Source organism: Rutidosis leptorrhynchoides, chromosome 8 (assembly GCF_046630445.1).
Source record: "Rutidosis leptorrhynchoides isolate AG116_Rl617_1_P2 chromosome 8, CSIRO_AGI_Rlap_v1, whole genome shotgun sequence".
NCBI lineage: Eukaryota > Viridiplantae > Streptophyta > Magnoliopsida > Asterales > Asteraceae > Rutidosis > Rutidosis leptorrhynchoides.
The window spans coordinates 165,048,772-165,120,860 of NC_092340.1; the positions used below are offsets into that span (position 1 = coordinate 165,048,772).

At 35.3% G+C, this 72,089-nt stretch overlaps 1 protein-coding gene across 1 annotated transcript; it reads left to right on the forward strand.

Annotated features, from left to right (window-relative positions):
- Positions 1–38,265: 38,265 nt before the first annotated feature.
- LOC139864947 (uncharacterized) lies at positions 38,266–41,300 on the forward strand. Its single transcript, XM_071853506.1, has 4 exons — positions 38,266–38,428; positions 40,079–40,156; positions 40,251–40,359; positions 40,605–41,300. Exons 1-4 carry the CDS (start codon positions 38,420–38,422, stop codon positions 41,147–41,149), a joined length of 741 nt encoding a protein of 246 aa, XP_071709607.1. The 5' UTR covers positions 38,266–38,419; the 3' UTR covers positions 41,150–41,300.
- The last annotated feature ends 30,789 nt before the right edge of the window (positions 41,301–72,089 follow it).

Genomic DNA, 72,089 nt, shown 5'->3' on the forward strand with positions numbered 1-72,089 from the left:
GATTTGGTTCCATTTGGTTATTTTTATGATTTTTATGTTTTTATCTTTTTACTTATTCATGTTTAAACTTATGTTATTGGATATATTTATGTAATTTTTATCTTTTTTATTATTATTGTGTACTAATATTTCACATTTAGGATTTGAAAGTGGGATATTAAGTCCCATTTCAAATTGCCATGCATGTTTATATTTGTATGTATGTATTTTGTCCATTGTACAAAACAGGGTAAAACAGCGCATTTTCAAAGACTGGCATTAAGTTCAGCAAAAGCTAGTAATTTTGACGACAAGATGAAAAATAAATGTGATGTAACAACAAGATGGAATGAACAAATGATATGCATCATTTATCATTCAGCAAACAAACGCCAATATGTTTGAAAACTTTGGTAAAATTTAATCATTTTTACGCTAATCACCCTCAATAATTTAAATTGTTGCTGATTTCTTGCAAATGAGGGCATTGCAAGATTTTAAGTGTGGGAAGGGGTTAAATTCTTTCGGATTTTTAAAATTTTTGATTTATACACTTGGTTACCATTAGAAATACTAGTAAAGCAGTAGTTGTATTAGAATCTAGTGCTCTCTGATAATAAAGAACAGCCCTAGTCTTATATACTGACTACCCAATTCTAGTAAAAGTTTTCAAAATTTTCAATTTAATGAATTCAAAATCATGTTTATACATATTTATGAACGATAAAACTAGGTATTAACACCGAAATTATTGTTACCTCGGAAAGGACATAAATTGAGAAACAAACCAAAATATTAAAATTCATTTAAAATGGAATAGAGGACAATAAAAAGGAAAATAAAAGCCAAGTGTGGGAAAATTTACCAAGTTATCTTAAACATATGTCACATATTTCTGTAACAAATAATTGAAGATACTTTTGCTTTGGACTAAACTAAATAGTTTTACCCGATTTACTGTAAGAAAGATGGATCTACACGATGAATCAATTCCATCATTAAAAGGAAGTAAAGTCTTCCGAAAAAGAAACGTGCTTCTTGATTTAGGTCATGAAGTTGTTGTCCAGACCAGCTGTAGGTTGGCGAAAAATCTAGAAAAGTCATCTCTAAAATCAGCAGGAAATCCACGGATCTCAACATCAAACAGGGTCACCAAGTGGTCAGACTTATCCTAACCATGAGAGGATCTGTCTCGTAAAATAGGGAGGGCACCGTGCAAATTAGCTTGATAAGACTAATGAATCAGACCCCCAGAAAGGATAATCTCTTTAAAGATTAAAAATCAGCTTTTAAGCCTGATATTACTCAATCCTTGAGATTAACCTTAAAGATTGAGAATTACAAACTCATGGAATTCGATGATATCTAAACTCGAGCTTGAACGAGAAAATATTTTGATACAAAAATTAAAACCGATTTGTTTTCTGAAAACCCATTTTCAATGCGTTCATTACCTTTGAACGTAAAATCCTAGGAATTCACCTGGAATTCATTAGGTCACCTGAACCAAATCGGGTGTCAACCGTAAGAACGGTGGTTGCATAGCATGGTCGAAGACAGGACCTTGTGCCAGATCGAAAAACTATAGGGTGATCTTTACTATTACTCCTACAAAGGATAGTAATTGCATCCGACACGTTTTAGACCATAATCAAAAGCATGTCACGGGACATTGCCTTAACATTGCTTGTTCAACGCTTTCCTTTACAACCGGATGGTAGTTTACCGAAAGGTAATATACGGAGCAAGTATACTGGACGTGTTGCTTTTCCAATACAAGGTTAGCAAATGGGTGACACAAAACCACAAGTTTTGAGCTAAAGTTTTCAAATCTGAAACCCACCAAACCCACAAAAAGAATTTGCAAACACCGGTGAAGGGTTATTCCGAAAAACTTATCTAGGGTAAAAGCTAGATTTAATTTTCAAAAAATCAAATGTTTTCATAAAGATCCAATTTCCTTAAAGGATCTAAATTTTATAGTCATGTGGGACTGTAAACCACATCGTTACTACCATTGTTTATACCGTCGTAAAGAAATCACTGATGTACAAAGTGTGAAGAATAAAGAAGTGATTCTAGTATTTCAAGACTTTATTGCTTGAGGACAAGCAACGCACAAGTGTGGGAATATTTGATAATGCTAAAAACGAACATATATTTCATAGCATTATCCCTCAAGAAAGACAAGCTTTTAGTTGCAATTGTTCTATTTACAAGTGATATTCATTTAAATAATAAAAGATGAAGATAAAAGACAGATTCGACGAATTGAAGATGCAAACGACCAAAAAGCTCAAAAGTACAAAGTACAATCAAAGAGGTTCCAATTATTGATAAGAAACATCTCAAAATTACAAGAGTACAAGATTCAAAACGCAAAATACAAGATATTAAATTGTACGCAAGGACGTTCGAAAATCCGGAACCGGGACCAGAGTCAACTCTCAACGCTCGACGCAACGGACTAAAAATTACAAGTCAACTATGCACATAAATATAATATAATATTTAAATAATTCTTATAATTATTTATATATTATATATTATATTATTAAAAACCGTCGGCAGAAAAAACAAAGGCATGTGAGCCTCTCCAGCTCGCCATGCGATCGCATGGCCTTGAAGGGCAAAGTCCATGCGATTGCATGAGGCTCTTTTCCAGTTCACATGCCTATAAAAATCGAGCTTTGGTGCACCATATATCATATATCAATCTCTCTATCATAAACGTATATATATATATATATATATATATATATATATATATATATATATATATATATATATATATATATATATATATATATTTATATTTATATTTTAATTTTAATTTTAATTTTAATTTTAATTTCTAATAATAAGGGTATGTTAGCGCATGTTGTAAGGGTGTAAGTCGAAATTCTGTCCGTGTAACGCTACGATATTTTTAATCATTGTAAGTGATGTTCAACCTTTTTAATTTAATGTCTCGTAGCTAAGTTATTATTATGCTTATTTAAATCGAAGTAATCATGATGTTGGGCTAAGTACTAAAATTAGGTAATTGGGCTTTGTACCATAATTGGGGTTTGGACAAAAGAACGACACTTGTGGAAATTAGACTATGGGCTATTAATGGGCTTTATATTTGTTTAACTAAATGATAGTTTGTTAATTTTAATATAAAGATTTACAATTAGACGTCCCTATAAATAACCATATACACTTGATCGGAAACAATGGGCGGGGTATTTATATGTACAAATAATCGTTCATTTAACCGGATGCGGAAATGGATTAATAGTCTATGGAATTATTAAAACAGGGGTAAAATTATGTACAAGGACACTTGGCATAATTGATAACAAAGTATTAAAACCTTGGGTTACACGCAGTCGATAACCTGGTGTAATTATTAAACAAAGTATTAAAACCTTGTTACAGTTTAAGTCCCTAATTAGTTGGAATATTTAACTTCGGGTATAAGAATAATTTGACGAGGACACTCGCACTTTATATTTATGACTGATGGACTGTTATGGACAAAAACCAGACGGACATATTAAATAATCCAGGACAAAGGACAATTAACCCATGGGCATAAAACTAAAATCAACACGTCAAACATCATGATTACGGAAGTTTAAATAAGCATAATTCTTTTATTTCATATTTAATTTCCTTTATTTTACATTTAATTGCACTTCTAATTATCGCACTTTTATTTATTGTCATTGTATTTAATTGCACTTTTAATTATCGTACTTTTTAATTATCGCAATTTTATTTTATCGCACTTTTATTTATCGCAATTTCCTTATCGTTATTTACTTTACGCTTTAAATTAAGTTATATTTATTTTTATTATTTTACATTCGGTTTTAACTGCGACTAAAGTTTTTTTAAAATCGACAAACCGGTCATTAAACGGTAAAAAACCCCCTTTTTATAATAATAATATTACTTATATATATTTGTATTTTTATAAATTAAAACTAATATAGCGTTAAGCTTTGGTTAAAGATTTTTCCCTGTGGAACGAACCGGACTTACTAAAAACTACACTACTGTACGATTAGGTACACTGCCTATAAGTGTTGTAGCAAGGTTTAAGTATATCCATTCTTTAAATAAAATAAATATCTTGTGTAAAATTGTATCGTATTTAATAGTATTTCCTAGTAAAATATACACTATTTCATATACGCCTCGCATAACATCAACATACCTTTTTATATATGTGCGATGACATTATCCTCACTGCATCATCCACTTTATTGCTACACACCATTATTGGTCAACTTAATAAAGAGTTTTCCATGACTGATTTGGGGACCCTTAACTATTTTTTTAGCATTTCCACTACTCGGAGCTCTACAAGCATGTTTCTATCTCAACGAAACTTTGTTATAGACATGTTACATCGTGCAGACATGACGCAGGGCAAACCTTGTTGCACGCCTGCTGACACACAGTCCAAACTGAAAGACACGGGTTAACCTATAGCTGATCCCACCATATAAAGGACTCTTGAAGGCGCTCTTCAGTATCTCATGTTCATTCGCTCTGACATTTTCTACGTGGTTCAGCAGATATGTCTGTTCATGCATGATCCACGCGAGCCACATTTTCTTGCTCTTAAGCGGATTTTGTGGTACCTTCGTGGCATACTTGATTATGAGTTACAGATGGTCTTCTTGCGTATTCTGACGTTGATTGAGTTGGATTCCCAACTACACGTCATTCACATCTAACTATTGTATTTTCCTGGTGATAATATTTTATCATGGTAATAGCTTATATCTAGATCTAGTGTCGAGGCCGAATATCGTGGCGTTGCCAATGCTGATGTTGAGAGATGCTTGCTACGTAATCTTCTCATAAAGCTTCACAATTCTCTGCCAAAGGCCACCATTGTTTATTGTGACAACATTAGCTCTATATACATGGCATCTAATCATGTACAACATCAGCGAACGAAGTACATTAAATTGACATTCATTTTGTTCGTGACCACATTGCTTTAGGGAACATTCGTGTTCTACATGTCCCCTCTCACTCTCAATATGATGATATCTTCACCAAGGGACTTTTGACATCGTTATTCATATATTTTAGATACAGTTTGAACGTTTGGGTTTTTCCTGCCGATAAAATTTTGGGGGGATGTTAGTGTACAGATTGTATAATATTATTAGCCTATTATATATTGTATAGCCCATTGTACATAAGCCCATGAAGGCCCTTAATGTATCTATATATTTGTATATTGTAAATGAGAAGACACACTTAATTCATTAACACAAAAGCCGCAAAAACCTCGTCTGTCATTTTTTCCTTCATCAAAAAGGGGTGAACCTAACATGTGACATGTGGGGTCCCGTGACACCATGAGTTGCGAATTTGTTTTAGAAATGATAATTCAAAATTATACAGGACACCACTAAATATAGTTGTAGGACCCCATAATTTTTTAAATTTATAATTCTATAGTACGAGCCACTAAAATAGTACCTTCTTTTATAGTATGAGCCATTATCATATACGGAAGCAGATAAATAAATAAATAAATAAATAAATGTAATAGACTGAAACCCAGGCTAGTTATAAGTTACCTATTTTGCCCTTAGGGTTTGTGCTTAGTCTTAAGTGCTTTAATTTTAATTATTTTATTAGTGTTTTATTATAATTGTGTTGTGACCAGTTTATGACAAGGGTCCCAGAACATGTTGGTTTATTTAATTTGGACTCCGTTAGGGTTGCCAAATTAAGTACGAAAGAAATTAGATAACTGGTAAATAACCGTGTGATATGGGGTATGGGTTTATAACCCAATATTAAGTGTATGTCCTGGATTCTTCTACCATTTTCTCAAAATAAACACACACACACACAAACGCATACCAAACGCACCCATGATCATAAACCCTAACTTGATTTGTGAGCTTTTAGATTAATTGAAGTTAGCAATCGATTCCTTGTGTTCTTGTGATCATCTTAAGGTAAGTATTACAAAGATTTATGTATTAATCTTGTTGAAAATTGGGTTTTAGTGTTCTTATGAGTTTTTGAAGAAATTAGCTCAAATCTTGTTGTTTGATGTTTAAAAACATCAATTGATGTTAGAAATAGGTTGTATATATGTTTAGTAGCTTCCATGTGCTTAAAATTTGATCAAAATCGCTCAAAAATCGAGTTTTTGGGGAAAAAATTACGAAATCAGCGAATGTGTTCGAACCAGTTGCTACTGTATTTTGCTACAGTACCTGAGTTGTTACAGTGCCCGAGTTGCTACAGTGCCTGAGTTGCTACAGTGTCACTGTTTGCTACAGTACCGAGTTGCTACAGTGTCACTATTTGCTACAGTGTTCGGTATTTGCTACAGTGTCACTATTTGCTGGTAATTGGTGAGTGGGTCTATCTCCGGATAGAGTTTAAGTAGCATATCATGCTACTGTGGTTGACTCTTTTACCATGCATAGTGTAGAAATTGCTATGATAGAATAATATCGTTTGCCTGATGTTGTATGTGAATTATGTGTACACTGTGTGAATGTCACCAGTCGGGCCTAGGGAGACTGGGGACTCGAAACCGTGCCTAGGAGAGGTTAGAGTCCGTATGAGGTCAACCGTGCCTAGGGGAGGTTGGGTCCATAGGCTACTGATTGTGGAGTATAGTGTGAATGATGCATCCCCTGCATCTGGATAACTATACTGTGAATTGAGCAGCAGGGACTATCGGTAGACTCAGGCCCAATCAGCTGAGAGTCGTGTGCTCGTACAAGCCGCCGATCCTCGTATTGTCTTATTATATGCTAGTTGGTAGTTAGCATGTGTTGTTGTTAGTATATAGCTTGTGTGTGACTTAAGCTATATCTGTTAGATAGATTCCATTCACTTAGCGGTGCGCTAATCCCCCACATATTCTCCCCTTGCAGGTTTAGGTACTGCTAGTCGGGATGGGTGCTGTTGCAGAAGACATGTTTGACAACCCAACTCAGATGTGGACTTTTGTATAAATAATGTTTTGTGATAACGTAACACCGTGGTGTAAACTTAAACTTAATTACTCAGATTAATGTAATGACACGACTAATAGTGTGTTTGTTAATAAAGTCTTCCGTTGTGTTTTAAAAAAAAAAAAAATGCCGGTGTTCTAAGTTGGTATCAGAGCATGGTTTGGCAGCAGATACGTGCGCGTATTTTGTTCCCAAACCCAGAGGCAAGTCAAACATGTCTGTGGGAGTGGGGGCTAAGTGAAAATAGGATATACGTGTGTTAGTTGTGATTGAACTAACTGTTATCCACTAAGCTTTTGTGTGAGCTGTTTTGTAGCACAAGTATGGCTGATAGAAACGCAACTGGCCCATCCAACCCCGGAACATTCAGAGCACCAGAAGAGGGTATTGAGTCTGATGATGATCAGAATAGTTACATTCTTCAGTTAGAGAGCAAACTAAAGGAGGCTGAAGACAAAATTAATGAGCTTAAATTGGCGAGGCATTCTGGAAATGATGATACACCACCTGGATTCCCAACCGCGCAATCCCAAACGATACCTAATGTGCCCCAGAACCAGCTTCAGAATCAAATACCTATCCAATATTATATGCCACCACAAAACACCTTTACTTACCAAAATCCCATGATGATGAATCCATAGCAAATGCAAATGTTCCATCAATCTTACTTGCAACCACCCAAAAGATGTACTTATAAAAATTTTCGTGATTGTATACCCTCCGAGTTCTCTGGAAGTACTGATCCAACTGTAACTCTCAATTGGTTGCGAGAAGTTGAAAGGGTATTTGAAGCGTGTCAGTGTGAACCCGGGCTGAAGGTAACATATGCTAGTAGACTGTTGAAAGGTAGGGCTATGATTTGGTGGGATTCTTTGATTTCTAGTATACCGAAAGAGCAAGTGAGTATGATCACATGGGGGCAGTTTTATGGAAAGGTGTGTGAACAGTATTATAATCCGTTTGATATGAACCGAATTAAGACTGAGTTTCTTGAAATGAAGATGACACCTCAAATGACAATCGATGAGGTAGTAGAGAAGTTTATGGATAAACTGAGGTTTGTACAACAATGGGTGCCAGACGAAGCATCTCGTATCCAGCATTTTGTTAATATCATTCTGCCTGAGTACAGAACTTTTGTTAGAACAGCTACATCATTGTCTCAAGCTGTTGTGATGGCTAAGATGGTAGAAAGTGATGTTCAGGCCGCCAGAAACAGAATGTTTGGTAATGTGCTACAACAAGGTGGGCAAGTATCTGGTCAATCAGGATCTAAATCCAAGAAGTCTAGTGGGTTTAAATCGAAGGGTAAAAGTGGTCAGAGTAGTACTGGATCTGGATCAGGTAAAGGGAATTGGTGTCACACGTGTCAATCTTCTCACAATGGTCAGTGTTCTGAGGCTACAAGAAGATGCTTAAAGTGTGGTGTTGTTGGGCATGAGTCTTCAGCATGCCCGTATCTGAATAGTGTGTGTTGGAGTTGTCATAAACCAGGGCATCGTGCAATTAGTTGTCCGTCAAAGAGTGGTAGTTCCGGGGCAGGGTCAGGAGCGCGTTCAGCATCAGAGGGTAGGGTCAACTGCCTCGAGTGGGCAGAAGAGGAAGAACCCTTCAATAGCAGAGGCTAGAGCTTTTCAGATGTCGGTTGAAAATGCTGTGGCAACCGACGAAGTGATCACCGGTATGTTTCTAATCAACTCAATACCTGCTCGCGTATTGTTTGATTGTGGTGCCAATAGGTGTTTTATGTCCCTAGATTTCTATGCTAAGTTGAATTTACCAGCTACTGTGTTACCCAAGCCGGTTAGTGTAGAAGTAGCCGATGGTAAGACTACACCCGTCACAACCTATGTGACTGGGGTTTGTATAGAGATCGAAGGGAAGCCTTTCCCGGTGACTTGTTTAGTGTTACCTATTTCTAGCTTTGATGTAGTACTAGGAATGGATTGGCTGAGCTCGCTTTGGGCTAATATTAAGTGTGATAGAAAAATGATTACCTTTCGTCCGACCGATGGAACCCGTGTTGTGGCCCGAGGGGAGCGTAGCGGGTATAATTTTCCGTTGATAACCATGATGAAAGCGAAAAATTCGATGGCAAAGGGTTGTGAATCATTTCTTGCATATGTGATTGATGCGAAGAAAGAAAAGAAAACAGTGGCCGATATTCTGATAGTATCAGACTTTCCCGAAGTGTTCCCAGATGAGTTACCAGGTCTGTCGCCGGTAAGGGAAGTCGAATATAAGATTGAGTTGGTTCCTGGAACAACTCCAGTTGCAAAAGCTCCATACCGATTAGCGCCATCTGAAATCCGTGAAATGATGTCACAGATTCAAGAGTTATTAGACCGCGGGTTTATTCGACCGAGTTCTTAACCGTGGGGTGCTCCGGTATTGTTTGTTAAAAAGAAAGATGGGTCAATGCGTATGTGTATTGATTATCGTGAATTGAACAAAAGAACAGTGAAGAATAAGTATCCGTTACCTCGAATAGACGATTTGTTCGATCAGTTACAGGGTGCTTCATTCTTTTCTAAGATAGACTTAAGATCCGGATATCATCAGGTTCATGTTGCTAAATCAGATTTACCAAAAATAGCGTTCAGAACAAGGTATGGTCATTATGAATTTCTTGTCATGCCGTTTGGGTTGACGAATGCGCCAGCAATCTTCATGGATCTAATGAATAGAGTGTGTCGTCCGTTTTTAGATAAGTTTGTGATTGTGTTTATAGACGATATACTAGTGTATTCATAGACCGAAATTGAAAATGCTGAACATCTGAGACAGGTTTTGAACATGTTGAAACGTGAACAACTATTTGCAAAATTTTCAAAGTGTGAATTTTGGTTACGTGAAGTGCAGTTTTTGGGTCATGTGATTTGTGCCGAGGGTATAAAAGTTGATCCGACAAAGATAGAAGCGGTAATGAATTGGAATTCTCCGAAGACTCCGACTGAGATTAAGAGTTTTCTGGGATTAGCCAGTTATTATCGCAGATTTATCAAGGATTTCTCGAAAATAGCGGGTCCGTTGACTAAGTTGACTCGTAAAGATGTAGTCTTTCGATGGACTGATGAACAGGAAAAGGCTTTTCAGATTTTGAAACAGCTACTGTGACAGGTACCGGTATTGGCTTTACCAGAAGGTTCAGACGACTTCATGGTATACTGTGATGCGTCATTTGCTGGGTTGGGTTGTGTATTAATGCAAAGAGATAAAGTAATCGCTTACGCCTCGCGACAGTTGAAAGTTCATGAGAAGAATTATCCAGTGCATGATCTTGAAATGGATGTAGTAGTGTTTGCTTTGAAACTGTGGAGACACTATTTGTATGGAACCCATTGTGTTATATGTACAGATCACAAGAGTTTGCAGTATATCTTCTCACAGAAAGAATTGAATATGCGTCAAAGACGATGGCAAGAGTTGATCAAAGATTACGATTGTGAAATTAAATACCATCCGGGTAAGGTAAATGTGGTTACAGATGCACTAAGTCGTAAAAAGTCAAGTGAAAATGTGAAATTTCTTCGTTTGAATATAACTTCAGATTTGATTAACAGCTTAAAAACCATTCAGGCTTGTGCTTTAGAGGACGGACATATTAAATCTGAACAAATGACCAAACGAAAAATGGACTTAATTGATGACTCACGTGGACTAAAGACCTTAAACAATCGTGTTTGGCTGCCTAAGCTTGGAGATTTGAGGGATTTAATCATGACGGAAGCTCACAAATCCAGATTGATAGTACATCCGGGTAGTAATAAGATGTATCATGATTTGAAAACAGTGTATTGGTGGCCAACAATGAAATCAGATATCGCCCGTTATGTCGAAAAGTGTCATATATGTGCTCAAGAGAAGGCAGAACATCAGAAACCTTATGGTTCGTTACGTCAGTTACAGATTCCAGAGTGGAAATGGGAACATATAACGATGGATTTTGTGACCAAATTACCTCGAACTCAGAAAAGACATGATATGATTTGGGTAATAGTGGATCGTCTAACTAAAAGTGCTCATTTTCTTGCTACTCGTGAAACAGCTTCGTTAAGTGAGTTAGCCGAATTGTATGTGAAAGAAATAGTTAGTCGTCATGGTGTGCCGTTATCGATCGTTTCAGACAGAGATTCCAGATTTGTGTCAAATTTTTGGAATAGTCTTCAACAGAATTTGGGTACACGTGTGAATTTAAGTACAGCTTATCATCCTCAGACAGACGGTCAGAGTGAAAGAACGATACAGACTTTGGAGGATATGTTAAGGGCTTGTGTGTTAGAATACGGTGGTTCGTGGGATACACATTTGCCGTTGGTCGAATTTGCGTATAATAATTCATATCATTCGAGTATAGGGATGCCGCCCTATGAAATGTTATACGGTCGTCGTTGCAGAACTCCGACTTGTTGGTTAGAAGCTGGGGAGAAACAGTTTGCAGGTCCCGAAATTGTTCAAATGACAGCCGAAAAAGTTGCAATTGCGAGACAAAAGTTAAAAGCCGCTGGAGATAGGCAGAAAATGTATGCTGATCCGCGTAGACATCCGGTAACCTTTAATGTGGGTGAACGAGTGTATCTAAAAGTTTCACCGTGGAAAGGGGTTATCAGATTCGGTAAACGTGGTAAGTTAACACCGAGATTTATTGGTCCGTTTCCGATCACTGAAGTGTTGAATGATCTGACTGTGGTGTTAGATCTTCCGTTAGAGTTAGCCGGTATTCATAATACATTCAACGTGTTTTATCTTCGTAATTGTAAAGTCGACGATGAAACACAACTTCTTCCTTTAGAAGATTTAAGGGTCGATTTGAATAAGAAATTGGTGGAAGATTCGATCCGTGTGGTTGACCAAAAGGTGACTAAGCTGAGAAAGAAAGAGATTCCGATGGTGTTGATTGAGTGGAAACACGGTTTGGGTTCTAATCTTACGTGGGAAACGGAAGAGTTGATGAGAAAACGTTACCCTCGTTTGTTTGACCAAGACCAGATTCCGAGGACGGAATCTTCTTAAAGGGGGTGGATTTGTAACAGACTGAAACCCAGGCTAGTTGTAAGTTGCCTATTTTGCCCTTAGGGTTTGTGCTTAGTCTTAAGTGCTTTTATTTTAATTATTTTATTAGTGTTTTATTATAATTGTGTTGTGACCAGTTTGTGACAAGGGTCCCAGAACATGTTGGTTTATTTAATTTGGACTCCGTTAGGGTTGCCAAATTAAGTACGAAAGAAATTAGATAACTGGTAAATAACCGTGTGATATGGGGTATGGGTTTATAACCCAATATTAAGTGTATGTCCTGGATTCTTCTACCATTTTCTCAAAATAAACACACACACACAAACGCATACCAAACGCACCCATGATCATAAACCCTAACTTGATTTGTGAGCTTTTGGATTAATTGAAGTTAGCAATCGATTCCTTGTGTTCTTGTGATCATCTTAAGGTAAGTATTACAAAGATTTATGTATTAATCTTGTTGAAAATTGAGTTTTAGTGTTCTTATGAGTTTTTGAAAAAATTAGCTCAAATCTTGTTGTTTGATGTTTAAAAACATCAATTGATGTTAGAAATAGGTTGTATATATGTTTAGTAGCTTCCATGTGCTTAAAATTTGATCAAAATCGCTCAAAAATCGAGTTTTTGGGGGAAAAATTACGAAATTAGCGAATGTGTTCGAACCAGTTGCTACAGTATTTTGCTACAGTACCCGAGTTGTTACAGTGCCCGAGTTGCTACAGTGCCTGAGTTGCTACAGTGTCACTGTTTGCTACAGTACCGAGTTGCTACAGTGTCACTATTTGCTACAGTGTTCGGTATTTGCTACAGTGTCGCTATTTGCTACATTACCGAGTTGCTACAGTTCCCGAGTTGCTAGAGTGTCACTATTGCTACAGTAACGAGTTGCTACAGTGTCACTATTTGCTACAGTTCCGAGTTGCTACAGTGCCACTATTTGCTACAGTACCTTTTATGAAATTGAAAAGGGCGTAACTTTCAAAACGTAACTCCGTTTTTGATGAATAAACTATCGTTAGAATCATAATAAAGAGTACTTTTTAATGGTGAACTTTTAAGAAACTAAATCAAACTGTTTTTGGGTCGGAAAAGGAGTTTTAGTGTGTATGTCGTGTTTTGCACGCACCTGTATGCCGTTATTGAGTGGAGTCATGATGTAGACTCATAAAATTATGAATATATGGTGTTATGACCTAGTTAATTGTATGAAATGATTATATTATTTATTGAATATGTATATTAACTTTGTTTGTGTTGTTCTCAGGTTATAAGGACAAGGAGGAAGCTCAGAAATAATAACTGAGCAGTTGCTGGTAATTGGTGAGTGGGTCTATCTCCGGATAGAGTTTAAGTAGCATATCATGCTACTGTGGTTGACTCTTTTACCATGCATAGTGTAGAAATTGCTATGATAGAATAATATCGTTTGCCTGATGTTGTATGTGAATTATGTGTACACTGTGTGAATGACACCAGTCGGGCCTAGGGAGACTGGGGACTCGAAACCGTGCCTAGGAGAGGTTAGAGTCCGTATGAGGTCAACCGTGCCTAGGGGAGGTTGGGTCCATAGGCTACTGATTGTGGAGTATAGTGTGAATGATGCATCCCCTGCATCTGGATAACTATACTGTGAATTGAGCAGCAGGGACTATCGGTAGACTCAGGCCCGATCAGCTGAGAGTCGTGTGCTCGTACAAGCCGCCGATCCTCGTATTGTCTTATTATATGCTAGTTGGTAGTTAGCATGTGTTGTTGTTAGTATATAGCTTGTGTGTGACTTAAGCTATATCTGTTAGATAGATTCCATTCACTTAGCGGTGCGCTAATCCCCCACATATTCTCCCCTTGCAGGTTTAGGTACTGCTAGTCGGGATGGGTGCTGTTGCAGAAGACATGTTTGACAACCCAACTCTGATGTGGACTTTTGTATAAATAATGTTTTGTGATAACGTAACACTGTGGTGTAAACTTAAACTTAATTACTCAGATTAATGTAATGACACGACTAATAGTGTGTTTGTTAATAAAGTCTTCCGCTGTGTTTTAAAAAAAAAAAAAATTTGCCGGTGTTACAATAAATACACCTACTCTCTTTTTGTTTGTACAGACTTTAGATCCATCACACCACACAGACGTGCACTTCTTATTTTATTTCATTTCTTATTTTATTCCACACACATTATCCAACAACAATAAGAAGCACTTTTAGTTCAACATTTAAGGCAATTTTGCTGCTTACTCTTGGATTTTCTTTAACAACATTTTCTTCTTCAACAAAACTGAAAGTTCCAATTCTAACGATCGTTATTTATAATGTATACTCTAATTTTAAAACTCTCATTCTCAAGAATAACTTATTGTTTTAGAATATTTAGATAGTAATTTAGTTAGGGTTTACAGTATCCTAAAGTCCTAATATGATTTTGGATTAAGATTAAGAATTGTGGTCTTGTAGATGATAAATATATGGTAGGTGTAACAATATCATCTTATCAATATCTTAACTATGTATGTTTGTAGTAATTTTACATATTTTATGGTAAATGAAATTTGATAAACATAGTCTTAAGTAATAACATATCAAATTGACAAATTTTACTTATTTAAGCATAACTAAGAATATAAATATAGAATAATACTTAGATATTTTAAAATTTTGGTTAGCATATATTATATGTGACATACTGACATTGACATCAGCTTAACATGAGCTTGAAAATCATAGAGGACAACTTAAGAAATTACATTGCTGATGTACGCGGTGATGAAAGGTTTAGTCATCGGAAAGGAATTGGATACCTTGCAAAGATAATGGTTGAAACAAACAAAAGTATAATATATTCGAAGGTATATCTTTTGTTGAAACTTGCGTTAATTTTGCTCGTTGCAACATCTACGGTGGACCGAAGAGTGATTTATGAAACAAAATGGGAGATCAATTTATGAATGATTGTCTAATTACATATATTGAGAAATATGTGTTAGATGGTATTAGTAATGATGCAGTTATGGATTAATTTTATCGTATGAAACCGCGTAGACAAAAGTAAAAAGTTGCATGTGGTACTTTGTAGATTGACGGGGTTGATATTTTTGTAAAAATGATATCAGTATTATACTTTTGTTTGATGGTGTTCGTAATGACTTGACCCGACATCTTCAAACTTTCGTTTAACTAAGTTATCGAATATATTTTTTTGAGACCTTATTGGCTTATGATCCTAGATTCGCCACTGTCACCAAACCTGAAGAACCGCCTTTACTCGACTCCATAAAACAACCATTCTAGTCAACCTTTCCACCCATAAACAAGTTTTGAATGACTTCTCTATAGTCCACGTCTTCTGATCAATGAGCTTATAAGAACCCGAAGTAGAAGCGACATTACTCCTCGACCGGAAGTTCACGTCTCTAAATTGATCTCTAGGAATATTTCTTTTCAAAACGTACCACGATTTGCAAAAACTTTCGCACGAAGGTTCATCGCAATAATTCCACCCACAACTATTTTTTAGGCGAAAATATTAATATGCATATAAATAATTGTAACGACCCGACAAAATCGTCATTGATGGCGCCGTTAACTTAGGTCCCGTTACGTGGTCATAGTCCCTAAATGAGACGCGTTTGACCAAAATTATGTCGCATTCATTTGAAGCGTACAAGACTTGCAAAGTTTAGTTTACAAAACGGATCGACAACAAGTTTAAGTTTACAAAAGTATAAAGTATAAATGAAATAACTTGCGACATAATTAGTTTAAAATCACGGTTGCTATAAATAGCGTAAGTATGTATGCTTGAATCCAAAGGTGCTATCACTAGCGTATGCATGTATGCTTGATCCCAAGCAAGTAATCAAAGTATGCAGAAGCATGTATCAAGTAGCCAAGTATGAACCTGAGAAACATAGAAACTGTCAACGAAAAACGTTGGTGAAATCATAGGTGTATTTGTAAAGTATGTCTTTGAACCACAAGATTTAGTATAAACCGATTATCAAGCGTATATATCTCAAAAGATGTGTTTGTATTACGAGCATCCAATTATCAAAGCTTAACTGAATCTTACCTCTGCATATAGTGTTAGAACCTACACTATTCCGATAATATTATATTTCATCCAGTAACGGTAGCGAACCGTCCGAATGAGGGTTCGTTAAACCCGTATGGCCACACAACATAAGTTCACGCTTACACCCTACAAGTGTAACTGATGATAATTGGACTTGAGGATTTTTGTTCTAACTCGTACGTATCTTTGCTTTCATATTTGTGTTCAAAGTATAAGAGTATAAACCGTTTAAAATGTATACAAAGTATATGTTTCTCAGCCCACGATTTAAAAGTATAAATGTTATTGAAAAGGTGGAACTATGATCTCACCTCGAGTGCACGAGTATAAAGGTACTTCACAAAGTAAACGTGTACATGAAAGTTGTTTAGCCTTGACCTAAACAAGTAAGTTGTATCAATTAACCAGTTACGACACAAGGTCGGGCAAAATGTGTTCAATTAGTCCTATGGCTCATTATGACTCGAATAGTATAGCATGTGAATCACGTTGTCAAGTTTCATGCAAGAATCAAGTATAAAGGTACGTTAGAACGATTGCATAAGTGTTTGGTTAAGTTTGACTAAAAGTCAAACTTGGTCAAAGTCAAAGTCAACGAAAAAGTCAACACGTTCGGGTCGGGTCCTGAACTATTTTCCTAAGCTTAGAAATCATATATGAGCATGTTGGCTAAGTTTCATGTCAATCGGGGATGCGTAGCATAGCTAGAATTAAACGAAAACGGACATTTTTAGGCAGTCTGCCTCAGATGCGCCGCATCCAAGGCAGATGCGCCGCATCTGTGTCTGGTTCAGCAATTCTGGGGCGGTTTAACACTTAGACGAATCCAACTTCAAACAACCATAACTTATGAACCGTAAACATTCAAAACACGTATCTTATATCGTTGGAAAGGTATTTTGACAAGGAATACAACTAAATACTTTTCATCAATCAAGTTCATCATTTACAAAAACAAAAACCTCATCGAATGATTGTTAAATGTTCAAAATCAAAGTTTCAAGTTCATAAAATGCATTTCTTGACTCGGGAATCCAATCCACACATATGATATTCCGTTTCGAAGGTAATTAAACATACAATACTATTAAACACTTACTAACAAAATTTCATAGTGTTCAACGCATCAAAAGTTCATTTCAAAGTTCATCAAACCCTAATCAAAATCATGAATTCAATCATTTTGTAAATGAAGCTTTTCTAAATCAACCTACACATCAAAATGAAGCTAATGATGCTAGTAACACATTTAATACATGAACTTTAACATTAAAACAACATTTAATCATCTAAAATTCAAGATTAAGCACACCCATTTCAAGTTCATACTAGTTTATGCAAAACAAAATGATCGAGCAAATAATTCATATATTCATGCTAGACACGAGCCATAGACACTAACTAACACCATTTCAAGTCAAAAACACGAATTAGAGAAATATAGTGTTTTAGAAATGTTACCCAAACGAGATGAAATTGGTACCAAAATGTAGAGGATGATGAGAGGATCAAGAATATGTAGTCGGATTTGTTGTGAGCTTCCTAGATCGAATTTAGATGACGAATGAATGATTTGGGTGTTTGATAGTAAAAGTTGAAGTATCAAAAATGGTGGGAGGTGGATGAATGAAATGAATGGTGGTGGTGGGTTACTAGTTAACCAAATTTGCCCAAGTGGTAAGATTAGTCCCTCAAGTTTAGAAGTGGGTGCGTGAATTAACTGAACGAATATTTTAAAAACGCAAATTAACGAGAGATGTTATAATCGAATAACGGAAATATTAAGAACGTTAGTTAACGAAAGATACGAATTTAGATAACGAAAGATATTATCTAAAAAAAAGACGGTGTTAAAAATAAATTTAACGGAAAAACGCGGGATGTTACATTACCTACACCTTAAAAGAAATTTCGTCCCGAAATTTAGTTGGAAATAGTAGTCGTTGTTTCTCCCTCGAGATCTTGCGTTGTCAATTTTACGGATAAGTGAAGGTACTTCCTTGGGTATTTCAACAAACTTCGAAAATCGGGGTTTTACTTTGTTTCAAAATTTGGTTTCACGATTCATAGTTTCAACCGGTCCTCCTAGGAAGTGAAGTTTATCATCGATAGTAAGTTCATCAAAGAGGATAACAAGTTCTTGTTTCGCAAGACACGTCTTTAAGTTTGATACACAGAATGTAGGGTGAACGGAATTTGTTTGAATTGGGAATTCGAAACGGTAAGTAACGGGTCCAATACGCCCCCAAGATTTCAAAAGGATTAATGTACCGCGGATTTAGCTTCCTACATTTCCCGAAACGGATTACACCTCCTCAAGGTGCGACTTTTAACGTTACGCGGTTTCCCACTTGGAATTCGAGAGGTTTACGTCTAACATTTGCATGGCTCTTTTGGCGACTACGGATCGTCTTGGGCCTCTCTTGGATTTGAACGATCTTAACGGTTATTTCATGAATGAGTTCGATTTCGGTGGTTTGATTGTTACCTACGTCGTCCCAACAAATTGTAGAACGATAATTGCAGTCATATAAAGTTTCGAAAAGGTGCGGCGTTAATACACGAAAGAAAATTTTGTAGTAAGAGAATTTGACTAAAGGCAAATACTTTTCCTCAAGTAAATTTGAAGTCGATAACACGAACTCATATTATGGTTTCCAAGGTTTGAATCGTATGTTTGTTTGGTCCTTCGGGATGTGGTTGATGTGTTGTACTCATGCTTAAACGTGGTCCTGAGGCTTTTTGTAAGGCACTCCGAAATTTAGAAGTGAAACGAGTATCTCGATCCGAAATGAGGTACATTTCTTTAAGATATATTTGAACAAGTTTGTTAGGAGTTGAAAACGTTTGTTGGAACAAGTTTCTTATCAATTTTTGAAAACGTTCGTTAGGACTATTCACCCTCGTGGTGAATACTAGTATAACGTGAAGAGTCTCTCTCTCCATTGAGAATTTAGAATAAAGATTTCCTTAAATGAAAGTATGAGTGTGATGCGAGAGAAGTTTCCACCTAGATGTGAGCATAACCAGCATATCGTAGTTCGTCGATAAAACTGCGCGAAGACGAGATAGTATACACATGTAACATACGTTTGAAGTTGCAAGGATTTGTCATTCATTCGGAAGTATAAATATGGTTCGACAATAATCGAAGGTGTGTCCTTGGTATGGTTGTTATCAACATTCTCGGAGTTTTCGGATACCCAACAAGAAAAATGAAGTCATGTACATGGCACATGGTGGTGATTAGGTTGATCGAGTCCAATCACCATCACGTGTCACTAGAACTTTGGTATGACTTACCGTAATATAACCACGTTGATCAAATGTCGTTATATTACGCTAACTCATACCTCCATTCCCACATCACTCCATAGATTCAAGTTCGTGTAATCGTGAAGATTTAAAATGAACAAAGTGTAACGACGTCTCTAACGTGACTCGTATTGAATCGAAAGAATTAGTGCAACTCTAAAGAAGCGTTCCCCGAGGGAAGTGTATAAATGATTGTTCACGTTAATGCGGTTCAAGTCAAACAATAATGTATTCTGGTACGAGAAGTGTAACGAATCATGATAACGAATAGTACCTGAAGGGTCCCGTTCATATTGATTATAAACGTCATGTACTTATTGGTATCATTGCGAGGTATTGACCTCTATATGTGAAATTTTTCAAAATCTGCATACGTTTTTATGATACAAACCATAACCTTTATTATAACCAAAGGCTTAAACTACATAATAATGATTATCGTTTAGCGATAATCTTAGTCTTACAAACTTTACATTTGATAATAACAATATGATTTCCAACATATTTCACATTACAAATATTTCGGTATGCAGTTTTATTTTTGACACAAATATGCATACTCCAAATCCTGCTTAAATTCGGCATAATGTAGCGGAAGCTTTTAATTATCATCTGAGAATAAACATGCTTAAATCGTCAACATAAAGTTGGTGAGATATAGGTTTAATGCTAGAAGCGTTATAAATATAGACCACAAGATTTAAGTGGTTGAGCACTTGATAACCATACTTAACATTTAATCAACGTCGCATATTCCCTTTATTATGAAATCTCACTACACCGTACCAAGTGTAGTCACCGAAACGAAGTACTGTGCAACCGTTGAATACTGGTCGTCCAGTCCGGTTGGGGTTGTCAGGCCCGATAGATCTATCAACAGGATTCGCGTTTACAATACCGCATGTAAATAGTAGTTACCAAGTTACAGGGAAGTATGCCAGTGGTAAAACTCAACGTAGAATATATATTTTTAATCACTTGTGTCCATAATGTAAATCATAAAATGCATGTATTCTCATCCCGAAATATTTAGAGTTTAAAAGTGGGACTATATACTCACTTTTGCCTTGAAGATATTTAACACGACTTGGTCTCCGATAGATATCACGAACCTAACCATATATAATATATCAACATATTTTCTTTTCAAATAATCGTTACATGTATACTTATAATACTTTCAATATCTAATAGTCCGTAGTTAGCAGTCCGATGTTAGTAGTCCACAATTAGTTGTTCAATAAGATAAATAAAGACCCCATCGTATTCGTATTGATCGGAATTAATCTCGACCCATGGTACCGTGTTGTCAAATGACGTGTTGCGTACATAAAGTACCGTGTTGTCAAATGACGTGTTGCGTACAATCATAAGGTCTTATAATTAATCTTCTCGTATTGTTTACGAGTGGTCCTGAAATATGTAAAATCAAATCATGAGTAAATATATATAAAATATCATGTTAATTAGCCAAGATATGATTAGTTTGGTTTTAGTCAAATTATTTTCGTAGTTAACTAGCTTCGGATACCCGATTTTGTTTTAGTCGTAGTTTCTTCAATACAACTCCGTTTTTGTTGGTTCAACTTGCCACTTCCTTGGATTGAGCCATTAATTATGAATATGAACTGTAAATACCTTTGTTTGCATTCGAAATTACAGGTTATAGGTCAAACTTTGGTGAATCTTATGAAAGTGATCATTTCCGTCGTAAAAACAACATTTAGATGATCATTTTTAAAAAAATACTTACACTTTGAGTTACACCATGAGATTTTTATATATTAACATATTCATAAGAAATATCATTTTTCCAGAATATAAACTTCCAATTCAAAGTTTAAGATGGTTTTTAATTATCCAACCCAAAACAGCCCCCGGTTGCACTCCAATGATGTAGATTCAGTTTTAAGGTGTTCTTTATAAAATCAAGGTTTATCTTGTTAAGTTAGCATATCATTATGATATATTATAGGTCTTGAAGTATTTTAAAAGTCAAGTTAGAAGGATCTATTTAGTTTGTGAACAAGTTTGAAATCATTCAAACTATGTTCTTGTTGTTATGATTTGTATATTCTTAATAAGATAGTTATAATTGAACAAGATGATGAACAAAGGTTATACCTCAAGTATGATGAAGAAAGTTACTGAATAAACAATATATGAACTTGTTCTTGATGACTTGGAAGATTAAGAAGTGAAATCATGAAAGAAACAAAGGTTGTAAGTAAGTTTATATCTTGATTTAAGATAATTAACTTACATGAATTGAATCAAAGTTTAAACATAGTTTTACCTTGATTATGAAGTTAGAAACTTATGAAGACCTTGAAGAACACTTGAAGGTTGAATATGAGAGAGTTTATAAGATCATTTATCTTAAAATAAAGTTGATATGGAAGTATATGTATGTATATGTAAACGTGTATATGTATGTATATATATAGATTTTAAGTTTTGATTTTTAGCTCATAAGTCTTCCTACTTGATCCCACATGTTGTTGACTAACCAAGGCTGCTAAGAGCAGATAATTGAGGTCTAATAATTGGTATTTATCAATAGTAAATACATCTAGAAGCTGCGTATAATACGGGTACATATACCCTAGGTATACATGTAGAAATCTTGAGGAAACGGAACGAGAATTCAAATATAACTATCTTTTGTGAATATACTTATATTGTTTTATGTATTTAAGCCCTTTAAAAGTGATTAAATACGTATTTATATGATACTTGTATAAACATTATAGATTATAGGTATATATGTCAAAGAACGTTACGTATAGTTACCGTTTTGAAAACTTAAGTTAGTAGTCTCAAAGTATACTTATAACTCATTGTTATTAGTACACAATGATATGTTAAACCATCCTTAGATCATGTTAAATATGTATAAATACGTATATGTACACAATCGTATAATTATCGTATGTTATATAGTTCGTGATATCATCGGTCAAATTGGACGGTCAAACGTTGTGTAAAACTCTTTTTAAAAATACAAGACTCAACAATTTAGATTACTTATCATGTTGGTATTGTTTAACTTATGTAATATTAATCTCATATGTATAAAACGATCGGAAAAATCCGGGTCGTTACAGTACCTACCCGTTAAATAAATTTCGTCCCGAAATTTTGAAGTTGTACCTATTTTGCGTTCTCGGGAAACAAATGTGGGTACTTTTGTTTCATCTGATCCTCTCATTCCCAAGTAAACTCGGGACCCCTTCGAGCATTCCAATGAACCTTAACGATTGGTATGTTGCTCTGCTTGAGCTGTTTAACTTCACGGTCCATGATTTCGACTGATTCTTCTATGAATTGTAGTTTCTCGTTGACTTGGATTTCTTCAATAGGAATGGTGAGGTTTTCCTTTGCAAGACACTTCTTAAGGTTTGAAACGTGAAACGTATTATGTACTCCAGCGAGTTGTTGTGGTAACTCAAGTCGATAAGCTATCGGTCCAATGCGTTCGATGATCTTGAACGGGCCTACATACCTTGGGTTTAGTTTACCCCTTTTTCCGAAACGTATTACACCTTTCCAAGGTGACACCTTTAGCATAACCATGTCACCGATCTGAAACTCTAATGGTTTCCTTCGAACATCGGCGTAGCTCTTTTGGCGACTACGGGATGTTTTCAATCTCTCCTTGATTTGTACTATCTTCTCAGTAGTTTCGTGTATGATCTCGGGACCAGTTAATCATCGATCTCCTAGTTCATTCCAACAGATAGGGGATCTACACTTCCTTCCATACAGTGCTTTAAATGGTGCAGCTTTAATGCTCGCATGATAACTATTATTATACGAGAATTCTGTTAATAGTAGATATTTATCCCATCCGTTTCCAAAATCGATCACACATGCCCTGAGAATGTCTTCAAGAGTCTGAATTATTCTTCCACTCTGCCCGTCAGTTTGCGAATGATATGCGGTGTTCATATCCGAACGAGTTCCCAGGGCCTCCTGTAGTGATTGCCAGAACTTTGATGTAAATCTACTATCACGATCGGATATAATGGAAATAGGTATTCCATGTCTTGAAACAATTTCCTTTATGTATAATCGTAATAGTTTCTCCATTCTGTCCATTTCTTTTATAGGCAAGAAATGTGCAGATTTGGTGAGACGATCAACTATTACCCAAATGGTGTCATAACCCCATGCAGTCTTGGGTAACTTTGTGATAAAATCCATGGTAATACCGTCTCACTTCCATTCTGGGATTTCTGGTTGTTGAAGTAACCCTGACAGCTTCTGGTGTTCTGCTTTGACTTTGGAACAAGTTAAACATTCCCCGACATATGTTGCAACGTCTGTCTTTAAATAAGGCCACCAATAATGCATCTTAAGATCTTGATACATCTTTCCAACTCCAGGATGTATCGAGTATCTTGTTTTATGTGCCTCGTTCAATATCAACTTCCTTAATCCACCCAACTTTGGTACCCAAATACGTTTTGCAAAATATCGAATTCCGTCTTCCCGTATAACGAGTTGCTTCTCATACTTCTTCATTATTTCATTTCCTATGTTTTCCATAGTAAGAGCTTCTCGTTGAGCCTCTTTGATTTGTGAGTTGAGATTCATGCGAATTTTTATGTTCATCGCTCGTACTCGAATTGGCTCTCGTTCCTTTCTGCTTAGAGCGTCGGCCACCACATTCGCTTTCCCGGGATGATAGCAAATTTCACAATCATAGTCGTTTATCAGGTCGACCCACCTATGTTGCCTCATGTTCAGCTGTTTCTGATCGAAAATATGTTGAAGGCTTTTATGATCAGTACACATAGTGTATTTAACCCCATATAAGTAGTGTCTCCATATCTTCAATGCAAACACGACTGCTCCCAGTTCTAGATCATGCGTCATATAATTTCGCTCATGAATCTTCAATTGTCGGGATGCGTATGCAATAACTTTCTTTCGTTGCATAAGGACGCAACCAAAACCTTGTCGCGAAGCGTCACAATATATCTCAAAATCATCATTCCCTTCAGGTAACGATAAAATAGGCGCTGTAGTCAACTTCTTTTTCAGTAATTGAAATGCACTCTCCTGCTCAGAGGTCCATTCATACTTCTTCCCTTTTTGCGTTAACGCTGTCAATGGCTTAGCTATTCGGGAAAAATCTTGAATAAACCTTCTATAATAACCGGCTAAACCCAAAAATTGGTGTATCTGCATTGGTGTCTTAGGAGTCTCCCATTTTTCAATGGCCTCAATTTTAGCTGGATCAACCTGAATTCCTTTGCTACTAACAACGTGGCCAAGAAATTGCACTTCTTTCAACCAAAATGCACACTTAGAAAATCTGGCATATAACTGTTCTTTTCTTAAGAATTCTAATACCAACCTTAAATGCTGCTCACGCTCTTGCTCATTTTTGGAATAGATAAGAATATCGTCAATGAAAACGATAACAAACTTATCTAGATACGTACTACAAACTTGATTCATGAGGTCCATAAATACAGCTGGCGCATTCGTCAATCCAAACGGCATGACCAAAAATTCATAATGATCGTAGCGTGTCCGGAAAGCAGTTTTCGGAATATCTTCTTCTTTAACGCGTAGTTGATGATAGCCCGATCTTAGGTCGATTTTCGAATAAACACATGATCCTTGCAGTTGATCAAATAAGTCATCAATTCTCGGTAGTGGATACCGATTCTTGATAGTTAACTTATTTAATTCACGGTAATCTATACACATTCGGAAGGATCCATCTTTCTTCTTGACAAATAAAATTGGAGCTCCCCACGGTGAAGTGCTCGGTCAAATGAAACCACGGTCCAGTAATTCTTGTAACTGGCTTTGTAACTCTTTCATCTTAGATGGTGCAAGTCTGTATGGAGCACGAGCCACTGGTGCAGCTCCTGGTACTAGATCTATGTGAAATTCTACAGATCTAAATGGAGGTAATCCCGGCAACTCTTCCGGAAAGACTTCAGAAAAATCTTTTGCTACAGGCACGTCGTTGATGCTCTTCTCTTTTTACTTCGTTTCGACTTTATTAACATGTGCTAAGATAGCATAGCACCCTTTCTTCAAGCACTTTTGGGCTTTCAAACAGCTAATGAGTTTTAGATTTGAGTTACTCTTCTCTCCATAAATTATTACTGGCGTTTTATCCTTACGAGGAATGCGAATTGCCTTCTTGGCACACACAACTTCAGCTCCTATTTTGGACATCCAGTCCATGCCGACTATTACATCAAAACTTCCTAATTCTAAGGGTATCAAATCAATTTTAAACGTTTCTCCGGCTAAATTTATTTTACAATCACGGTAAATTTTATCGGCTTTAATTAGTTTACCATTAGCTAACTCAATCATGTACTTAGCATCTAGAGGTAATGATGAACAATTCAATTTAGCGTAAAAGTCTCTACACAGATAACTTCTATCAACACCAGTATCAAATATAATAGATGCTGATAAATTATTAATGGTAAACGTACCCGTAACAAGCTCTGGGTCTTCACACGCCTCTCTAGCATTAATAATAAATGCTCTTCCACGTGCAGATCCATTATTCTTCTCTGGATTCGGGCACTGGCTCTTATAATGACCCTATTTCCCACACCCATAACAAGTAACAGTGGCCAAGGCAGTTCTACTTGCATTGGTGGCAGGAGTCTTGGTGCCATTTGTATTTGTAACGGGAACCCTACAATCTTCAGTAAGATGACCCCTTCAATTACAATTGTTGCACACCACATTACAATAACCAGAGTGATGTTTGTGGCATCTGTTACATAAAGGATTTCGTCCCTTGTAACCTGAGTTTGAACCACTACCCGTATCTTGCGTGGTTTCTTGTTTCTTGTTGGATTGTTGATGATTACCTTCCCACTTTCTTTTGTTTTCCGATGTCTTGACATCGGTGTTCTTATCCAAAATAATCTGGTCCATCAACTCGTTTGCCATGGTGATGGCTTCATGAATAGTCTTGGGTTTCGATGCTGTAACATTTGCCTTGACATTTTTAGGCAAACCATCTTTGTACAGTTCTATCTTCCGTTTTTCGGTTGGTACCAATTCGGGACATAGCAAAGCTAATTCCATGAATCGCTGATTGAAGTTGGTGAGTTCAGTACCAACAACTTTCAGGCTTCGTAATTCAGCTTCCAACTTCCTAACCTCATTCCTTGGAAAATACTCGTTGATTAGAATTGTTTTGAATTCTTCCCATGGAGTATCATAAGCTACATCTCCTCCTACGACCTTCACATAGTTTTTCCACCACGTGAGTGCACTATCTTGTAAGGTGCACGATGCATACTTGGTCATGTCCTTCTTAATACAACCACTGATTTTAAACACAGACTCAATCTTTTCGATCCACCGGGTTAAATCGACCGGTCCTTCTGTTCCACTGAATGATAAGGGCTTGAAACCTTGAAAAGGTTTGTAGGTGCATCCCACACGAGGATTTGGGTTAACTGCAGCACCTCTTGCAGCCTCGACCTATAACATTCTGTCGTTCACTCGCTGATTGATGATTTACTCAATTTCTTGTTCTGTCATTCGGTTCAATCGCGCCATATTCTTCAATAAGAATGAAAAAAATAATTATTCACATGGAATATTATAGATGTAGAGTGTATTTACAGTAAATCGTAGCTTATTAATAATATGAACCAGTTATTATTATAAAAGCCTTTTCTTCTTATTAGCATTTTATAATTATATCTAGGGTAGTACCTACCCGTTAAAGTTCATACTTAATAGCTTAGTACGGAAATCAATTACTACCACCCAAATAATACTCAATCATAGAAAATTATTGCATTTCACACTTCACTATTTTACATATGCTTATCTTACATCAAACATCAAGCAAACCACACTAGTAATATTATACAAAACGTTATATGATCCCATGGTTTAAAACAACAGCGCATCATTTAGCCTATATCCCAAAACGTTTGTGTTCATGGAATCGCTTAACGCTAATCCTAGCTGTCTCCCTACGTTTTGGCTGAGGGGCCGAAGAACTGGATGCCGGGATAGAACTAATAGGAATAGCGGGAATAGGGGTGGAAGTATCTGGTGGAGTTGGTGCCACAACATCCTCACTAAACTCGGAATTTGGATTTTCCAATTCAGTAGCCTTTCGTTTCTTTCCTCGTTCGAACTTGTCTTTCATAATTTCCTGTATTTCTTCCTCCTCAGGATCACTTTCCGGTTCCTCTTCAATTGATTCATCCGGAAATTGTGAGTCTTCCCCAAAGGTGTCGTTTTCATCATCGGATAGGTTAATGACTGGAACACTATCTGAGGATTCTGGTTCGGAGTCGCTGAATGTGATAACAAATTCTAAGCCAGTCATCTATCACACAACAACTAGCACGTTAGTACCACATAATATTTACATATTAATTTTTAACCAACAAGGATAAGCAGTAGTTTTTGAAATCAAACACGGTCAAAGTCCAGACTCACTAATGCATCCTAACAAACTCGATAGGACACACTAATGCAAATTTTCTGGTTCTCTAAGACCAACGCTCTGATACCACCTGAAGCGTCTCGTTCATATTGATTATAAACGTCACGTACTTATTGGTGTCATTGCGAGGTATTGACCTCTATATGTGACATTTTTCAAAATCTGCATATGTTTTTATGATACAAACCAGAACCTTTATTATAACCAAATGCTTAAACTACATAATAATGAGTATCATTTAGCGATAATCTTAGTCTTACAAACTTTACATTTAATAATAACAATACGATTTCCAACATATTTCACATTACAAATCTTTCGGTATGCAGTTTTATTTTTGACACAAATATGCATACTCCAAATCCTGCTTAAATTCGGCATAATGCAGCGGAAGCTTTTAATTATCACCTGAGAATAAACATGCTTAAATCGTCAACATAAAGTTGGTGAGATATAGGTTTAATGCTAGCAGCGTTATAAATATAGACCACAAGATTTAATATACATAAACGTTTTAATAAAAATATTCTAAGTGGTTGAGCACTTGATAACCATACTTAACATTTAATCAACGTCGCATATTCCCTTTATTATGAAATCTCACTACACCGTACCAAGTGTAGTCACCGAAACGAAGTACTGTGCAACCGTTGAATACTGGTCGTCCAGTCCGGTTGGGGTTGTCAGGCCCGATAGATCTATCAACAGGATTCGCGTTTACAATACCGCATGTATATAGTAGTTACCAAGTGACAGGGAAGTATGCCAGTGGTAAAACTCAACGTAGAATATATATTTTTAATCACTTGTGTCCATAATGTAAATCATAAAATGCATGTATTCTCATCCCGAAATATTTAGAGTTTAAAAGTGGGACTATATACTCACTTTTGCCTTGAAGATATTTAACATGACTTGGTCTCCGATAGATATCACGAACCTAACCATATATAATATATCAACATATTTTCTTTTCAAATAATCGTTACATGTATACTTATAATACTTTCAATATCTAATAGTCCGTAGTTAGCAGTCCGATGTTAGTAGTCCACAGTTAGTTATTCAATAAGATAAATAAAGACCCCATCATATTCGTATTGATCGGAATTAATCTCGACCCATGATACCGTGTTGTTAAATGACGTGTTGCGTACATAAAGTACCGTGTTGTCAAATGACGTGTTGCGTACAATCATGAGGTCTTATAATTAATCTTCTCGTATTGTTTACGGGTGGTCCTGAATTATGTAAAATCAAATCATGAGTAAATATATATAAAATATCATGTTAATTAGCCAAGATATGATTAGTTTGGTATTAGTCAAATTATTTTCGTAGCTAAACTAGCTTCGGATACCCGATTTTGTTTTAGTCGTAGTTTCTTCAATACAACTCCGTTTTTGTTGGTTCAACTTGCCACTTCCTTGGATCGAGCCATTATTTATGAATATGAATTGTAAATACCTTGGTTTGCATTCGAAATCACAGGTTATAGTTCAAACTTTGGTGAATCTTATGAAAGTGATCATTTCTGTCGTAAAAACAACATCTAGATGATCATTTTTACAAAAATACTTACACTTTGAGTTACACCATGAGATTTTTATATATTAACATATTCATAAGAAATATCATTTTTCCAGAATATAAACTTCCAATTCAAAGTTTAAGATGGTTTTTAATTATCCAACCCAAAACAGCCCCCGGTTGCACTCCAACGATGTAGATTCAGTTTTAAGGTGTTCTTTGTAAAATCAAATTGTATCTTGTTAAGCTAGCATATCATTATGATATATTACAGGTCTTAAAGTGTTTTAAAAGTCAAGTTAGAAGGATCTATTTAGTTTGCGAACAAGTTTGAAATCATTCAAACTATGTTCTTGTTGTTATGATTTGTATATTCTTAATAAGATAGTTATAATTGAACAAGATGATGAACAAAGGTTATACCTCAAGTATGATGAAGAAAGTTACTGAATAAACACATATCTTGTTCTTGATGACTTGGAAGATTAAGAAGTGAAATCATGAAAGAAACAAAGGTTGTAAGTAAGTTTATATCTTGATTTAAGATAATTAACTTACATGAATTGAATCAAAGTTTAAACATAGTTTTACCTTGATTATGAAGTTAGAAACTTATGAAGACCTTGAAGAACACTTGAAGGTTGAAGATGAGAGAGTTTAGAAGATCATTTATCTTGAAATAAAGTTGATATGGAAGTATATGTATGTATATGTAAACATGTATATGTATGTATATATATATATATTTTAAGTTTGGATTTTTAGCTCATAAGTCTTCCTACTTGATCCCACATGTTGTTGACTAACCAAGGCTGCTAAGAGCAGATAATTGAGGTCTAATAATTGGTATTTATCAATAGTAAATACATCTAGAAGCTGCGTATAATACGGGTACATATACCCTAGGTATACGTGTAGAAATCTTGAGGAAACGGAACGAGAATTCAAATATAACTATCTTTTGTGAATATACTTATATTGTTTTATGTATTTAAGCCCTTTAAAAGTGATTAAATACATATTTATATGATACTTGTATAAACATTATAGATTATAGGTATATATGTCAAAGAACGTTACGTATAGTTACCGTTTTGAAAACTTAAGTTAGTAGTCTCAAAGTATACTTATAACTCATTGTTATTAGTACACAATGATATGTTAAACCATCCTTAGATCATGTTAAATATGTATAAATACGTATATGTACACAATCATATAATTATCGTATGTTATATAGTTCGTGATATCATCGGTCAAATTGGATGGTCAAACGTTGTGTAAAACTCTTTTTAAAAACACAAGACTCAACAATTTAGATTACTTATCATGTTGGTAATGTTTAACTTATGTAAATATTAATCTCATATGTATAAAACGATCGGAAAAATCCGGGTCGTTACAGTACGCAACCGTAGTGATAAATAGTGATGACGATACTCACCTAGAGTAGTGATGGTAGTAACAAGAAGTGGTAGTAAGGAACACCGGTGTGACACCGATAGTAAGTTGAAATGGTGGCGAATAACAATCTGGGAGACAGTATTCCCGAAAAAGTATGACTAATGAAGTCGTCGTCGTCGTTACGCATATGAATCTTAAGTTTACGTGTGTTACCCGAAAGTGGTAGATTACAGATTTGTATGATGAAAACTTGGTACCATTTAGAAGTTTGCCTATGAATGATTCAAGTATAATGCACAAGTAGTCAAGTAAGTGCTATCTATAGCAAATGTAGGTCAGAATGCAATGATTAACTATCCGGTTGTAGTCTAGATTCACTAATGCGTCCTAACGACTCTGTCAGACACACTAATGCATATCCTAGTTCCCTACAACCAACGCTCTGATACCATCTGTAACGACCTGACAAAATCGTCATTGACGGCGCCATTAACTTAGGTCCCGTTACGTGGTCATAGTCCCTAAATGAGACGCGTTTGACCAAAATTATGTCGCATTCATTTGAAACGTACAAGACTTGCAAAGTTTAGTTTACAAAACGGATCGACAACAAGTTTAAGTTTACAAAAGTATAAAGTATAAATGAAATAACTTGCGACATAATTAGTTTAAAATCACGGTTGCTATAAATAGCGTAAGTATGTATGCTTGAATCCAAAGGTGCTATCACTAGCGTATGCATGTATGCTTGACCCCAAGCAAGTAATCAAAGTATGCGGAAGCATGTATCAAGTAGCCAAGTATGAACCTGAGAAACATAGAAACTGTCAACGAAAAACGTTGGTGAAATCATAGGTGTATTTGTAAAGTATGTCTTTGAACCACAAGATTTAGTATAAACCGATTATCAAGCGTATATGAAATGTCCCGTTCTTATTGATTAAAAACGTTCCATATTAATTGATTTCGTTGCGAGGTTTTGACCTCTATATGAGACGTTTTTCAAAGACTGCATTCATTTTAAAACAAACCATAACCTTTATTTCATCAATAAAGGTTTAAAAAGCTTTACGTAGATTATCAAATAATGATAATCTAAAATATCCTGTTTACACACGACCATTACATAATGGTTTACAATACAAATATGTTACAACAAAATAAGTTTCTTGAATGCAGTTTTTTTTTACACAATATCATACAAGCATGGACTCCAAATCTCGTCCTTATTTAAGTATGCGACAGCGGAAGCTCTTAATAATCACCTGAGAATAAACATGCTTAAAACGTCAACAAAAATGTTGGTGAGTTATAGGTTTAACCTATATATATCAAATCATAATAATAGACCACAAGATTTCATATTTCAATACACATCCCATACATAGAGATAAAAATCATTCATATGGTGAACACCTGGTAACCGACATTAACAAGATGCATATTTAAGAATATCCCCATCATTCCGGGACACCCTTCGGATATGATATAAATTTCGAAGTACTAAAGCATCCGGTACTTTGGATGGGGTTTGTTAGGCCCAATAGATCTATCTTTAGGATTCGCGTCAATTAGGGTGTCTGTTCCCTAATTCTTAGATTACCAGACTTAATAAAAAGGGGCATATTCAATTTCGATAATTCAACCATAGAATGTAGTTTCACGTACTTGTGTCTATTTTGTAAATCATTTATAAAACCTGCATGTATTCTCATCCCAAAAATATTAGATTTTAAAAGTGGGACTATAACTCACTTTCACAGATTTTTACTTCGTCGGGAAGTAAGACTTGGCCACTGGTTGATTCACGAACCTATAACAATATATACATATATATCAAAGTATGTTCAAAATATATTTACAACACTTTTAATATATTTTGATGTTTTAAGTTTATTAAGTCAGCTGTCCTCGTTAGTAACCTACAACTAGTTGTCCACAGTTAGATGTACAGAAATAAATCGATAAATATTATCTTGAATCAATCCACGACCCAGTGTATACGTATCTCAGTATTGATCACAACTCAAACTATATATATTTTGGAATCAACCTCAACCCTGTATAGCTAACTCCAACATTCACATATAGAGTGTCTATGGTTGTTCCGAAATATATATAGATGTGTCGACATGATAGGTCGAAACATTGTATACGTGTCTATGGTATCTCAAGATTACATAATATACAATACAAGTTGATTAAGTTATGGTTGGAATAGATTTGTTACCAATTTTCACGTAGCTAAAATGAGAAAAATTATCCAATCTTGTTTTACCCATAACTTCTTCATTTTAAATCCGTTTTGAGTGAATCAAATTGCTATGGTTTCATATTGAACTCTATTTTATGAATCTAAACAGAAAAGTATAGGTTTATAATCGGAAAAATAAGTTACAAGTCGTTTTTGTAAAGGTAGTCATTTCAGTCGAAAGAACGACGTCTAGATGACCATTTTAGAAAACATACTTCCACTTTGAGTTTAACCATAATTTTTGGATATAGTTTCATGTTCATAATAAAAATAATTTTCTCAGAATAAAAACTTTTAAATCAAAGTTTATCATAGTTTTTAATTAACTAACCCAAAACAGCCCGCGGTGTTACTACGACGGCGTAAATCCTGTTTTACGGTGTTTTTCGTGTTTCCAGGTTTTAAATCATTAAGTTAGCATATCATATAGATATTTAACATGTGTTTAGTTGATTTTAAAAGTCAAGTTAGAAGGATTAACTTTTGTTTGCGAACAAGTTTAGAATTAACTAAACTATGTTCTAGTGATTACAAGTTTAAACCTTCGAATAAGATAGCTTTATATGTATGAATCGAATGATGTTATGAACATCATTACTACCTTAAGTTCCTTGGATAAACCTACTGGAAAAGAGAAAAATGGATCTAGCTTCAACGGATCCTTGGATGGCTCGAAGTTCTTGAAGCAGAATCATGACACGAAAACAAGTTCAAGTAAGATCATCACTTGAAATAAGATTGTTATAGTTATAGAAATTGAACCAAAGTTTGAATATGATTATTACATTGTATTAGAATGATAACCTACTGTAAGAAACAAAGATTTCTTGAGGTTGGATGATCACCTTACAAGATTGGAAGTGAGCTAGCAAACTTGAAAGTATTCTTGATTTTATGAAACTAGAACTTTTGGAATTTATGAAGAACACTTAGAACTTGAAGATAGAACTTGAGAGAGATCAATTAGATGAAGAAAATTGAAGAATGAAAGTGTTTGTAGGTGTTTTTGGTCGTTGGTGTATGGATTAGATATAAAGGATATGTAATTTTGTTTTCATGTAAATAAGTCATGAATGATTACTCATATTTTTGTAATTTTATGAGATATTTCATGCTAGTTGCCAAATGATGGTTCCCACATGTGTTAGGTGACTCACATGGGCTGCTAAGAGCTGATCATTGGAGTGTATATACCAATAGTACATACATCTAAAAGCTGTGTATTGTACGAGTACGAATACGGGTGCATACGAGTAGAATTGTTGATGAAACTGAACGAGGATGTAATTGTAAGCATTTTTGTTAAGTAGAAGTATTTTGATAAGTGTCTTGAAGTCTTTTAAAAGTGTATGAATACATATTAAAACACTACATGTATATACATTTTAACTGAGTCGTTAAGTCATCGTTAGTCGTTACATGTAAATGTTGTTTTGAAACCTTTAGGTTAACGATCTTGTTAAATGTTGTTAACCCAATGTTTATAATATCAAAAGAGATTTTAAATTATTATATTATCATGATATTATGATGTACGAATATCTCTTAATATGATATATATACATTAAATGTCGTTACAACGATAATCGTTACATATATGTCTCGTTTCAAAATCATTAAGTTAGTAGTCTTGTTTTTACATATGTAGTTCATTGTTAATATACTTAATGATATGTTTACTTATCATAATATCATGTTAACTATATATATAACCATATATATGTCATCATATAGTTTTTACAAGTTTTAACGTTCGTGAATCACCGGTCAACTTGGGTGGTCAATTGTCTATATGAAACCTATTTCAATTAATCAAGTCTTAACAAGTTTGATTGCTTAACATGTTGGAAACATTTAATCATGTAAATATCAATCTCAATTAATATATATAAACATGGAAAAGTTCGGGTCACTACAGTACCTACTCGTTAAATAAATTTCGTCCCGAAATTTTAAGCTGTTGAAGGTGTTGACGAATCTTCTGGAAATAGATGCGGGTATTTCTTCTTCATCTAATCTTCACGCTCCCAGGTGAACTCGAGTCCTCTACGAGCATTCTATCAAACCTTAACAATTGGTATCTTGTTCCAAAGTCTTTTAACCTCACGATCCATTATTTCGACGGGTTCTTCGATGAATTGAAGTTTTTTGTTGATTTGGATTTCATCTAACGGAATAGTGAGATCTTCTTTAGCAAAACATTTCTTCAAATTCGAGACGTGGAAAGTGTTATGTACAGCCGCGAGTTGTTGAGGTAACTCAAGTCGGTAAGCTACTGGTCCGACACGATCAATAATCTTGAATGGTCCAATATACCTTGGATTTAATTATCAAAGCTTAAATGAATCTTACCTCTGCATATAGTGTTAGAACCTACACTATTTCAATAATATTATATTTCATCCGCTAACGGTAGCGAACCGTCCGAATGAGGGTTCGTTAAACCCGTATGGCCACACAACATAAGTTCACGCTTACACCCTACAAGTGTAACTGATGATAATTGGACTTGAGGATTTTTGTTCTAACTCGTACGTATATTTGCTTTCATATTTGTGTTCAAAGTATAAGAGTATAAACCGTTTAAAATGTATATAAAGTATATGTTTCTCAGCCCACGATTTAAAAGTATAAAAGTTATTGAAAAGGTGGGACTGATCTCACCTCGAGTGCACGAGTATAAAGGTACTTCACAAAGTAAACGTCTGCATGAAAGTTGTTTAGCCTTGATCTAAACAAGTAAGTTGTATCAATTAACCGGTTACGACACAAGGTCGGGCGAAATGTGTTCAATTAGTCATATGGCTCGTTATGACTCGAATAGTATAGCATGTGAATCACGTTGTCAAGTTTCATGCAAGAATCAAGTATAAAGGTACGTTAGAACGATTGCATAAGTGTTTGGTTAAGTTTGACTAAAAGTCAAACTTGGTCAAAGTCAAAGTCAACGAAAAAGTCAACACGTTCGGGTCGGGTCCCGAACTATTTTCCTAAGCTTAGAAATCATATATGAGCATGTTGGTCAAGTTTCATGTCAATCAGGGATGCGTAGCATAGCTAGAATTAAACGAAAACGGACATTTTTGGGCAGTCTGCCTCAGATGCGCCGCATCTGTGTCTGGTTCAGCAATTCTGGGGCAGTTTAACACTTAGACGAATCCAACTTCAAACAACCATAACTTATGAACCGTAAACATTCAAAACACGTATCTTATATTGTTGGAAATGTATTTTGACGAGGAATACAACTAAACACTTTTCATCAATCAAGTTCATCATTTACAAAAACAAAAACCTCGTCGAATGATCGTTAAATGTTCAAAATCAAAGTTTCAAGTTCATAAAATGCATTTCTTGACTCGGGAATCTAATCTACACATATGATATGCCGTTTAGAAGGTAATTAAATATACAATACAATTAAACAATTACTAACAAAATTTTATAGTGATCAACGTATCAAAAGTTCATTTCAAAGTTCATCAAACCCTAATCAAAATCATGAATTCAATCATTTTGTAAACGAAGCTTTTCTAAATCAACCTACACATCAAAATGAAGCTAATGATGTTAGTAACACATTTAATACATGAACTTTAACATTAAAATAACATTTAATCATCCAAAATTCAAGATTAAGCACACCCATTTCAAGTTCATGCTAGTTTATGCAAAACAACAAGATCGAGGAAATAATTCATATATTCATGATAGACACGAGCCATAGACACTAACTAATACCATTTCAAGTCAAAAACACGAATTAAAGAAATCTAGAGTTTTAGAAATGTTACCCAAACGAGATGAAATTGGTACCAAAATGTAGAGGATGATGAGAGGATCAAGAATATGTAGTCGGATTTGTTGTGAGCTTCCTAGATCGAATTTAGATGACGAATGAATGATTTGGGTGTTTGAGAGTAAAAGTTGAAGTATCAAAAATGGTGGGAGGTGGATGAATGAAATGAATGGTGGTGGTGGGTTACTAGTTAACCAAATTTGCCCAAGTAGCAAGATTAGTCCCTCAAGTTTAGAAGCGGATGCGAGAATTAACCGAACGAATATTTTAAAAACGCAAATTAAGGAGAGATGTTGTAATCGAATAACGGAAATATTAAGAACGTTAGTTAACGAAAGATACGAATTTAGATAACGAAAGATATTATCTAAAAAAAAAGACGGTGTCAAAAATAAATTTAACGAAAAAACGCGGGATGTTACAAATAAAAGGTTCAAAGAACCGGTGGTACAACATTGCCCAGATCTATATTGAGATTACAACATTGACACTTGCTCTGTGCGTTCTATACAACTAGACGGCTAAATTGAAAGCATAGCTAGCAGAATTACCAATAAAAAAAACAATAACATTACATATGCTCACACGTCACATATAACCTACGCACATTCATATGACATAACTTCGTTTCCTTTGAAAACATTCCAAAAAACGTATTACGCCGCACATTATATGTCCAAATACACGATTCACTTTATTATACTTTTTATTGTTTAATTTTCAAAAAAAGTGCATTTATTTGTTGTACCAGATTTAAACTCAGATGCGAAATACACACCTGACAAACAAAAGCGCTGTCGTTACGTAAAACATAAAAACAACCACCTGTCTAGGCCTCTCTTTAAGACCACCTCTATGGTTAATTACCCGCCCATTACCCGCTCATTACCCGTAACTAACCATAGGCACCACTTAGTTACCCGCGTTAGGTACCCGCTTTCACCATAGATTTAACGGAACCATAGGCACCACTTAGTTACCCGCTTTAGGTACCCGCTTTCACCATAGATTTAACGGAAGAGTTATAGGAATTGCGGGTCCCAGTACTTTTTATTGTTTGACTTAATTCTTTATTGCTTGTTCGTTGTATATATTAAGAGGAGTATTGTTTTAGTCATGATAGGGAGTGTTTAGTTATGAGTTAGTTATAGGATATTGATGTTGATGTGGCGCTAATGTGGAAGATTAAGAGGATGAATAGTTTAGTTACGATAGGGAGTGGCCTAAATGTGAGCCACAAAACCCACCCAACATTTTCACCAATGAAAAATAAGAACACAGAAATTAATTCTGACGTGACACCCATCTGTTCCTACCTTTTGCACTTTTTCCTTGTACATAAATCATTTCCTTAAAGCCATCTCATCTCTTTATTTATTCTCCCCTTCAAGTTTTTTTTTTTTTTTTCCGGTTGGTCTCATGATAATCTGAACACGACTTAATAATTCAGCTTCAGTCATCAAAATCCTAAGATCTTTGATATTAACTGGTCGGGTCGGATCCGATCAGATCGGAACGGATCAGATTGATCGATAGTGTATTTTGTGTAATTTCTATTGTCGGTGAAAGGAAAACATGGTTGAGGTATGTAGTTATGTACTAGACTCTCTTTATATCTAATTATACGTGTAATTATTTTATTTTATTAAAATAATTATACTTTTTATGTGATATTCGGCTCTTTGCTTGGATTCATATAGTTTACATAATCATATTAATTTGTGGGAGTAAATTATTTCTATTAGCTAATATACGTAGTAGAGGATTAGAGCACCAGGAGTGGGGGTGTGTCACTCAAGGTTGAAAAAGACGTGAAACGGGGCCGAAACGGTAGCGACCTCAAAACGTCGCAACGGAAAAAACGGGGTCGAGACGGGGTCGAAACGGATGTTGACTAATGTGGACTTTTATATATATAAATATATTTTACACATATTTTAGAGCTAAAAAACCTTCGTTGACAAGTTTGTACCTATAATTGCTATTATAGTTAATATAATATAAAATGGAATACTAAACTAAGTCAATTTTGATTGATTTGACCGACTTATGACCGATTTTAACAGAATTTCTGACTTTTGACCGGCGTTGACCCAATTTTTCCTGCATTTGACCTAACTTTTGACCGTTGACCGGCTTATAAGAAAACGGGACGGGGTCGAAACGGTTTAATCACCAAAACGCCGCAACGGGCGTCGCAACGGACGCAACGGACGCCGTTTACAACAGTGGTGTCACTTACCCGTCCCCCACCATGTCACTTAGTGACACCATTCCCCACTCACGTCGAGCACCTCCATTTAATTGAGGCAGCCGTTCTAGTTTTTTTGTTCTATATTAATTTATGTTATATTAATTTATATTATAAAAATAAAAACTGACATACCCCAAGTGACATGACATAGATCACCACTCCCAACTTTTTCTAACTTACCAAGTCAGGTCTGACATGTCAAGTGACCTGAGTCACCACTCCCAGTGCTCTTGTATTATATATAAGATTGTTCTTCTAATCTTGAATTTTTACTATATAAAAGCAGAAGATTAATTTGTTCAAGTTGGGGAAGATCAATTCTCATTTTTTACTCAAACATACCCTATCTAATCGAATATAAAACACTCCAAAATAAGGTTGTGTTATTGTTTATGTGATAGTAGTCTGCCTATCTTTTCGAGAGGTCCGGAGTTCGACTCCCGGCACACAAGGTTGTCCCTCTACCCTTGAATTCCACCCAATGGTGTCTTCTGCGTGGAGGAAGGGGGTTTTACCGGCAATGCCCATGGATTGGGCCTAGTTTCCTCCTAGACAGCAGTCGAGGTAGGTTATGCAACTACAAGGAGATGAATGCCTGGGTGGTTAAGTCCCCTGGGTGATCTCGTACTGCTGTTCAAAAATAAAAAATAAAAATAAGAAAAAAATAAAAATAAAAAAACTCCAAAATGTTTACCGAAGGAAATTCGAATATGACACTTATTGTAGATAACTTCTTACCACTAAATGTCTTACACTAAACCAAATTGTTTAGAAAACTTGATTATATATATGTATTTGTTAATTTTAATATAATTTGACAAAAGGTGTTAATTAAACGGATATGTACATATGAGAATGATCAAGTATGTAACATGTGAAAAGTATACAATTTTTTTTTTTTCCTTTTTTGAACTGCAGAAAAATATACAATTTGTTTCTTCCTGATCTTGATGTATGCATTTTCATCTGTTTAATCGTAGCATTCTAGTGAAGATTCGGTTTTGAACACGTCTACAGATAATCACCTTGATGATCAATATGAAGACTATGCTCTCAAGGTTTGTATGGCATAAGTAATTCAATCTAAAAGTTAATCACAATCCCTTTTTTGATTTTGTATACTTATTCTTGCTCCCTTTGTATGTTAAATAGGCCCGAAAACCGTACACCATCACAAAACAAAGGGAAAAGTGGACACAAGAAGATCACAAGTTTCTTGAAGCTCTAAAGCTATACGGCCGTGCTTGGCCACAAATTGAAGGTACACACTACCACAAATATATATTCCTACATTTTCGAATTTTGCTAATGACATGTCGTTAACATGAATAAAAGTATTGTACAATCGAATAAGTTGTAAACGTTATGTATAACCCTTTATGCACGTTAACGAAAGCCCTTACCGTAATTAGCAAAATCCTATGTTTTATCATGACACAAACTTCTCAACTTATTATTTTAGTTTTGACAAAGCTAAAAAGAAAAACATTATAACCGAATTTGCAGAGCATGTGGGCAACAAAACCGCGATTCAAATAAGAAGTCACGCTCAAAAGTTTTTCACTAAGGTGGTTCGAGAGTCAAATATTGCCGATGGAATAGAAGCCACAGAACACATTGAAATTCCTCCTCCTCGTGCAAAGAGGAAGCCAACACGTCCTTATCCTCGCAAAGTGTTGATTCCATCCAAGAAAGAATCTCGTTTCACTAGTTCTCCAAGTTCGCAAGAATCTTTATCTACTCAAAGTGTGAAGCTTTTTGGGACGACAGTTTATGTTAATGATTCTATTAGTCCATCTAGTGCAAACAACATAACAACATTACCAGGGAACTCGATGACTACTCGATCACCAGAGTGTCCTACAACTATACTAAGTTTAAATTACCTTTTTCTGCAATCAAGTGAGCAAATGGAAGAGAAAACACAATGTTATTCACAAGATGTTAGAAATTGTGTATTTGGTAGCAAAGCACACAATGCAATGGGATTTGTACCTTACAAGATATGTTTAGCAGAGAAGAGTGCTCATTTACTAAGGCTTTGCTTATAGATTATTAGGTTTATTAAGGTGATTATTTAAAGTGAAATGTGGATGTGAATATTTAAGCTGGTTGTCAAACAATTGCTACTTATGTTTCATATTCTAATTTTGTGTATTTTCTAATGAATTATTATGAATAATGATAATGATGTATAGATGTGATATGAAGTAATACTGAGAATGAATCTAACTTCCATGGTGTACGTTAGGTTGAATTGTATGATTACTTCGTAAAGTACAATACATAATTATATGACTGGGTTGATGTGAGCTTTCGAGATCACACATATACACTTATATATATGTCAAACTTATTTATATATATGTGATTTATATTATGTTACTAGGTTTTGAGCCCGTGAGTTGCACGGCTACTCAAAAACCATTTCAAATAAGTTTATATATAGAGATTGATTTAATAGTCTATAAGGGATCAGTTATGATCTTGAAGTATACATAGATTCAACTGCATATAACAGCATATATGAAAATGTGTTTTAGCATATAAAGGATAGAGTTAGTAGTATGAGGCTTCAAGTGCATATGAAGTATACCTTATAAAACAACATGGCTTTACATACTTTTTTAATATATAAAGTATACATACCTTCAACTTCATCAACATAGGTTAAGCAGTTGTGTTGTCCATTCCACCGTTGATGAACAAGTATTCTTAAAACAATAAATAGTTAATAGAGGGAAAATGAAACGTATAGTATTCAATCGTAACAATACATAGGGAAAGGTCGATCAACAACTTAATGTCGTATCAATATACACTTCTGGGAAACTGCATTTGAATCGACTATTGTATAGTTGATTCGGTTAAGGTCACAACCACGTGATACAAAAACAATTGCCTTGACATAAATGATGACAAGGTTCGGTCACCAATAAATACGTATTGTCTTTCCAAATGATAAATACACATATCAACTTGTATTGTAGTCGCTCTTTTTTCATAAATGATCGTAAGCAAGTTTATGTACATGTCACAGTAATAGCAACGTCAATGGTATTTGGTAGATTTGAATTTATCTCCCTTAGTGATTGAAATCGATTGACGCGTTTTCATTGTTTGAAACTGAAGATTAAATCATTGCTTCTTTGAATTTATGAAGATAAAAATGGGATGAAGATAAGATAAAGAACGATTAGAACTGATACGCATGTTCACTGACATCATTATTTTAGGGTTCCATATGGGTTAGAGATAACTGTATAACATAATGATAGGAATTAGGTTTGTTTAAAAGGATGGTGTAATGACCCGTCTTTTTCCGTTTACTTTCCGTTTATTTATTTTAAAGTCCGTTATTAAATTATAACATCACCCGTTAATTTGCGTTTTTTAAAATTTATCGTACGGTTAATTCACGCACCCGCTTTTAAACTTGATGGACTAAAGTTGCCAAAGGGTCAAACTAGTGACTAGGTCAACTAGTCAAACCCTCTCCTCCACCATTCATTTCATCTTCCACCTTTTTGATACTTTCACTTTTTCTCTCAACTCAAACATCAAAGATTCATCATCCATTTCCAATCTAGCAAGCTAACATCAAAATAAACTACATATTTGTGATCTACTAATTAAGACCTTCATTTTGGTACCAATTTTATTACTTGGGGTGAGCTTTTCAAAAACTCTAGATTTCTTGTTCTTGATCTTTAAACTTAAAAGTGTGTTAATTAGTGTCTATGGCTCAAGTCTAACATGAATATGTCATGAATATGTGATTTGTTTGCTCGTTCTTGACATTTTTGTGCAACTAGCTTGAACATGAAAAATGACTTGTTTAATCTTGAGATTTGATTGATTAAATGTTGATAGATGTTAAAGTGCATGCATGTATTAAATGTGTTACTAGCATCACTAGCTTCAATTTGGTATATAGGTTGACTTGGAAAGACTCCAATAACATGATTGATGAGTTTATGATTTTTGGGTTAGGGTTTGGTAGCCTTAAATGTGAATTTTGATGCATTAAATGCTTTGCAATGTTGTTTGTAAGTATTTAATAGTATTGTATGCATAATTACCTACGAAACGGCGTATTATATGTGCGTGTTAAGTTTCTGAATCATTAATTGCATTTATGAGCTTGAAACATTAAATGGTGAGCATTAAATGATCATTCGACGAGAATTCGGTTATTGTAAATGTTAGATTTGGTTGATGATATGTGTTTAGTTGTATTCCTCGTTAATTTACCTTTCCAACGATATAAGATATGTGTTTTGAGTGTTTACGGTTCATTAGTTGTGTTAAAATGAAGTTTGATTCGTGCATTAAGTGTTCAAAACTGCCCAGATTGCTGATCTGACACCCTGAGCGCCGCTCAAGGCCCCTGGAGCGCCGCTCAAGGCCCCTAAAGCACCGCTCAAGGCCCCTAGAGCGCCGCTCAAGGCCCCCATATGCCTATTTGAGCGCCACTTGGAGCTCGGCTCCGATTTCTGCTGACCAAACTCACTTTGTGATTTCACGTTTTCACCCCCGCTTAACCGCAACTCCGATTAACATGAAACTTGGCCAACATGCTTATATATGATTTCTCATCACGGAAAAATTTTCGGATACCCAACCTGACCCTGTTGACTTTAACTTTGATCAAGTTTGACTTTTAGTCAAACCTAACCGAATACGTATGCAATCGTTCTAACATGCTTTTATACTTATATCTTGCATGAAACTTGACAATTTGACTCACATGCTATATTAATCGAGTCGTAACGAGCCATAGAACTAATTGAAAAACTTTGACCGACTTCATACTTTACCGATATTGATACAACCTATTGTTTAGGTCAAGACTAGCATTCGTTCTTGCAGACGTTTACTTTGTGAAGTACCTATATACTCGTGCACTCGAGGTGAGATCATAGTCCCATATTTTCAACAAATTTTATTTCTTTAAATCATGGGATGAGAAACATATACGTTTTATACTTTTATACTTTGGACACAAGTACGAAAACAAACATACCACATGCGAGTTAGAACAAAAAGCCTAAATTCAATTATCATTAGTTACACTAGTTACACTTATAGGGTATAAACGTGAACGTATGTTGTGTGGATCCATACGGGCTTGACGCGCCCTCATTCGAACGGTTCGCTACTGTTAGCGGATGAAATATATTTTCGGGTATAGTGTAGGTTCTAACACTATGATAACGAGGTTCGTAAAACAGTTAAGTCTTGATAATTGGGTGCTCGCGAACGTACAACAACTTTGGAATGCAAACGATTTGGATAATCAACTTTATATTAAATCTTGTGGTTCAATACAACATACTTACTAAACCTATGATTTCACCAACGTTTTCGTTGACAGATTTTCTATGTTTTTCTCAGGTCCTTGAATGCTAAGTGATACATGCTTCCGCACACTATTTTGATACTTTCTTGGATGTCGAGTATATATGCATACATGGAGCGTGTTTTGACTTTACTTTAAATTGTGTCGCATAGGTTTCATTTGAACTTTAAACGTTGTAACGTAACTAGCTGTTAAACTACTTTTGTAAACTTTGAAACATCTTTACATTTGAAATGAATGCGACATATTTTGGTCAAACTTTGTTTTAAAGACTTATGACCACGTTACGGGGCCTAAGTTGACGGCGCCGTCAATGACGATTTTGTCGGGTCATCACATGTGGTATCAGAGCGTTGGTTGTAGGAATTTAGAATTCATTGATGTCAACCCCGAGTCATAGGGTGCATTAGTGAGTCTAGACTACAACCGGCATATATAGTCTTGAAGTAGGACTTGCTTGACTACTTGTACATTTATACTTGAACTCTTCTATTCGTATCTAACTCCCTTTTCATCTTAATCTCACGTTGTTTAATTTGATTGACACGCCATCTTGACCTTATGAGGTGATGTCGAGTGCACATATGAATTAGTGTAATATAATTTTCGGGATTATATTACGGTGACTCATGTGGACATTTCGACATTATAACATAAAGAATTTAGGGTGGGTCAAGAAAAATTTTCTCTCTATCTTTATTCCATATGACGATTAGTATTATCGAGAATACTAATCAATGGTATTCTTGTATCTTGAAGGAAAAATGGCTCGCCGAGGTCAACGCAATACTCCTCCCGAAACTCCCGAACAATCTCTTCAACGAATGATAGGCACTGCCGTAGATGCGGCCATGGCCGGTCACTCCTCCAACAACAATAACAACAACCACAACAACAACAACAACAACAACAACAACCATGGAGCCAGTAATTCAAATGAGGGATGCTCCTACAAGAATTTCATGGGGTGCAAGCCTCACACTTTCGATGGAACCGGGGGACCAGTTGCTCTCACCCGGTGGTTTGAACAAATGAAAGCCATTTTTAGCATAAGCGGTTGCCGGGACCAAGACAAAGTCAAGTATTCCACCCACACATTCGCCGGTATCGCTCTCACATGGTGGAACACGTATGTGCAATCGGTGGGTACCGATGAAGCCCACACACTCCCTTGGGCCGATTTAAGGGAAAAGATAATCACCTAATACTTCCCACGTGAAGAGACTCGAAGGCTTGAAAATGAGCTAAGAAGTTTAAAAGCGGTCCGAAATGACCTTAAAGCTTATAATCAAAAGTTTGCCGAGCTAGCCCTAATGTGTCCGGCCCTCGTGACTCCCGAGTCCCTAAGTGTTGAACTTTACATGGATGGCCTTCCTAAGAGCATTAAACACGAGGTAATGTCATCCAAACCCTCTAACCTACAAGAGGCTTTAAAGATGGCCCGCCAATTGATGAAACAGTGGATGAAATTGATGTGCCGGCACCAAAGGCCGAGGATAAATCAAGTGGCAACAAAAGAAAGTGGGAAGCCCCTCAATCAAACAACTACAACAACAACCTCACCAAGAAGCCTTTCACTTCCGACGACAAGAAAGGTTATGCCGGAAATCAACCTTTTTGCAACAAGTGCCACAAACATCATTATGGTGAATGTGGCAAGCCATTTTGCAACAAGTGTCAAAGAAGTGGCCATGTGGCCAACGATTGTAGAAATACCGCTCCCGTCGCTCAAAAGGGGCCCAATGCACCAAAAACGGGTGTCTGTTATGAATGTGGCCAACCGGGTCATTATAAGAACGCATGCCCAAAGAAGAAAGCTAACCCCAATGCATGCGACCGAGCTTTCAACATTAACACCGAGGAGGCCCGAGATGACAATGAATTAGTCACGGGTACGTTTCTTCTCAACAACTCTTATGTCTCTTGCTTATTCGATTCGGGTGCCGATAAGAGTTTTGTATCCATGACCTTGACTCATTATTTTTGCACTCCACCACTCCCACTTGATACTACTTATACCATTGAAGTGGCCAACGGGAAACTATTGAGTGACGACAAATTTTATCGGGGGTGTACGTTAAACTTATTGGGTAAAGAGTTTGAAATTGACTTGATACCTATAGAACTAGGGAGCTTCGATGTAATAATTGGTATGGATTGGTTAGCCAAAACAAAATCTCACATCTTTTGCGATTTTAAAGCAATTTAAATTCCTATCGAGAATGGTGAACCCTTGATTGTCTATGGAGATAAGAGTTGCACCGGACTCAACCTCGTCTCGTGCCTTAAAGTTGAAAAATATCTTCATAAAGGTTGTTTTGCGATCCTAGCCCACGTTAAGAAAGTCGAGACTGATGAGAAGCATATCGATGATGTGCCAATTGTTAGTGACTTTTCCGATGTATTTCCAGAAGAATTGCCGGGTCTTCCACCTCATCGACCGGTTGAATTCCAAATCGATCTTATCCCGGGAGCCGCACCCGTAGCACGTGCATCGTATAGACTTGCTCCATCCGAAATGCAAGAATTACAAAGTCAAATTCAAGAACTACTTGACCGTGGTTTTATCCAACGTAGCCATTCATGTGATGACCCGGGAATTTCCGACTAAATTTAAACTTAATCTTTATATGATTTCGACACGATAAGCAGAATATGTAATGTTGAGTCTCAATAATGTTCGAACTGTTTTCATGAATTCATTTAACCTTCGACCTATTCCGACGATTCACGAACAACTGTTGTAATTAGATATGTTAATATATATATATATATATATATATATATATATATATATATATATATATATATATATATATATATATATATATATATATATATATATATATATATATCATACAAACATACATATAATATAATACTCTCTTATTATTTTTTTTATTTTTGTCATGAACCTACATAACCAAATCTATCAACCCATTTTATATATAGTTTATTTGTAACAATAATAATATATTAATATTTCTATTATTATATTAAAAGTAGGTATATTTATTTATTATTATATTCTTATAATTAATTATTTCACTACATATTTAAATAATAATGTATAACGCATATTTATATATAACATGTTTATAAAATAAAACATATGTTTTAGATATATTTATTGGTTTAATTTTAATACTTTATATATAACTAATGATTTATACGTATATTTTACAATATATAGTTTATTGATATCTATATATTTTATTTGTATATAGATATAATTAATAACATTTACGATACGTTATTTATAAATCGTGATAACTATAAGTTACGTATACGTATGTTTACAAAAATGTGATACATGTAAAATATTTAATTATTGTTATTATATTGTTACTATTTAATACTATTAATATTACTTGTAATATTATTATTATTAATATTATAATTATGATTAATTATTATTCATTAAATAACTATATTACATACAGAAACAAGAATGCGTTCATTTTTTCAACACCAACTGTTTTGAATTCTTGTTGCTATCTCAAATCTGATTGATGTCTGAATCACTTTATCTATATAATACAATTCAGTACAAATCATTGTTATTTTTTATTTATTTTTTTTATTCTTCCATGTACGAATGGATTTCTCTGTCGATGAGTTATCCTTTACAACTCGTTTTCATCTAGTGATAATTAATGTAAAACACCATTACCTTATCAACTACCAAATGGTAATATATTTTACAACTATCTGTCGATTTAATTTAAACAGAAAACGAAAAGCACAGGTTTTGTGCTCTGCTCATGTCCAAATTCTTTAAAACCTCAAATTCAAATAAAATTTCAGAAAGTGTAAATACAATTGTGTTTTAAACCTTCTTCTCAAACTTTATACAAAAACTCATAGTTCAATTGTCCTTTAGAGCCTCAATTTTCGAAGTCAAACAAAATTTCTAAAAGTCAAACGATTTGTTCATCGTTAAATTCGAGCTTGTTGTAATGTTATAAGTTAAATTGATGAAGCAGATAGTTTCTAATATTGATTTGAAACCATTTTCATGTTATGAGTATGATCTAAAACTTCCTAAAAATTAAGATTTTATTTTGAGTTATTAAAGAACCAAAAACGGCTGTCACAGCTATTTTTTTTTAATTGTTTCTGTTTTAAATTAATTCAAAGCAAACTCTAATTGACGCTGTTTATTTTGATCGTAAATCAAGAATTAAATTGTTACTCTGTTAGAGGAAGGGATTCTGGTCGACTGGGTAGTTGGGGAAGAAGAGGAATAGAACAGGAAAAATAAACGGGATAAATAAATATCAGTGGGGATTAATTTCAGAAAAAGTAACCGGAGCAGTTGGTTAAGGGAGGTGTCGGGTGTTCGAGAGGTCTCGGGTTCGAGACCCGGCAGGGGTGTTTAATTCTTTTTATGGCGAATTTCATTAAGGTAGTCTTTCCAATATTCTAATTATTATGTTATTATTATTATTACTAATTATTATTTTTATTATTGTTATTTGTATTATTATCATTAGTTATAGTTATTATTATTATCACATGTAATTATAATTATTATTAATGATAGTGTTGAAATATGTATTAGTTATCATTTTTTATGATTAGGATATTATTATTAAGTATGAATTATTATTAATATGTATTATGAATGATATTTATTATTGTTATTACCGTTATTATTAGTAGTAGTTACCAACTATTATTATTACCGTTAATATAACCCGAGTTGCAATTATAATTATTATTATTATTGTTATTACTAACAATATTATTATCAAAATAAGTATTGATACTAAATAATATGATTATTAATATTATCTTTATTAATGTCAAGAACTATCATTTTTAAGTAAATAAATATTGTGTACATAAAATATATTCATTATATATACTACACTTATATTCAAACTTAACGTAACTATATACATAAAAACCTATTAAAATTATTTATATAAACACTTACAAACAACAAATTGTCGATTTTTAAATATATTATTAAACAAGTACGTATATGATTATATTAATAGAACTATAAAAATATCAACTATTTGAATGTATATACAAATTAAAAATATATGATATTAATATAAAAATAATATAATTAATAAATTTATATATATATTCATTTGAATACGATTATATGTATTAATGAATATACAAATGATATAGGTTCGTGAATCCGAGGCCACCCTGCATTGTTCAGTCATTCAATGTCGTCATATGTATTTTTACTACAAAATACAGTACTGTGAGTTTCATTAATCCCCTTTTAAATGCTTTTGCAATATATATTTTTGGGACTGAGAATACATGCGCTGCTTTTATAAATGCTTTACGAAATAGACACAAGTAATCGAAACTACATTCTATGGTTGGATTATCTAATCGAATATGCTCTTTTTATTAAGTCTGGTAATCTAAGAATTAGGGAACAGACACCCTAATTGACGCAAACTCTAAAGATAGATCTATCGGGCCCAACAAGCCCCATCCAAAGTACCGGATGCTTTAGTACTTCGAAATTTATATCATGTCCGAAGGAGGATCCCGGAATGATGGGGATATTCTTATATACATATTGTGAATGTCGATTACCAGGTGTTCAATCCATATGAATGATATTTTTGTCTCTATGCATGGGACGTATGTTTACGAGAAATGGAAATATGAAATCTTGTGGTCTATTAAAATTATGAAATGATTATTTATGCTAAACTAATGAACTCACCAACCTTTTGGTTGACACTTGAAAGCATGTTTATTCTCAGGTACGAAAGAAATCTTCCGCTGTGCATTTGATCATTTAAAAGATATTACTTGGAGTCATTCATGACATATTTCAAAAGATGTTGCATTCGGGTCGTTGAGTTCATCAAGATTATTATTAAGTTAATTATAGTTAGATATATTATGAAATGGTATGCATGCCGTCAACTTTCAATGTAATGAAAGATTGTCTTTTCAAAAACGAATGCAATGTTTGTAAAATGTATCATATATAGGTCAAGTACCTCACGATGTAATCAACTGTTGTGAATCGTTTATAATCGATATGGACTTCGTCCGGATGGATTAGGACGGGTCTCTACAGTTGGTATCAGAGCGGTGGTCTTAGTGAACCAGGTCTTGCATTAGTGTGCCTAACTGATAGTCATTAGGATACTTTAGTAAGTCTGGACTTCGACCGTGTCTGCATGTCAAAAGTTTTGCTTATCATTATTATCAGAAATCATCTGTTTATCATCCTTAGGAATTTACCTGCTTATCATTCTTAGTCTAGACACATCTTGCTGCAATGATTGCATGAATAGTGTATAGACAAAATTCGTATCTTAGCGTATCTGCTAATTCATATCTTAGCATATATGTTATTGTTATCTTTGCCTGACAGCTTCCGTAGATTCCTCCGTAACTTATGGAATTTTAGTATTATATATGCATATGTAAATTATGTATTGCAGGGTACTAATCTACATCCTATAATCTATTTTCTTATCGAAAATCCTTCATCTGATCGTACGAGATGAATCCCTTAACAAGTTCGAGTCCCTCAGATTCTGATAGCTATTCCGATAGTTATTTCGACAGCTATTCCGATATAGATTTCCACTCAAGCTCCGAAAGCAGTGTCATCAGAATGAATCAACCAATCATCCATCCCTGATTTATCTGATGAATTCGTAGCCTCCTTAATCATTGGAGACAAGAAGAAGGCTATGCTTTCCATCAACCAAATTTCCCTCGTGGCGGTGAACCTGAAACAAACACCGGCGAACCCATTCGAAACATTATCTTCACTTTCATTTCCTGGATACCACGCAACGACTATATGATATCCAAAATTCTGAATCTTATTCATTCGCTCGTTCCGACCGACAATCATCCTGGAATAATAGAAAAAGTCAACGAACTTCGCGCTCGAGTAATCAATTTGGAAAACATGGTGCAAAATGTACCAGCTTCAACAACATCACCGGCACCAACAGTATCACCAACATCATCATCAACCTCAGCACCAATAAGACTTGTTGCACCGACAGCAACAGTACCATCATCAGCAGCACCAGCAACATAACTAGTACCAACAACAACAACATCATCACACGTCACAACCTCGCACTCTATACCTCAAGCATAATCATCGTTCTATGTATCGTTCTACATCGATTATCTTCGTTCTTCATGGCGATTAAGTAATCTCTAAATGTTTTAGAGATTATGTATTCTAGTTCTAACGGTAAACCAAATGAGTTTAATATCATATTAACTCAATGAAACCATGATTACATCCGAAGAAAATATATATGTATATATATTTTCATAAAAATTGTAATTAAAAATTCTTTCGTACAAAGTGTTAATTGTGAAAATATTTTAACGAGTAGGTAATACCCGAAGAATATTTAGATTTCCCAATTAATAAATTATACTGTACATTCTTCGAAGCTGATTCAACAGTCGTTTACTATCCTACTTACATCCACTGATATACAAAATCCGTTCACCACAGAATAATCATATTAATCCAATTTCATATTTGGATTTTGATTTATCAGAATCCAACAAGTGGCATAATGAAGAAAACATTTGACAAAATAAAATTTGTTAGAAACAAATAAATTAACCATGAGAAATTTTGTTAAGAATCCACGCTAACTGTTCCCAGCTAATTGTTCCCAGCTAACTGATTACACTTTATTTATCGCAATTTAATTATCAAAATTTACATTCTCGCAATTTTATTTATCATCATTTAATTTCTGTTATTTATTTTACGCACTTTAAATATCGGGACACGTATACAAAGTTTTGACATATCATATCGACGCATCTATATATATTATTTGGAATCACCATAGACACTCTATATGCAGTAATGATTGAGTTCTCTATACATGGTTGAGGTTGATTCTATAATAATATATATACTTTGAGTTGTGGTCGAGTCTGAGACGTATACGGGTCACGACACATATTAATTAATTCGAATATAATATATTAAACTATATATGAATTACTGGACTGTTAACTGTGAATTATCGACCGTAGACTAATGAGATTGGACAATTAAAAATGAATTAAAATATTGATTATAACATATGAAACTAAACAATTCTTCAAGTTGCCACTTGATTTCATCTTAAACCCCATTTGTATCTTGACGATTACAATCTGCGTTCAAACCTTTCATGATTCTTGAAAACACCTCAATCGAGAGAATGAACCAACCGCACTTCATCTACGGAAGGAATAATTTATGCATATAGTTATGTATCTGAAAACACTCGGAACCTGAGTAAACATTTAACACATATTAGTGCTAGCTCCTTTGGCCTTGTTATTACCGAAAATAACATTTCAATACTTTTCAAATTAGTCAATTTTGTCACAGCTCCAACAAGTCAACTTCGACTTTTCGTTATAAACAACCTTATTATAACCTTGATATATATGCGAACTCTTTTATTGTTACCGGGAAATCTTTTATATTCCACCATATTACCAGCAGATGTACCAGCAACTTCATCGCTCCTTGGTTTAAATCTCTCCGACAAATCACTATATTTATCTATTGAAGTCTCATCATGTACTCATCCGCATCTTGTAACGAGAACTGACATACCAATTACGGAAATCAGCAATCAGTACTTTGAAAACTCACCGCATATCTACATCAACAATTATATGTCTAACAATTATCCCTTAGAATTATGATCTTTCATTCTGAAATTCTGAAAAGCACCCAATCTGCAATTTAATACTCTAAAATTTGAAAAGTTGAATGAAGCAACAAAAACTGTAAACGACCTCAACAGCGAAGAGTTGATGATAAATAATTGTATGTTGGCAAAGCTCAGAAAAAGTTTGAAACTGAAAAACTGATTGAGCAAATTACAAAGGAGTCTCTGAACAAATCACAAGGACTAAACTTGTACATTAAGAATCCTGATGATTCTGTTTCTGATGAAATCTTTAGCGAATATATTTCTTCTGACTCCAAACTCTTGCGGACAAATTTTCTTCACCATCCTTCAATATTAGAAATTCCAAGATATCATCGTATTTTTCATTATAAATATCCTCCATATTTCTGAAGATATTTTCATAACTATTCTTATCTGAAATCATTAATCTCTTCGTGATATCAGTGTTACATCATATAGAAACTGTTAGTTTCTATATTCTATAAACTTTCGAGTTTAAAATATGAATGTTATTGAAGTAATGTTGGGAACTGATGCATGAGTTAGTATAATATAATGACACTTGATCAACGTGATTATATTACAGTAAGTCATGCTGAGTTCTAATGGGACATGATGGTTCACAGTAGATCATACCACCATCATGTGTCATGTTACATAACTCTTTCATTCTAATTAACTTCTGAACATATCAAGAAAGTATATTCTTGATAGCTCTATTCTCAATGATTCTGGTAATTTGACGAATCAAATCGTGCTATTACGTTCTTTCTTGATTATAACATTAAATTCATTCGAAACTCCATACTTATAAATTCTAGACCATTACTCGTTTTACTAGAGATCGAGAGGAGATTAAAAAGATGAAGAGCTCCGAAACATAAAGGAAGATATAAAACTCGACAGCAACACTGAAATTACAATAATTAAAAATTAAAACATCACGACAATTAAAAATTAAAAGATTACACTCAAACTACTCGTCGTCGTCAATTGTCATCTGCAAAGTAGCGTTCACCAGTCATTTCACCATCCGTGAGGTACTCTGGAGACATCGGTATTTCTCTTGATGCCTCAACTGCTGCTTCAGCTGATTCATCGAGGTAACGATAACCCAACGTCTCTTCATCTTCAAGAACCGCATACAAAGAAATACGTTTACTGCGATCTTCAATGGTATCTTTTATAAAGTACCATTGATCATCGGTACACAGAAAACTTGCCCCACAATCCGCATCATAATCGTCTTTATAAAAGAACACAGACGTGAATTCACACGGAACTTTTTCCTTCAGAAAGGATAGCAAGTCTTGTAAACCAACATCACGAATGTCGACATCTTCAAACAAAATACTGTCGCCCCACTTATATTCCTTCATTTGATTACGGAAATCACCTCCGTAATGAAAATTGAATGAAACAATCATTGGGGGAAGTGTTAACATTTTGCAGTTTGGGAGTGTTTGATTTTGATTTTGAGAAAGGTGGAAATATAAAAGAAATATATGTTTGAGTGTATAAAATGAAGTATATGGTTGGTGTTTTTATAGAGTAAAAGTGACCGTTGGGATAGCCGTTGGAATTTTTTTACTAACGGCTAAAAAAAAAATTTGGGCAAGTTTTTGGGCGAAGGTGGACGATGCCCCTTGGGACCTCTCTCATGATAGTTTCATTCGTGCTCTTCGAATAATCGAATTATTTTATCTGTATTATTCTGTAATGATGAAAACTCTATTTATCAGCTCATATTCATCAAGAAAAACATATTTATTGTTAGCCATGACGACCTCACTCAAATTTCGGGACGAAATTTCTTTAACGGGTAGGTACTGTGATGACCCGGGAATTTCTGACTAAATTTAAACTTAATCTTTATATGATTTCGACACGATAAGCAGAATATGTAATGTTGAGTCTCAATAATGTTCGAACTGTTTTCATGAATTCATTTAACCTTCGACCTATTCTGACGATTCACGAACAACTGTTGTAATTAGATATGTTAATATATATATATATATATATATATATATATATATATATATATATATATATATATATATATATATATATATATATATATATACATATATATATATATACATATACATATATATATACATATATATATATATACATATATATATATATATATACATATATATATACATATATATATATATATATATATATATATATACATATATACATATATATATATATATATATATATATATATATATATATATATATATATATATATATATATATATATATCATACAAATATACATATAATATAATACTCTCTTATTATTTTTTTTATTTTTGTCATGAACCTACATAACCAAATATATCAACCCATTTTATATATAGTTTATTTGTAACAATAATAATATATTAATATTTCTATTATTATATTAAAAGTAGGTATATTTATTTATTATTATATTCGTATAATTAATTATTTCACTATATATTTAAATAATAATGTATAACGTATATTTATATATAACATGTTTATAAAATAAAACATATGTTTTAGACCTATTTATTGGTTTAATTTTAATACTTTATATATAACTAATGATTTATACGTATATTTTACAATATATAGTTTATTGATATCTATATATTTTATTTGTATATAGATATAATTAATAACATTTACGATACGTTATTTATAAATCGTGATAACTATAAGTTACGTATACGTATGTTTACAAAAATGTGATACATGTAAAATATTTAATTATTGTTATTATATTGTTACTATTTAATACTATTAATATTACTTGTAATATTATTATTATTATTAATATTATAATTATGATTAATTATTATTCATTAAATAACTATATTACATACAGAAACAAGAATGCGTTCACTTTTTCAACACCAACTGTTTTGAATTCTTGTTGCTATCTCAAATCTGATTGATGTCTGAATCACTTTATCTATATAATACAATTCAGTACAAATCATTGTTATTTTTTTATTTTTTATTTTTATTCTTCCATGTACGAATGGATTTCTCTGTCGATGAGTTATCCTTTACAACTCGTTTTCATCTAGTGATAATTAATGTAAAACACCATTACCTTATCAACTACCAAATGGTAATATATTTTACAACTATCTGTCGATTTAATTTAAACAGAAAACGAAAAGCACAGGTTTTGTGCTCTGCTCATGTCCAAATTCTTTAAAACCTCAAATTCAAATAAAATTTCAGAAAGTGTAAATACAATTGTGTTTTAAACCTTCTTCTCAAACTTTATACAAAAACTCATAGTTCAATTCGTCCTTTAGAGCCTCAATTTTCGAAGTCAAACAAAATTTCTAAAAGTCAAACGATTTGTTCATCGTTAAATTCGAGCTTGTTGTAATGTTATAAGTTAAATTGATGAAGCAGATAGTTTCTAATATTGATTTGAAACCATTTTCATGTTATGAGTATGATCTAAAACTTCCTAAAAATTAAGATTTGATTTTGAGTTATTAAAGAACCAAAAACGGCTGTCACAGCTATTTTTTTTAATTGTTTCTGTTTTAAATTAATTCAAAGCAAACTCTAATTGATGTTGTTTATTTTGATCATAAATCAAGAATTAAATTGTTACTCTGTTCGAGGAAGGGATTCTGGTCGACTGGGTAGTTGGGGAAGAAGAGGAATAGAACAGGAAAAATAAACGGGATAAATAAATATCAGTGGGGATTAATTTCAGAAAAAGTAACCGGAGCAGTTGGTTAAGGGAGGTGTCGGGTGTTCGAGAGGTCTCGGGTTCGAGACCCGGCAGGGGTGTTTAATTCTTTTTGTGGCGAATTTCATTAAGGTAGTCTTTCCAATATTCTAATTATTATGTTATTATTGTTATTACTAATTATTATTTTTATTATTGTTATTTGTATTATTATCATTAGTTATAGTTATTATTATTATCACATGTAATTATAATTATTATTAATGATAGTGTTGAAATATGTATTAGTTATCATTTTTTATGATTAGGATATTATTATTATTAAGTATGAATTATTATTAATATGTATTATGAATGATATTTATTATTGTTATTACCGTTATTATTAGTAGTAGTTACCAACTATTATTATTACCGTTAATATAACCCGAGTTGCAATTATAATTATTATTATTATTGTTATTACTAACAATATTATTATCAAAATAAGTATTAATACTAAATAATATGATTATTAATATTATCTTTATTAATCTCAAGAACTATCATTTTTAAGTAAATAAATATTGTGTACATAAAATATATTCATTATATATACTGCACTTATATTCAAACTTAACGTAACTATATACATAAAAACCTATTAAAATTATTTATATAAACACTTACAAACAACAAATTGTCGATTTTTAAATATATTATTAAACAAGTACGTATATGATTATATTAATAGAACTATAAAAATATCAACTATTTGAATGTATATACAAATTAAAAATATATGATATTAATATAAAAATAATATAATTAATAAATTTATATATATATATTCATTTGAATACGATTATATGTATTAATGAATATACAAATGATATAGGTTCGTGAATCCGAGGCCACCCTGCATTGTTCAGTCATTCAATGTCGTCATATGTATTTTTACTACAAAATACAGTACTGTGAGTTTCATTAATCCCTTTTTAAATGCTTTTGCAATATATATTTTTGGGACTGAGAATAATGCGCTGCTTTTATAAATGCTTTACGAAATAGACACAAGTAATCAAAACTACATTCTATGGTTGGATTATCTAATCGAATATGCCCTTTTTATTAAGTCTGGTAATCTAAGAATTAGGGAACAGACACCCTAATTGACACGAACTCTAAAGATAGATCTATCGGGCCCAACAAGCCCCATCCAAAGTACCGGATGCTTTAGTACTTCGAAATTTATATCATGTTCGTAGGAGGATCCCGGAATGATGGGGATATTCTTATATACATATTATGAATGTCGATTACCAGGTGTTCAATCCATATGAATGATATTTTTGTCTCTATGCATGGGACGTATGTTTACGAGAAATGGAAATATGAAATCTTGTGGTCTATTAAAATTATGAAATGATTATTTATGCTAAACTAATGAACTCACCAACCTTTTGGTTGACATTTGAAAGCATGTTTATTCTCAGGTACGAAAGAAATCTTCCGCTGTGCATTTGATCATTTAAAAGATATTACTTGGAGTCATTCATGACATATTTCAAAAGACGTTGCATTCGAGTCGTTGAGTTCATCAAGATTATTATTAAGTTAATTATAGTTAGATATATTATGAAATGGTATGCATGCCGTCAACTTTCAATGTAATGAAAGATTGTCTTTTCAAAAACGAATGCAATGTTTGTAAAATGTATCATATAGAGGTCAAGTACCTCGCGATGTAATCAACTGTTGTGAATCGTTTATAATCGATATGGACTTCGTCCGGATGGATTAGGACGGGTCTCTACAATTCACGATGGGGTGCTTCGATTTTATTCGTTAAGAAGAAAGATAGATCCCTACGAATGTGCATCGATTATCTTCAACTAAATAAATTGACGGTTAAGAACCGATATCCTCTTCCTCGCATCGATGACCTCTTTGATCAACTACAAGGGTCTTGTGTATATTCAAAATCGATCTCCGCTCGGGTTATCATCAACTAAGGGTTAAGGGGGAAGATGTCTCCAAAACCGCTTTCTGGACTCGTTATGTTAGTTATGAGTTTCTTGTAATGCCATTCGGGTTAAGTAATGCACCGGCGGTGTTCATGGACCTTATGAACCGTGTGTGCAAGCCGTATCTAGACAAATTCGTCATCGTACTCATAGATGATATTTTAATCTACTCAAAAAGCGAAGAAGAACACAAACAACACCTCCGACTCGTGCTTGAACTCTTGAGACAAGAACGACTCTATGCCAAATTCTCCAAGTGTGACTTTTGGTTAAAGGAAGTTCAATTTCTTGGTCATGTTGTAAGCGATCAAGGTATTAAAGTCGATCCCGCAAAAATCGAAGCCATTAGTAAATGGAAAACCCCCACTACTCCTACTCACATTCGTCTATTTTTAGGCCTCGCCGGTTACTATGGTAGATTCATCGAAGATTTCTCCATGGTTGCTCATCCTTTAACCGCGTTAACTCACAAGGGAAAGAAATTCATTTGGGTGGCCGAACAAGAGTCGGAGTTTCACGTCCTGAAGAAAAAGTTAACCACCGCTCCTATCTTGTCTCTTCCAGAAGGCAATGATGATTTTGTTGTATATTGGGATGCCTCAAAACATGGTTTTGGGTGTGTATTGATGCAACGAAAGAAAGTTATTGCTTATGCCTCTCGACAATTAAAAATTCACGAACGCAACTTGAAATGCCACTAACGGACGGTTTTGTTTTGTGCGGTGTCGTTAGGTCGCACGATATCCGATTCGGTAGCACACAGTATCTTCGTTTATTTATATTTTGCGAGGCCTAAATTTACTTTTACTTTCTAAGGTGTAGAAGGTGTAAGTTAACCTAGTGTCAAATTTTATGCTGATTAACGAATTGAAGATCAAGTGGATAATTATCTTTTAGTTAAATTACCTGGATAAAAGATAGTAGTTGATTTTAGCTAAAGGTCCTAAATGCAGAAAAGTAAATAAAGTGGAAGGATATCCAGAGTATGCAGATCAGGGAAATGTTGACCAAGACATCAGTATTGGGTTAGGGAAAGGTAATTATGCTTATGTTAAGACTATGCTTGGATTGACGTAGATCTGGTTGGATGAGCCAATTACACAGACCTGCTTATCTCTGAACTCTTGGAGTTCTCTTTGAGCAGCGAGAAGTATGTCACTTGGTCGTATAACTGAAGTGTAACAATACCTCGGAGGTTATCCTCAGTAAAGTACTAGGTTCATTAGTGAGTTAAGCTCTAATCCTAACCCTCGTTATCAGTTTAGGTAACTGAATAACAACGTGCCGTGTTGATTGAACACTGATCACAAACGAAAGGAGTCCGTCGATTTAAGTTGGCAAAACCTTAAATGAAAACTAACAACCATTTCATCATACTAATGAGATCTCAACAAATCAAACATTATACAGCATTACAGTTAATATATTGATAGTAAAGCAGATAGAAACCTAATGATTACCTAAACAGTCGATATGGCTAAGACCTAAGGCAACAATCAGACAAGAACATGCAATAGGATTGGGTCATACAGTAAAGGCACTAACTAGATCTTAACAGCTCCTAAGAGGTCTCTTTGGAATAGTTAATAGGCATACTAGGTCATTCATTTCTCAATTCCTAGGTTCCGTGTCCTAAAAGTGCATTAGATGCCTCTCGGGAACTCCAGCCATACCAAGTTCATAGAATCTTCAGATACAGTATAATCAGGGGTCTTAATCCTATGAAGTAGCTAATTTCATATAGGTGGACAAGTCCTGATCACAACCTAAGTTGGTCAATCCTTAAGATGCTAGCATACAAATCTATCAGACTTCCTAGTTCAGTATTATAACAGTAAATCGTACTAAATTAACATAATTCGCTAACCCAAACTTCTATCATGGCAACATACAGATAAGTTAAGCTCTCATGGCAATATCGGAACGCATTATTAAACATAAAAGTAAGAATACATGTTTATTACAAAAGGCAAGCGTTTCGGATAGAAAACCTGAAAAGGCCGAACAAATCTGCCCGAGATCGCAGGGATTCGCCGGGATATCCTCCGGAAAATAAAAGCTAAGCTAACTACTACTAAAAACTAACTAAAAGATTGAAAATATAAATTGAATTGCAAGTTGAGTGTGTGTTGGAATGGATGGAGAAGGCCCTTTAATTAGACCAGAATTTTGCCCAAATACACCTGGCAGGCCGTATGGCAGGCCGTATGGTGGCCCGTATTTGGCAGGCCGTATAGCTGGCATGCCGTTTCTTGGGGGCATTTGCTAGGCCGTGTGGTAGTCCGTACTCCATACTGGCAGCCCGTATGGTAGGCCGTATGTGGTGCTGGTCAGCCTTGATTCACTGGATCGTAACTTGATTTCTTGTCTTTCACCGTTTTCGCTCTAGAATCTTCGTTTTAGCTCTATTTTAATTGGTTCTTTTCGCATTTCCTTTGTAATTACTTAATCTACAAAATCAACTGAAAAAGCGATAATTTTCCCGACAAAGTTTTAATCTTTACTGTCCTCAAGCAAGAAAGCGAGAATATAAGGATCTTTCTCATAGATTCTTCCTTGCCCCACCCGTAGTTCTTTTTATTATGCCTTCATCAGAAGTCGGCACATCTTTCGAAAGTATTTGAAAAAGTTTCGAGCTTTGATGTTTTTGATCGCTAGATTTCAATTGCGTCCATAGTGGAAAAGGCGTACTTTTCAACTCTCGGATGTAGAGTATACATGATCAGGCTCCTCACTGACGGATCACTCATATCACTCAAGTGTTTAGGGTGTCCTATTCTAATTGTATTGTCGCTCAGAAGCCAGTCGTGTAACAGTTCTCATCATAGGCTTGGTAAAGCATCGATATTTCGACCGGTTAAGTAAGGACGGTACTGATCTTCTTCCTAAGCATTCTTTCAAGAGAAAGACGGGTTATAGGGTTTGGATGGAAATTTATGGATTTCGGTGAAAGGTATCCAGATCTTTTGATTTTTTTGAGAGAATTGATAGACTTTGATTCTTCAGAGTATCCATTTTGGATAGATAATGGTTGAGAATTCCGTAAAGGTTTTCTTCGGAAGAGGCGGATTTTGCTAAGACTTTGTCTAGAATTTTGTTTTTTTTTTTCGGCATACCCTTTCTTCATAACTTTTGTCTTTTGTTCCTGGTACCTAGAGAGGAAGTGATAATCTGCTGAAAATAGGTCTTTGACCTATAAAAAACAATCAGGGGTTCGGAATCTTTCAACTAGTGCTTTTGAAGCGAATTTGATTGATCTATCTCTTCATTGATCTCTGGATCTTTGGATGAATGGAAAGGGGAATGAATGTGAATGGTGTATTTTGGGAGTGAATTTGGGGTGAATATTTCTGATTCATCAACTCTTTTTTTTTTGAGTTGGTCTGTTTAAATTGCGTGGAGTGGAAACGGAAACAGATGGTTTTTTGTCTTCTCTATTCAGAATGATTTCAGAAGGAGTATCGCACCTGCACCACGTATGGTGCTCACTAACCATTGGTCTTGAAACATATGTCTGAACCAAGTTCTAACTTGAACCGTACACTGGCACGCTCATCAATTGAAATAACAAAGTACTGCAGATTTGATGGGTCATACAGATACTTTGGGTCCAATATTCCTCTCTTTTTAGAGTAGGGGTCGTGCTTGATCATGCGTAGCCTTTTACATATTTTCTTAAAAGAAATCTTTTGACACAAAACATAAGTTTTAGCTTAATCGTTCCGTTCTAATAAATGTTCCGAAAACTGATTTCTAGCAATTTTATTAGATCTTTTGGACGAAAACAAAGTAAGAATTTTTCAAAATTACCCAATATCCATTGCTCAATTACTTTTGGACAAAAGAATTTTTCAAAACTTGGCAATTTATGGTTACTTGACTATTAAAACTTCCAACCTTTAAAAACCTTACCCATTACCCCACACTTAGAAGAACATTGTCCCTAATGTTCTCTAGAAAGAATATTTTAATACTTTAAAAATTAAGGACATTGACTTCTAAAATTCTAAGTTAGTTGCGGGGGTTACCCCACACTTAGAGATTTTAGTGCGTTATAATTGAAATAGGTTTGAGGAAGGATTACTTCCCTATAGTCGTGTTACTTTTCTAGTGTTGGGCCTTCCTACGGTCAATCTCCTACGTACCAGTCTTTTTTAATAATATTTCTGCATGAAGGACAAAAAGAGAAAGGCAGCATTTCCACTATATATAACTTTTTAGTACATGCTTTTAAAAAAAAAAAACTAAAAGATAAAATAAAGATAAAGTAGTCTATGGGATACTATCCTGGTCAATGTTGTGTTGGCGTTGCGAAATATCTGCAGATCTCATCATCCTCATCCTCTAGGCTCGGCAAGTACTCGAGAGGTTACCCTATATCTAACTCAGGGCCTAGTAGTGAATCTAGACATATATCTGACGGCATCTCCAGGTGGGATAAGTCTGATAAAGGCTCCTCGTCAGGTATGTTCCAGTGATCTCAAATGCCTGGGCCATTGGTGGCTCCACTGAAATGGGAATAGTGACTAGATGACAACCCTCTGGTAACTCAGTGACTGGAACTGGCTCGGTGACTGGGGCAGACGGTGTGATGGGAACAGGAGTAGCATGTACAGGCATGGCAGCTGAGTGAACTGAGGCCTGTGTGGAATGCCTACGCGTAGCTCGTCGTGTCGACTGAACACGGCGTGCTAGCCTAAATGAAGATGGGCCCAGAGTACTGCGTGGCATCCCCTCGCGCTGGACGTATGCTCTCAGAGCCTTGTAAAGAGTCTGCTGATCTTTGAGTAGTGCCCATGCGATATCAGGGTCATTCAACGTAGCTCCGTAATGTATCACTATCTTTGGCTCATGCGTATCTGGCAACTGTGTGTACTCAACTGGTCTCCTGTCTAAACGTCTAGATCGTCGAACGGGAGGAGCTGGTGGTGCTGTGCCGATATCCTCCTCAACACTCTCTAATATCAAATGCATTGGGCCTAATTGCCCTGTTGATGGCCTGTTCTGATCAGCACTGCTTCCGGATGAGTAAACTATAGGAGTCCTCCTCCTGCGAACGGGAATGTAAACTGAAGCTCCTAAGCTTGGCATTTCGCCTAAACACATTCAACAAACTTATAAGCACTAAGCGCAAGTATGGCGCTTAGTTGTTAGTACATAGAGATAATATCTTAAGACTGAAAGTAATTGAAAAGAAAATAATAAGTAATAAAAAGGATAAGCAAGGGGTGCCTCCCAAGAGTGCTTTGTTTATCAAGTCGTTACAGCTCGACTTTTCCTTGTCAGATCTTCAGAATGGATCAAAGGAGAAGAGGTGCTCCTCCTTATCGTGGTCTTCTAGATAGGCTTTTAAACGGTAGCCATTAACTTTGAAATTACCAGTAGGTCCTTCCAATTCCACGGCTCCGTGAGGAAAAGCGTGTACAACTTTGTATGGGCCACTCCATCTTGATCTAAATTTTTCCGCGAACTTCTTGAACCGAGAATTGAAGAGAAGAACTTTATCGCCAGGGGCGAACTTTGTAGGGATCAATTTTGCATCATGCGTAAGCTTTGTTCGTTCCTTGTAGATGTATGACGTTTCATATGCTTGGTCTCTCAATTCGGCGAGTTCGTTCATTTGCATTTTCCTATGTCTTCTGGTAACCGAGGGATCAAGGTTGCAAGTCTTCAGTGCCCAGAGTGCTTTGTATTCAAGTTCCAGCAGAAGGTGACAAGCTTTTCCATAGATCATGCGGTAGGGTGTACTTCCTAGAGGATTCTTGTAGGCAGTCCAGAATGCCCACAGAGGATCATCTAACTTCTCGGCCCATTTATTTCCATGATGGCTGACAGTTCGTTCTAAGATTCTTTTGAGTGCTCTGTTCGTGACCTCGGCTTGTCCGTTGGTCTGCGGATGATAGGCAGTGGACATCTTGTGGGTAACTCCGTATTATTGCATTACCTTCATAAACTGAGTATTACAGAAGTGTGTGCCTCTATCACTTATTATCGCACGGGGAGCACCAAATCTGCAGGAGAGAAGTGACTCATAGTGACTTCCCTCTAATCTAGGGTTCAATGAATGATTGTCTACACTCCACCTCCCCCATACCCTACTCTCGTGGGATTGGGTATTGTTGTTGTTGTTGTTGTTGTTGTTGTTTGGCATCGTTAGTCAGAAATGCTTGGGCTTAGACCCATCTAGAAACGTAATCTACTGCTACGAGGACATATTCTTTCCCGTTAGACTTTGGGAACGGGCCCATGAAGTCTAATCCCCATATATCGAAGATCTCGCAAGCTTGGATATTAGTCCGAGGCATCTCATTCTTCGTAGAGATAATACCTTGCCTTTGGCATGCGTCGCAATGCTTTACAAGCTCTTGCGCATCTCGGAATATAGACGTCCAGTAGAATCCTGACTCGTAGACTTTTCTTGCGGTTAAGTTTGCTCCATGATGACCTCCAGTTGACCCATGGTGACATTGGTGAAGAATCCCTGCTACTTGCTTTTCATCTACGCACCTTCTGATTATTTGATCCAGGCAAATTCTAAACAGGTAAGGATTTTCCCAGTAGTAGTACTTGGCATCCCTGAAGAACTTCCTTCTTCGGGAGGTACTCATCCCCTTTTGTACTACTCCGGCAACTAGGTAGTTGGCCATGTCGGCATACCAAGGAGTGTCAGTAAATTGTGATCCTATGGGAGTTTGTCCTAAACTCATAAGCTGTTCTTCCGAAAATTTATCTCTGATATCTCATTCAGTAAGTTTTTCCATCATTGGATTCTCCAAATGACTAAGATGATCTACTACGACGTTCTCTGCTCCTTTCTTATCTTTAATCTCAATGTCGAATTCCTGAAGGAGTAAGATCCATCGTAGGAGTCTTGGCTTCGCGTCTTGCTTTGTGAATAGATATTTAAGGGCTGAATGATCTGTATAGACTGTAGTCTGGGACAGGATGAGATAGGAACGAAATTTGTCAAAGGCGAATACTACGGCTAGCAGCTCCTTTTCCGTGGTAGTGTAATTCTCTTGAGCTCCGGTTAAGGTTTTGCTTGCGTAATAGATTGGATGAAGGTGTTTATCTACCCGCTGTCCAAGCACTGATCCAACTGCAAAATCACTCGCATCACACATGATCTCAAAAGGTAGACTCCAATTAGGAGCTATCATGATGGGTGCATGTGTTAGCTGCTCTTTCAGATAGTTGAATGCTTTTCGACATTCTTCATTGAAGAGAAACGGGACTTTCTTTCCTAGGAGATGAGTGAGAGGTCGTGTGACCTTTGAAAAATCCTTAATGAATCGTCGGTAGAAAACGGCGTGTCCTAGGAAACTCCTTACCGCTCTTACCGTGGTAGGTTCCAGAAGTTTAGTAATGGTCTCAATCTTAGCCTTATCAACTTCTATTCCTGCTTTAGAGATCTTATGTCCTAAAACTATCCCTTCTTTTACCATGAAGTGACATTTTTCCCAATTTAGAACTAAATTTGACTCTTCACATCGGGTGAGCATCTTGTCAAGGTTTGAAAGGCACGAATTAAAGGTACTACCAAAGACTAAGAAGTCGTCCATGAAGACTTCCATACAACGTTCAATCATGTCGTGGAATATTGCTACCATGCATCGCAGAAATGTAGCCGTTGCATTGCATAACCCAAAGGGCATGCGTCGATAGGCAAATGTTCCATAAGGACAGGTGAAGGTTGTTTTATCTTGGTCCTTTGGATCGAGGGGAATTTGAAAGTAGCCGGAAAAACCGTCAAGGAAACGGTATAATTCATTTCCTGATAGACGTTCCAACATTTGATTGATAAAAGGTAATGGAAAATGATCTTTCCGGGTTGCATCGTTTAGTTTACGATAGTCTATGCAAACCCTCCAACCGGTGACTTCCCGAGTTGGAATAAGCTCATTATTCTCATTTTGAATTACGGTCGTCCCTCCCTTTTTGGGTACCACTTGAACAGGACTGACCCATGGCGAATCAGACTTGGGATAGATCAGACCGGCGTCCAGAAGTTTGATTACTTCTTTCTTGACGACTTCTTGAATCAAAGGGTTGACCCTTCTTTGCCTCTGAACTGATGGTTTGAAATCATCTTCCATGAAGATCTTATGGGTGCAATAGTTGGGGCTGATCCCTTTGATGTCTGAGATCTTCCAAGCAATTGCCTCCTTATGTAATTTCAAAACTTGAATCAATTTCGCCTTCTCTTGTGGCGTGAGGTCTTTCGATATGATCACAGGGAGTTGCGATTCTCCTTCTAAGAATGCATACTCCAGATTGTCGGGTAACTTCTTCAATTCCAATTCCGGAGGCTTCTCGATAGATGGCTTCATTCTAGCTATCTCCTTTTGGTCTAACGAGTCGTACTGCTCCTAGAATTCTGATTCTTCAGTAGCGGTCACTGATGCAATCTGTTCTTCATTTCTGGAAATTTTCCTTCTTAATGCCTCCTCTTCAGAAACGTCTTCTTTAGTTTCGAAGGTAGGTTCGGGAAACTCCTCACAGTCTTCCCTTGACTGGGGTTCCTGATATACTGGAATGAAATCTATTTCTTCATTCGGTCTTCTCCTTATTAGAGGTAGAGGAATGCCTTGTCCTAGTGGTGCTATTTGAATAGTGTTGCCAAGAAAGTTACTTTCAAAGAGGGGAGATATGTGTTGACTAAGGTTTATGGCGGAATGTTTGTCGAGATTTTCTTCAGAAGGTGTAAAGAACAGATCCTTAGAAATTTGATCTTGACTACATATAGCCATAGTCTCTTCCAGGTATTCGTTGACGAATTCTTGAAAAGAATCAGAGAGATTCACATCTTCTTCCATAGGATGGTTCATGAGGCGATCAACATTGAATGTGATTTCTTCTCCTCCAACCCTTAACTTCAGAGATTTCTCGTGAACATCAATTACGGCCTTGGCAGTATTTAGGAATGGTCTGCCAAGAATGAGTGGGACCTTCGTGTCTTCCTCAATATCCATAATGATAAAATCAACGAGAAATGCGAACTTATCCACTCTAACTAGGACATCTTCAGCGATTCCTTGAGGAATCTTAACTGATCTGTCCACGAGTTGGATAGTCAGCCTGGTTGGCCTTAAGTCATTTAATCCTAGCTTTTTGAATAATGAATAGGGCATTAGGTTTACACTGGCTCCTAAGTCTGCTAACGCATTGCTAATTTGGACATCTTGCAGGTAGCAAGGTACCATAAATCTTCCTGTATCTCCTAACTTAGGGGGAATTCCATGCTGTAACACTAACGAGCATTCTTAACTTAAGGGCAAGCTAACTATCTCTCTTAATCTCTCTTTGTTTGAAAGCAGTTCTTTGAAAAATTTGGCGCAGTTCGGCATTTCTACTAAAGCATTTACTAGACGTACATTCAAATGCAGATTCTTAATAATATCCCAATACTTAGCAAATTGTGCTTCTTGTTTTTCCTTCCTAAGCCTACCTGGGAAAGGTATGCGGGCGCGCGGAATAATTTCCGGGGCCTTAGGAGAGATAGGTTCCGGTGGATTGATGACTGGGTCAATTGGCACAGGTTCCTTATCGGAAAAATCTTGTATGGGTATATTAATAGTTGTTTCTTTCCCTCCTCTAGTAATTACTAGGGCATCAAACTCACTACACTCTATATTAATTTTAGTGGTTAATCGTTTAAGCGTAAGCTGAAAATTAGTGATTAATTCTTCAAAAGTCTTTATTAAAGTGTCGAACTTGTTCTTGCATTCTATGACTTGAAGGTTTATCATATATTGCTTTTTCATAAATTCCACTAAAATTTCCTTAGAGTAGAGAGTAGGTTTGTGCAATGGGAATATTATATTATGATCCGAGCTATTTTACTGTTTGTGTGCCCATCTAGGGTAAAGATACCTTAGATTGGTTCTAGTAGCATTGGAGTTTTTAGGAATTTGTAAACTTTGAAGAGTGAGGGTGAGATCTTGTAACCTGGTTTCCAACATTTTTACTGTATGAGCGAAGACATCATCCTTCTTAGCAGCTTCATTGTTCCAATCTTCATGCTGTGTAGCTATTGCGTCCAAGAGATTCCATGCTTCGTCTGCTGTTTGGGACATGAAATTGCCTTGCGAGGCCATGCCTAAGAGAGACTTATCACCCTTGGTCAAACCATTGTAAAGCGTACAGATTATATCTGCCCGACTTAACGAATGATTCGGACATCTTTTAAGCATCATCTTTACTCTATTCCATGCTAGATACAATGACTCATTTTCTTTTTAAGAAAAGTTTGTGATGTCATTTCTTAAACAGGTTTGCAGGGAGGGTGGATAAAATTTGTTTAGAAATTTAGTGGCTAAATCCTCCCATGTACGGATTGAATTCGGGTTAAGTGCGTCAAACCATGCTGAAGTGTGTGCAGAAAGTGAATATTGAAAAAGATGAAGTTTTAAAATGTTTTTCTCGTTTGATTCCTTCTTAAAAGAGTCAAACAGACTGATAAATTTATTTATATGAAAGTTAGGATTTTCAGTCGGTAATCCTTGAAATTTACAGATCATACTGACTAGTTTAATCATGTGTGAACTGATTTCAGGAGTTTCTTCGGTTCCTAAGGTGATTGGTCCTCCTCTTTCCTCTAAGAATGACTTATGCATAAAAGCAAGGGTATCTTGTTGTTCCATTTTTTTATATTTTCTGTTTTAAAAAGAATTAAAAGTAACTTTTAGAAAATATTAATTTACTAAAAGGATCGATAATTTAATAAAAACAATTACTCTTGAAATTCGGTCACTAACCAGATCGGATATCTTAACTGATAGGAATTCTCACAGATTACTCGTATCGAGGTGGCCAGACCGACTACGGAGAGGCAGGATCCTTTTGGTTCCAATATAATTGGAGACTGTTTGGAAAATCCAATAACCAAGTCCGTGTATAATTGTCTTTCTTAGACACCACCAAACAATACTTTGTCTGCTTAAAATCTTTCTCTATCAAAATATTCGATTCCCCGGCAACGGCGCCAAGAAGATGAGGCAGCTGATATGCCACTAACGGACGGTTTTGTTTTGTGCAGTGTCGTTAGGTCGCACGATGTCCGATTCGGTAGCACACAGCGTCTTCGTTTATTTATATTTTGCGGGGCCTAAATTTACTTTTACTTTCTAAGGTGTAGAAGGTGTAAGTTAACCTAGTGTCTAATTTTATGCTGATTAACGAATTGAAAATCAAGTGGATAATTGTCTTTTAGTTAAATTACCTGGATAAAAGATAGTAGTTGATTTTAGCTAAAGGTCCTAAATACAGAAAAGTAAATAAAGTGTAAGGATATCCGGAGTATGCAGATCAGGGAAATGTTGACCAAGACATCAGTATTGGGTTAGGGAAAGGTAATTATGCTTATGTTAAGACTATGCTTGGATTGACGTAGATCTGGTTGGATGAGCCAATTACACAGACCTACTTATCTCCGAACTCTCAGAGTTCTCTTTGAGCAGTGACATGTATGTCACTTGGTCGTATAACTGAAGTGTAACAATACCTCAGAGGTTATCCTCAGTAAAGTACTAGGTTCATTACTGAGTTAAGCTCTAATCCTAACCCTCGTTATCAGTTTAGGTAACTGAATAACAATGTGCCGTGTTGATTGAACACTGATCACAAACGGAAGGATTCCGTCGGTTTTAGTTGGCAAAACCTTAAATGAAAACTAACAACCATTTCATCATACTAATGAGATCTCAACAAATCAAACATTATACAGCATTACAGTTAATATACTGATAGTAAAGCAGATAGAAACCTAATGAGTACCTAAACAGTCGATATGGCTAAGACCTAAGGTAACAATCAGACAAGAACATGCAATAGGCTTGGGTCATACAGTAAAGGCACTAACTAGATCTTAACAGCTCCTAAGAGGTCTCTTTGGAACAGTTCATAGGCATACTAGGTCATTCATGTCTCAATTCCTAGGTTTCGTGTCCTAAAAGTGCATTAGATGCATCTCGGGAACTCCGGCCATACCGAGTTCATAGAATCTTCAGATACAGTATAACCATGGGTCTTAATCCTATGATGTAGCTAATTTCATATAGGTGGACAAGTCCTGATCACAAACTAAGTTGGTCAATCCTTAAGATGCTAGTATACAAATCTATCAGACTTCCTAGTTCAGTATTATAACAGTAATCGTACCAAATTAACATAATTACGCTAACCCAAACTTCTATCATGGCAACATACAGATAAGTTAAGCTATCATGGCAATATCGAAACGCATTATTAAACATAAAAAGTAAGAATACATGTTTAATATAAAAGGCAAGCGTTTTGGATAGAAAACCTGAAAAGGCCGAACAAATCTGCCCGAGATCGTAGGGACTCGCCGAGATATCCCCCGGAAAATAAAAGCTAAGCTAACTACTACTAAAAACTAACTAAAAGATTGAAAATATAAATTGAATTGCAAGTTGAGTGTGTGTTGGAATGGATGGAGAAGGCCCTTTAAATAGACCAGAATTTTGCCCAAATACGCCTGGCAGGCCGTATGGCAGGCCGTATGGTGGCCCGTATTTGGCAGGCCGTATGTCTGGCAGGACGTTTCTTGGGGGCATTTGCTGGGCCGTGTGGTAGGCCGTACTCCATACTGGCAGCCCATATGGCAGCCTGTATGGCAGGCCGTATGTGGTGCTGGTCAGCCTTGATTCACTGGATCGTAACTTGATTTCTTGTCTTTCACCGTTTTCGCTCTAGAATCTTCGTTTTAGCTCCGTTTTACTTGATTCTTTTTGTATTACCTTTGTAATTACTTAATCTACAAAACCAACCGAAAAAGCGATAATTTTTCCAACAAAGTTTTAATCTTTATTGTTTTAGGGCTTAATTTAGGGGGGTAAAAACGTGACTTTTTGCCCAATATCAGAACTACACGACACATGATCTCGAACTCGGAACCGTTGTCTTTGCACTCAAAATATGGAGACACTATCTTTACGGATCCAAAAGTACCATCTTCACCGACCACAATAGCCTCCAACACATTTTCGATCAAAAACAACTAAACATGAGACAACGGCGGTGGATCGAAACATTGAACGATTACAATTGTGAACTTCGTTACCATCCCAGGAAGGCAAATGTAGTAGCCGATGCCTTAAGCTGAAAGGAAAGAATGGTGCCTCTTCGTGTCCGAGCTTTAAACATCACCATCCACACCAATCTCAATAGCCAAATCCGTGTAGCCCAAGATGAGGCTCTCAAAGATGAAAATATT

What these genes read in the sequence shown, in the direction of transcription:
- LOC139864947 (XM_071853506.1), top strand. An exon ending in ATGAAGACTATGCTCTCAAG is followed by an intron (nt 40,157 to 40,250) that starts GTTTGTATGGCA and finishes TATGTTAAATAG; the next exon opens with GCCCGAAAACCGTACACCAT. An exon ending in TGCTTGGCCACAAATTGAAG is followed by an intron (nt 40,360 to 40,604) that starts GTACACACTACC and finishes CCGAATTTGCAG; the next exon opens with AGCATGTGGGCAACAAAACC.